Genomic DNA, 72,089 nt, shown 5'->3' with positions numbered 1-72,089 from the left:
ATTGGTCAAGGCAAACAGGATGGGGCGGACAAGTGGCTGGATACAGGAAACAGGCTGTGCAGGAGCAGGTGGTGTCATGAGGAAGCGAAGTTAAGAGTTAAAAAGGTCCAGAGATGGTTTCTTTCTTCTTTCCAGGTCCAAGCAGATTGGTTTTGCTGCAACACCTGGATATTTCCGGTATTGGCCTGGAGACCCAGTAATTCTTTTAGAATTCCAGAGTCTCTGGGCCAAATCCGAAGAGTTCTCAGGTATGGCAGGGAGGCCTGGTTGGCCCCGGAGGAACTCACGGCAGCTCAGGAGGGTCCCAGGAACACAGAGGGAGCATGGGCATGGAGGTGACTGCCTACTGCCGCCAAGGAGGTCGGGTTAGCTCCGGAGGCCCGGTGTCGGTGGTGAGTGAACCCAGCCGCGGGCCTACCATGGCTGGGGAGCGCAACTATTTGGGGTTGAATCTCTAAAGCTTAAAAGGAGAGAGAAAAGCAGAGAGAGAGAGAGAAAAAGAGCTCAGAAGAGAAAGAAAGCAGCCACATTTTTTGATTTTTAGGCCCTGGAATACCTTTTTGGGTCTTCATGAGGCATATGCAATCCACAGGTATTGCTTTGACTCAGAGGCCATTAAGGCCTTACATAAGAATTTAAAAGATGAACTCAATTTTGAGAAAAACAGGTCTCATGCCATACTTAGGCTTGTGAAGCTCCTGAACTCATTACATTTTCTTGCCTTTTGGTCTTTTCAAATCACTTTGGTTGCAGTAGGCTCAAAGGGGCAAAACTAATTCTCCAGGAGGCCAATATTCAGTTGGCCATTTAGTGGATAAATTATCCAACTAAAATTAGCCGGATAATCTATCCATATATTCAGTGGGATAAACATTCCATTGAATATACTAGCCTAAAGTTATTCGACTATATGTAGCAGGAAACTAAAAAATCCTAGCAGGATATATTTGAATATAGCTGAGTAAGTTTTTAAGTTATCCAGTCTTGTGTGGCCAGATAACGTGCTACTTAACTGGATATCTTTAAAAGATATCCCTCCTCCAAACTCTATGTCATTCCAATTCCCTTTTCCTTGTTAGATAAAATTACCTGCATTGTGGCCAACATTGATACTTTTATGCATGTTGAAGGGGAAGGTTAATTTTCAGCTGGTCTTTTGTCCTCCTTATATCATTATCATAGACCACAACCCCAATTTCATATTTTTTCTCCATTCCCTGGCCAAATTTTGTGAAAACAGGCAGTGCTGGAGGCGTTCTAGAAATGAGACTAAACTTTAGGAAGTGTGCTCTGAATCTCAGCTCTATCTGGCTAAAGTTATCCAAGTTAAGTCTGATTGAAAAAGTAGCTGTCATAAACAATCCCAGGTTATACATGCCCATCACATCAACCAGCATGTTTCTCACTGCATGGACTCCATCCTCCCATTCCTATTGAAGTTATTCAGTACTCAGCAAGGTCCAGTTGCCATCCAAGAAATAAAAAAAAGATCAAAATGTTTGTTTTTCACTTTTTCTTGAACAATGTTACATTTTTCTCCTACCTAAGATCAGTATATGTTGGACGGCACGCAGATCGCATAAGATGTTCTATGCAAAAACACATCAGCATGATTTGATTGAAATACTACAGGACTGGTAATACAAAATTCAAAAGGCCCTAAGTGGGCTTTTCACTCCTATGCACTTGATAGCTCTCCAAGAATCATCAACTCTGGGATTCCAATGATTAAAAAGCCCTAGCACCTTCTAGAGCTGTATATATAAGCTCGTAGCCCTCAGTGGCCCTATATGAGATCTCCCCAGAGTCTTCACAAACATTCCCTTTGGTGAGCTGGATCATTTTTGTCTATTGGTAAAAGTATCCCCCCATGTACTTTTTGCCACCTAGCGGCTTCGTAATTCTTGAAAAGACTATTTACCTGGGTAAACCGGCATTTTTCAAGATAAATGGCTTTTAAAAATGATCCCTAATATCATGTCAAGAAGTCAAATTTGAAGGCATAATATTCCAGGGGAAGGGTTTTGTCCTAGTGTAACGTTTCTTTCCATTTTTGTCTTGAAAGGCTGACAAAGCAGAGATTGGATATCTATGACTTTCTGAGTTCAACCCATAGCTTGCCTTCCATTCTTTCATATTTTATAGAACTGGCCTGGAGCTGTATGACTAAGGAACATAGGTCATCCTGTGAGAAAAAAAGGAGTGGGAAATCAAGCATAGGAGTTGTGATATGAAAAACATGCATATTTTGAAGTAACTTAGTAGCTCAATGACAGTTCTATTTACTGCCATGAGGAGAATCTGGGTTTAATTGCTGAGTAAAATCTTACTATTCCCAAATTGGTGAGGGATGCTGCATATCCAATGTTCACAGCACTGGAAGGAGGGGAAGGGAGAAAGTCTAAGATATTGCTTAGCAGTGACATCTGTTGTCTGGATTCACAGTGCATGCATACTGGGTTCTGCAGGAAGCTGAGGTCTATGGCCAGTTGCTAAGAACTGTCTTTGCAAAGGCAAGGCTAGGTGGGAGAGAGGGATGGTGGTAAAAAAATAGGTGAAAAACCCTTGGAAATTGCAAATGAAGCGGAAATGGCTTTTGAAAATTGCCCTCATTCTTAGTTTATAAAATGCAAACTGGTCATTTTTATTGTGCAAAGATTTTGATTAAATATAACTTTGAAGGGGCTGATTTACTATGGCTTTACTGCCATTTTGGGGACTATGTATAAATGGGTTTAACACCTACATTAATTAAATATGCGGTACTGTACATAAATGATCGGCATCAATGGCTTGACATTTGTGTAACCCAGACCATTTTTTGGGTTACTAATAGTTCTTGCAACAGTCTAGTACAGTTAGGGAAATAATTGGGGGCATATCCATCATGGACAGCCCTCCTACTGGCGAAGCTGTAATGGATATCCTTGGTCTTGAGGTTTTATAGCAGAGCTCTGCAATAGGTCTGGGGCAGTCTAAGTAGAGAGTAAGAGTGAGAAGTTGTATTTTCCTAAGTTGTATTTTAGGTCTATCTGGAGCTTCAGAAATCCTCCAAGACCCCTCCAGGATAGGTCAAAGGGGCTCCATTGCTGTATTCTCCACACAAGGTGCAGAGTGGCTGCTCTGGGACTAATTTTGAAACTTTGAACGATCATTTAGAGGAGCCCTGCTGAAGGCCAAGGAACAGGGAACCCTGGGCAGAAGACACTCAGTGTTTAGGGAAGATCTGCCCAACAAAAGTGGTGACCTGTTGCAGTAGATTCCTGTAGTTATTTAAATTGGGGAAGAAGATTTGTTTTCCAGCATCTGGGAGGAAATGATTTTCTGCCCCTCTTACCACCGATGAAGGGGACTGGCAAGAACTGCAGTCCGCAAGGATTCCTACCACCAGAGATACCCTCCAGAAGATTAATCTACAAACTGTTAGTTAAACATCTACATTCAAGGAAGGACACCCATCTGTATATATGTATAGCAGTGAATGATGACATAGACTTAATTGGCATCTCAAAGACATGGTGGAAGGAGCATAACCAATGGGACAATGCTATACCGGGGTACAAATTATATCACAATGACAGAGAGGAGTACCCGGGAGGCAGTGTAGAGCTTTATGTCCGGGATGGCATAGAGTCCATCAGGATAAACATCCTGCATGATCACAATCAAATCTTTATGGGTAGAAATCCCTTGTGTGTTGGGGAAGACTATAGTGATAGGAATATACTACCATCCACCTGGCCAAGATGGTGAGATGGACAGTGCGGTTATAATGGGAGATTTCAATTACCTTATGAACAATCACATTGTATCAACATATTTTTATAATTTTTAGTGAAAAAATTATATTAATCACTTGTGTATATATGTTGGATTTTCATATTTCCCACGGTTTGCAAGTATTTTGAACTTGTAATTTTTACCGCTTATGGGTCTTTATTTAATCATCGGTCTATAAACGTATGCAAACGTTTTTTTTTAAGTTTTTTGATTTTTAGTAAAAAACGGTACTTCCCTTAGATGAGCACTATTGCGCTTCAAAGTCCAAGGTCCGGAGTTTAGACTAAAAAGGTTTAGACTAAACTCCGGACCCCGGACTCTGAAGAGGATGTTGGGGAGATACCCATACCGGAGAAGGTTTTCATGAGTAATGATTCAGATGGACTGAACCAAATCACGGTGAACCTAGAAGATGTAGTAGGCCTGATTGATAAACTGAAGAGTAGTAAATCACCTGGACTGGATGGTGTATACCCCAGGGTTCTGAAGGAACTAAAAAATGAAATTTCAGAATTATTAGTAAAAATTTGTAACCTGTCATTAAAATCATCTGTTGTACCTGAAGACTGGAGGATGGCTAATGTAACCCCAATATTTAAAAAGGGCTCCAGGGGCGATCTGAGAAACTACTGACCAATTAGCCTGACTTTAGTGCCCGGAAAAATAGTGGAAAGTGTTCTAAATAACAAAATCAAAGAACATATAGAAAGACATGGTTTAATGGAACAAAGTCAGCATGGCTTTACCCAAGGCAAGTCTTGCCTCACAAATCTGCTTCATTTTTTTGGAGTTAATAAACATATAGATATCGGTGAACCAGTATATATAGTGTATTTTGATTTTCAGAAGGCGTTTGACAAAGTTCCTCATGAGAAGCTTCTAGGAAAAGTAAAAAGTCATGGGATAGGTGGTGATGTCTTTCGTGGATTACAAACTGGCTAAAAGATAGGAAACAGAGAATAGGATTGAATGGACAATTTTCTCAGTGGAGGGGAGTGCGCAGTGGAGTGCCTCAGGGATCTATATTGTGACACGTGCTTTTTAATATATTTATAAATGATCTGGAAAGGAATACGACAAGTGAAGTAATCAAATTTGCAGATGATACAAAATAATTCAGAGTAGTTAAATCACAAGCGAATTGTGATAAATTGCAGGAAGACCTTATGAGACTGGAAAATTGGGCATTCAAATGGCAGATGAAATTTAATGTGGATAAGTGCAAGGTGATGCATAAAGGGAAAAATAACCCATGCTATAGTTACACAATGTTAGGTTCCATATTAGGAGCTACCACCCAAAAAAGAGATCTAGGCATCATAGTGGATAACACATTGAAATTGTCGGTTCAGTGTGCTGTGGCAGTCAAAAAAGCAAACAGACTGTTGGGATTTATTAGAAAGGGAATGGTGAATAAAATGGAAAATGTCATAATGCCTCTGTATTGTTCCATGGTGAGACCGTACCTTGAATACTGTGTACAATTCTGGTCGCTGCATCTTGAAAAAGATACAGCTGTGATGGAGAAGGTACAGAGAAGGGCGACCAAAATGATAATGGGGATGGAATGGTTCCCCTATGAGGAAAGACTAAAGAGGTTAGGACTGTTCAGCTTGGAGAAGAGACAGCTGAGGGGGGATATGATAGAGGTGTTTAAAATCATGAGAGGTCTAGAATAGTTAAATGTTGAATCAGTTATTTACCCTTTCGGATAATAGAAGGATTAGGGGGCACTCCATGAAGTTAGCATGTGACACATTTAAAACTAATAGGAGAAAGTTCTTTTTCACTCAACACACAATTAAACTCTGGAATTTGTTGCCAGGGGATGTAGTTAGTGCAGTTAGTGTAGCTGTGTTTAAAATAGGATTGGATAAATTCTTGGAGGAGATGTCCATTACCTGCTATAATTAAGTTGACTTAGAAAATAGCCACTGCTAATACTAGCAACAGTAACATGGGATAGACTTAGTTTTTTGGAACTTGCCAGGTTCTTATGGCCTGAATTGGCCACTGTTGGAAACAGGATGATTGGCTTGATGGACCCTTGGTCTGACCCAGTATGGCATGTTCTTATGTTAATGACAAAAAAGAATGTTTTCAGATTGCTTTATTAGATATTAATGGGATATATTATCCAGCGTTAATTCCTATGATGGTTAACATGGCTCATATAATGTGGAAAAGTTAAATATATCTGGCCTAGGTGAACTCTGTTATCATGTGCCACTGGCCTGCCAAAATGCAAACTCAAGATTCTGGGACCTGGTAGCTTCATCTCTCTCGGACAGCAGCAAAAGCCTTTTAGGGCCTCATTTTCCATGCCGCTTGCACGCGATAAGGGACTTTTCGCATGCGAAAGGTCCCTTATCGCGTGCAATACCAGGATGGGGGCAGAGTCGGGGCGGAGTCGGCCCCAAAAGAGGAGGAGTCAGTGTCACCATGGCCGACTCTGCGCCAACGCCGTGGACAGCGAAAAGGTAAGTGCCTTTTCATGGCAGCTTTCGCTCCCAATAGCTACACCTCCTATGGTGGTGCTATTGGGTGCAAAACCAGCAGCGATCGCAGGCTAGCACAGGCCATCCCCCCATTTCAGCCCCCCGCCCCTCATGTTCTAAAGTATCGCAGGCCTGCGATACTTTAGAAAATGAGGCCCTTAGGGTCTCATTTTCCTAGCCGCTCGCACACGATAAGGGACCTTTCGCATGCGAAAAGTCCATTATCGCGTGTGATACCAGGATGGGGGCGGAGTCGGGGCGGAGTCGGCCCCAGAAGAGGAGGAGTCGGGGCGTCACCGGGGCTGACTCCGGGAGTAATAAAAAGAAAAATGCACATTAAATGAAACATAGAAACATAGAGATTTCGACAGAAAAGGATCGATGGACCATCCAGTCTGTCCAGCAAGCTTTCCATGGTAGTAACTGCCGTGTTGTGCAGGTTATCCCTATGAAAACAATATGGCAGATGAAATAAGACCCGCAGTAAATTCGGCACTAGCTGTCTGCATGCATTTTTTTAGCACATGATTGGCAAAAGAAGGTGCTTCATGGGATGTAAATGAGATGTGGGCAGAAAATCCATACAAAAGTAAAACACTCATGAAAACATGCGCAAATATGCATGGTCAAGGATCTGTGTAATAAACCATGCTGAAACTCGCATTAATGTCATGATCTGCGAGTGATTCTTGGGGCGAAAGCCTTTCCCTTTCATAAACAATGAGGAGATAGTGGTCCAGGACTGGGACCAAAGGTGGGTGGAGCAACATCTAACCCCTACATGTTCCATTTCTGATTGCATGGCAGCTCTACAGATGGATGCCAGTAAGTGCAGGAAATGCAACAGAGATTTCTTCAGCTGACTGGCAAAATGTATCATAGCATTCAGAAAAAGTTAAGGTAATCCATGATTACCCCAGAGCTGCATGGATACACAACCACACTAATACCAGCAATGGAGTAAACTGGCATCCAGACTCACGCTTTAACTTAACTCTTGCCCTGACCGAGCTGCTAAAAAACCCACATACATTTTTTTTTTATTATTTTTTATATACCTACATTCGATCTGAGATATCACATTGGTTTACATTCAGGTACTGTAGGTATTTCCCTATCCCCAGAGAGCTTACAATCTAAGTTTGTACCTGAGGCAATGGAGGGTAAAGTGACTTGCCCAAGGTCACAAGGAGTGACAATGGGACTTGATACGACGAGTGAGGTTATCAAATTTATGGATGATACAAAATTATTCAGAGTAGTTAAATCACAAGCGGATTGAGATACATTACAGGAGGACCTTGCAAGACTGGAAGATTGGGCATCCAAATGGCAGATGAAATTTAATGTGGGCAAGTGGAAGGTGTTGCATATAGGGAAAAATAACCCTTGCTGTAGTTACACAATGTTAAGTTCCATATTAGAAGCTACCACCCAGGAAAAAGATCTAGGCATCATAGTGGATAATACTTTAAAATTGTTGGCTCAGTGTGCTGCAGCAGTCAAAAAAGGAAAGAGGATATTAGGAATTATTAGGAAGGGAATGGTTAATAAAACGGAAAATGTCATAATGCCTCTATATCACTCCATGGTGAGACCACACCTTGAATACTGTGTACAATTCTGGTCGCTGCATCTCAAAAAAGATATAGTTGCGATGGAGAAGGTACAGAGAAGGGCAACCAAAAATGATAAAGGAGATGGAACAGCTCCCCTATGAGGAAAGGCTGAAGAGGTTAGGGCTGTTCAGCTTGGAGAAGAGACGGCTGAGGGGGGATATGATAGAGGTCTTTAAGATCATGAGATGTCTTGAACGAGTACTTGTGAATCGGTTATTTACACTTTCGAATAATAGAAGGACCAAAGGGCATTCCATGAAGTTAGCAAGTAGCACATTTAAGACTAATTGGAGAAAATTCTTTTTCACTCAATGCACAATTAAGCTCTGGAATTTGTTGCCAGAGGATGTGGTTAGTACAGTTAGTGTAGCTGGGTTCAAAAAGGGTTTGGATAAGTTCTTGGAGAAGTCCATTAACGGCTATTAATCAAGTTTACTTAGGGAATAGCCACTGCTATTAATTACATCAGTAGCATGGGATTTTCTTGGTGTTTGGGTAAATGCCAGGTTCTTGTGGCCTGGTTTGGCCTCTGTTGGAAATAGGATGCTGGGCTTGATGGATCCTTGGTTTGACCCAGCATGGCATGTTCTTATGTTCTTATGTATTGTATTTGTTTTGTTTACAATAGCCTCTGAAGCAGTTCACATTAGAGTGAAACTCAGCCTGAGTCGGGCTTTTTATGACGGTTTGTGCTAATAAAGAATCCTTGGTGTTTTACCGATCTTCTGCTTTTGGTTGTGTCTTGCAATATTGGATCGGTTTTTGGTTTGTTTCTTTGGACTCACTCCAACCCTAACCACTGTGGCTTGATGCTTGTAGCTGTGGCATACCATATTCCAACCATTAGCAGTGAAACGTGACATAGCTTCGGTATGCCATTTTCCAACTATTACCACTGAGGCCTGACACTTACTGCTATGGCATGCTATTTTCAAATCATAACCATTGTGGCCTGTTACAGCTATGGCATGCCATTTTCAAACCATAAACTCAGTGGCCTGACAATTGTAAGTGCAACATGCCGTATTCCAACAATTAACACTGAGGCCTGTCACTTATAGCTATGGCAGGCTTTTTTCAAACCATAACCACTGTGGTTATGTTTTGAGTGAATAATTGGGCCAACTCTGATGCTGTGAGAAGGCCAGGAAGAAGGATAAACTGAGTCTTCTTTGATTACCAGTTGACTACGACCCAATTAATTGTACAGCTGTTGGAGAGGGGAAGGTCCACACAAAATTGGTGGACTCATAGGTCCAGAGTTCCCTGGGGGCTGGCAACAGCTGTAACACACCACAGGGTCTTCCCACTAAGTGTTTCTGCTGTGCGCAGGTGGGACAGGATTCCACATAGGCCCTGCTATCTCTCTGTATTTGGCACCAGCAGTAGTATTGTTGGAGCAGCCCGAGAGTTCGAGTTCGTCCAGAGGGACCTATAACATGGGAATCATGAGACCACTTTAACACTTTCTCTCGGAGTTTGCCTGGAACGACCGCCTTCCCTAGTAGAATGGACATGGTGGAGGCCTGGAGCTGGATCAATAATGTACCTTGGATGATCTAAGGTATCTTCTGCCAGGAAGGACTGGGAGAAGGCATCTGCTTGGTCATTCTTAGTGACTGGCCGGTACCTCAGTTCAAAGTCAAAATGTGCGAAGAACAGCGACCACCAGGTTTGGCGAATGTTCAGTCGTTGAGCATGATGAAGATGTTCTAGGTTTTTATGATGGGTGTACATAGTAGTGCAGTGTTGAGCACCTTTCAGCTATTGGCCCTATTCCACAAGTGCAAGCTTGATGGCCAACAGATCTCTGTCCCCAATTTCATAAATGCATTCTGTAGGAGAGAATTTTCACAAGAAGAAGGAACAGGGGCTCCGTATCAGAGTGCTGACTTAGAACTGCTCCTATCCCCAATGAGAAGACATCAACTTCTAGAATAAAGGGGCGTGAAGGGTCAGGTCTGTGATTCCTCCTTGGTGGCCATCAGAAACATGTGCTATTGGTCTAGTTTTTCCTCTAGTAAAAGTCTCTTCTTTAATCTCTTCTTCTGGGGTCCATTTCTTCCCTCAGTACTGACAACCCGTCCCAGGCAACTGTTGTAGCAAAGAGCTAAAATCATAAAGAAAAGAAGACTGCACATATGCAGTTCTTCTTGTATATGCTGTGTTTGTCCAGTCATAATAAGGAAGTAAATGAAAGCAGAAAAAGAGCAATCATCCCATCCAAGTTCTCAGTTATACCTGCCACTCTGCAAGAATATAACCCTGCTACAGTCATAGGGTACTAATAAGATGCTCCACACCTGGGAACTCTCTACATTTGACCCAAATACTCCAGAATTCCAAAGGGCATGCAGTATCTCTGGGTCTACACTTCAAGTCTCCTTCAGCTGCTGCTCAAGTGCCATTCAGGTCCAGAACAGGAATTCATCGGGGCATGAATGAGCAGGAAGAAGGTGGAGTGTTGGGTGCATGACCTGAAGAAGGAGCAGGGGGAGCATCGGGAGCACAGAGCAGGAAGAAGCAACAGGATAGCAGTGGCCCATCCAGCAGGAAGAAAGAGGAGTCCTTTCGGCCTTGCAGGCATAAAGGAGGAGGTTGCTGCTGCTGCTGGTGGGTTTAGGTTGGGAGAAGAAGGAGCAAGAAGGAAAGGGAAGGAGAGGGAGAGGGAGAGAGAGAAAGATATAAGTATAAGGACGTGAGCAGGTATGTGTGAGTGAACATATTTGATTGAGTGAATGAGGGAATGTGTAAGGGAGTGCATATGTAGATTGGCATGTGTTTATGGGTGTGAGGGAGTGGGTTTGTGAGTGTGGGAGTGAGCATATGTGTGAGAGAGTGAACATAATTTTGCATGTATGTGTGGAAGAGAGATAAGTAAATGGGCATGTGTGTGTGTGGAAGAAAGATGTGAGAGTGGGCATGTGTGTATGAGTGAGCCTATGTGTAAGAGAGTATGTGTGCTTGAGCCTATGAGATTAAGCATGTATATGTGTGAGTATGAAAATGTGAGTGTATTTGTGTGTGTGTGTGTGTGTGTGTGTGTGTGTGTAAGAGAAGAGAAAGTTTTTATGCATTCCCCCAGTCTCTACCTCCACACCTTCAAATTCTCAACAATCTCAGGGTGACTGCAAATCAAAGGCTCCCAGGTATGATCCCCGCATGCAACGCGAGGAGACACCACTACCTCCTCCACTCCGGCCTGTTGGCCTTAGGTTCACGCACGTGCATCTCTCTGGGATTTAAAGGGGCCACGGCGGGAAAGCCTCCCGCAGCCCCAGGTGATGACGTCAACCAGCTCCACTATTTAAGGCAAACTCATTGGCTCAGAGTTTGCCTTGGCAACAGGTTTCCATGCTTCTCTGCTGTGCGCTTTGCTGCTCATCCAATTCCTGTTCCAGTTCCTGATCCAGTACCCATTCCAGCTCCAGTTCCTGCTCCAGCCCCTGTTCCTGTTCCTGCTTTACCTTCGGACGGACTCCCTTGGCTTGACCCAGACCGGAACCTGACCTCACCTTTAGTCACCTGCCTTTGACTTCTTGCTTGAACCTGACCTCGCCTTTAGCTGCCTTCCTTCGACTCTCTTGGACCTGATCTCACTTATACCCGCCTGCCTTCAACTACTCAGCTGAACCTGACCCTGTCTCCAGCTGCCTGCTTTGACCCTCTGTCTGGACTCAACCTCGGCTCTCGCCTCACCCTACTAGGATCCTCAGTCTCTGCTATCTACCGGCACTCTGCCTCTGGACACCTTCAGCGGGATCAGCCATGCTGAGGTCCACTTAAGTCCAGGCGGCCCCAGTATCCAAGGGCTCAACCTGCAGGGAACGAGGGCTAGTGCTGGCAAAGCTCCAGTCGGCCTCCACTTCCTGCTTGGCCTCGCCTCCCGATGGTGGGGACCTGTGGGGGGTTACCCCCACAGATGGCGCCAACATGACCTCGGGCCAGAGGTCCACATCCGCAACACAAATTGACTGGATTAATGTTGTTTATAATCATTTGAACATCTAATTTAGTCTATATAGAGACAATACTTGGAGACTTCTATGTATCTATACTATGTTTTATAAAACTTGAAACAATAATCTAAATTTCATTTGCCTATATGCTGCAATACAGAAGGAAAGTTTCATATTTTTTATCTGTGTGCATGCACTTTCATTTTGAAATGTGAAGAAGGTATAAAATCTCTGCAAACCTTTGCACCTGTTTTTAGTGCAGCTAGATTTTCCACATGTAGAATGCATGTACCCTTGAAAATACAGTCTCTTCCTGGAATTTTCCAGTCCTACCGAAATCACATCATCAGGAATGCCTTCCCTAAATGTGGCTATAAGGAATCAAACTGTGGAATGTGCACACTTTAGCCATATTGAGGAAGTACATTTATCAGACAGCCACATTACATGAATGAATCATTATGTACATGGGCACATGTCTTTGAAAAGTGTCATCATAAAATATAGGACTTAAATGCACTAAGCATTCCCCATAGACAAAGAACGGGAGAAACCTCCTGACACATCTGATTTATACAATGAAATTCCAGTCTAATCCCCGGGAAGAGCAGAATGTGGAAAGATAAATGATACCTGCTTGGACTATGGAGTTACAAAAGGCAAGAGTTAGAGCTTGCGTTACTTAGACATTGTATTAACTTCCAATAGCAAATAGACAACTTCTGTGCTGTTGTCCCAGGCAAACATGATGATTAATATTGACCCAATGAGGACCATATAACACTGCTTAGTGAAGTCAGGTAGCTAGCTACTTGATCGCCTTTTACCCAAATATTTACAGCCTTGCCATGTTTCAATTTCTGTAAACCTAAACATTTATCTTTCTATAACTTATTTTTAAAACTGTTTGAAAGGCAATAAAATTCCATTCCTACTCATCCAAACTTGCCAAGCTGAACTAGCAGCAGGCAATGGAGAAAAATGCTTGAGTGGATCATAACTCTTTGTTTATTTGCTAAAAGACCTTTGACCGCCAGTGCAGTTGCAACTTTTGCCAACACAGTTGTAATAATATTTATGGAGTGACACCACAAAAATACCAAGAGCTTGGTGGATGCTTTTGAATTCTGGAGGATGAACATAGGTAATGATTAAATTTAGAATGAACTGCCTGAGAGGCAGGTTTGTTTGAAGAGATGTACCATGTGAACATCATTAAAAAGCAATAATGGTAAGCCTGTCATTTTCTAAGAATGTGCAATCATTTTTAACGAAATGAAAAATGTGACAAAATATCTGTAGTTTTCTTTGTTTCATCTAAAATCAAAATGAAAATGTTTTTTTCTGAAATTATTTTTTCCCATTGACTTTCATTTTGGAAAGTAACCAAAACCCCCCCCAAAAAACGTTCAAGCTGCCAAAACAGGCAAATTAACCCTTCCAGGCCTTCACCATAAGCTTCCCCTCCCCAACCCCTTACAGGTTTGTAACCTCTTCCCTGGAGTCCATGAACTAGAAAGAGCAGGAGTGATCCCCAGTAGTCACTCCTGCCTTGACAGGTCCCAGTTCAAAAATGGCACCTGCTGGCCCTGACAATGATGTCATTATGTTGTGCCTACATCCATATGTACAGTCGTACAACAAAATGGCACAGGCATCTGGGCTGGCCAGTGCTAGGGTTGCCTGGTTTTACCCTTTTGCATGCTGGGATTTATTCTGATTTCCCTACCACATTCCCGAAGAAAACCAGGATTATAAGTACCTGCATGCAGGGGAGTAAAACCAGGACTGGACCAACCTGTCCTGAAAATTTGGAGCCAGTTGGCAATCCTAGCTAGTGCTGTTTTGAACTGGGACTTGGTGGGGCAGGAAGGCTGGGGATCACTCCTGCCCCTTTCTACTTTCAAACCCCAGGAAGGCAGTAAGAAACCTCTGGAGGGTGGGGCTTATGGTGAAGAGCCAGGGTGTCTTGAAGCTGGTAGGAAGAGGGTAGCAGGGTTGGGGGGGGGTTTTCATGCTCATTTTAAAAAAAAAAAATATGAGTTTATTTCATTTCAGTAAATGAATTGATCTGAAATAAAAATTAACTAAACCAAAAACTGAATTATCTCTGCACACACATGCATACAGCCCAGAAAACAAAAAAAATGAAATAGAAATAAAAACATTTTCCCAGCACAGCCCATCACTGGCAGAAAACATAGGCAATCTGCCGAAAATCTTCTCCCGTCAACATTTCAAGGGTGAATTTTCAAAACGTTATGCCTGTAAAACTTTGCACATACACACATAAGCAGCCTCGACTCACATATTCTGTATTTTATGAAAGTTAAAAATACATGCGTATTTTCAATTTCACGTGTACATTTATGTGTAAAAAAAGTGGTGGTCTTAGGGTGTTCTGAGGCAGGGCCAACACTGACACGCATAATTTGTTATTTTAAAAAACGTGCATAGATTTTTCAATTTACTCATGTATTTTTACACCTGCTAATTATCTGGCATAAGTGATATTAAAAGTGTTTATTGTGTAGTAGTACTGACCGGGTGGGAGGTCTGGGTGACCTGAGGGGAGTTCAGGCTGAAGAAAGAGGAAGGGTTGAATGAACTGGATAAAGCCTGGTTAAACTGGTGGACTCATTGGTATTTTCACTTATGTGCGTAGGTTTTAAAATTGGCTTTCATAAGTCCTACTTTAGTTTAGTTGTTTGTTAAATAATTACTCGCTATCTCTATAAATACATCCAAGTGAATTACAATTAAAACATTCAGAATATACAGTAATACCATGATTACAAGGATATAACAATAAAATACATAACTTTACTAATGTATGCAACGTATACATGCCTATATTTTTTAATAAATGTAGTTGTCAGGTAGTGAGAGAAAAGGTAATTAAATAAATAAGAAGCACTAAGGTTTATCATTCAATGCATGGAAAAGAACCAATTTAAGCTACAAGAATGCCAAACTCATTCCATTTTAGAGCTCAGATTTTATTTTTCCTGTAGTGGAGATTTGTTTATATTATGGTTTCACTGCAACTAGAAGGAAAAACACCCAACAAGCAAATTGTTCCACTAAGATGGAGCAATCCAAGAAAGTCTGCCAGTTTGTCTACAAAGGCATAAGGTCAAAATTATCAAATTATCTAACTGCTCCATTTCTCCCCCAGAGTCCTTCCTGTCTTGTCTGCTTGCTTCAGCTGTGAGCACAGGGCCTGAGGAAAAAAAAAGTTTTATCTTTTGGAATAAAATAAAACCACACACAGATGCGACCCATCCAAAGAAATCAGAGTAAACAATCTAACTCGTTAAAATGCAACAGTCTCATTAATACCAGAGGAGTTCATCACGATTAATGTTATTGTAGTGAATACCAGAAGAATTAATAACAGGCTATTATTAAATTGTGTTTATATATATAAGGTAGACTTTCAAATAAAATTTAAATATTGTTAACCTGTAAATCTGCTGCACTGTAGCTGTATAGCTGTGTCTTCCATGTTTCTATCAGAAATTCAGTGGATGCATCACAGGCAAGAGAAAAAAAATACTCCATCATTTAGATGCAGAGAATAAAAAGTACTGACAGAATGCAAGTTTTTGTGAGAACTCACAGTTAATATTTTAATGTTCACTGTTAGTACAAGATAATATACTTCTTAACAAACAGATTTCCCTGGGAGAGGGAGAATCAATATGAAGAAAGAATTGTGACTGCAGAGGAGTTTTAGAAGTAAGATGTCATTTTCCTACCTGCACTTTTCAATCCCTCTTTTCTCCTGCTTGTTCTACTTTTCTGATCACTTCTGCTTTGATTTTTGCTTTGAAGGGGAGACGGATGTTGTTAAAACTATGCTTGATCCTGTCGAATAACACACCCATTATATTCAGATTAATCATGATCCTGCCAGAGAGTACTTGCTGCATGTACATGTATTCCATCAACTAATCACCTATGTTTTTAGAAGCACGTTAAACCCAGTTTGGAAACTCTGAGTGACAACACATATCAAGGACCTTTGCAGCACAGTATTAAAGAAATTGCATTACAAGTTCTGCACAAGTTGAGTTATGTCTCTTAATCAATAATATCAATCCTATATACAATGCAGTATTTGAATTAAAAAGGCAAAACTGGTTTCATTTCTTAGGGGATCATTTATCAAAATGCGCTAAGGTGTTTTCGCATGTGTTAAGGGCTTATCGCATGTGAAAAACCCCGTTAATGCATGTGATAGCACCATATCATATGGTGTGATGCAAATCTGAAAAAGAGGGGGAGTTAGGGGTGGGCTTGCCAGTCCGCAAAGTGCTATTGCACAGACTTAATGCTGATTTTAACTACATCTTTTTCAGTAGCATTAAGCTGTGTGATAAGATGTTAGCACATTTTGTGATGTCTCCTGAAAGGCCTGTTTTAGTTGGTTTGAAGCTCCCAGAGCACCAGCTGAGAGAGAGAGAGAGAGAGAGAGAGATTTGATGACCTACAGAGAGAGGAAACTCACCCAAAGATGAGATTTGTTCAGTGTTCTCTCCACCTAGCTTGATGTTACCCAGGTAGAGAGTCCATCAAGCTAGGTGGAGAGAACCTTGCACAAATCTCATCTTAGAGTGAGTTTCCTCACTCCGAAGGTCATCAAATCTTCACAAGAGACCACTGTTCTGTTCGTACGTCTCACATTGAATGTCAAAGTGGCCCCTAACCCCCAACATTAATACCTAAACCTCACCTCGAATTACTAGGTGGGCCTCCCATAGGGATACAAATACCAATCTAGGGAGCAGGCATTATGGCTAGGTTCTCTCTCTCTCTCTCTCTCTTTCTCTCCCCCCCCCCCCCCCCAGGACCATTAGCAATGGTCCCCCAGTGGTTATACAACAGGTATGGCTCTCACATAGGTAGTTAGCAATAAACTGTATATTAGGATAAAATACACCCCTTTCATTATCACATTTTGATAAATCCAGGCCTTAGTTTGAAAGATCAAGTGCTCAGACTGTTCAAACAACATCTCATGTTAATCAAAATCTTCTGAGCAAACAATCAGCAGTACTGAGAATAACACAAAGGTGGGAGGAAGGCCTTAAAAAAATAAATAATTCCTTTTCCTTTGTGGTTCTCTTTCCACTCAAATCTGGTATAAAAATCATATAACTAAGATGTTCAACTTTTCACTGTTCAAGGAACAGAAGGTCATCCTTCTTTATTCTGTCTTAAATACTGAAACCAAACACTAAATTTAAATTGTTTTAGGATTTACCAACCAGAGTACACTAAATTACAATCTCTTTTAAAATCTTGGAAACTTTTCTTTTTGCATATCAAAAGTATGAATCCCACCCAGGTATTTCTGAAAACAAATTGGCTTCCACACACATTGCTCTCTGTCCCACCAAAGAAGAAGTGGTCTGGAAAGGATTCATCTTTTTAGTATACACAGAAGATCTGAGTCTTGGATCTATTAATGGAATCTTTAAATTCCATTGAAATTACTCTACAGCAATAAATACAACAGATACAAATAATGACATTGTAGACAAAACTTTTAAAATAGATACAGGCACAAAAAGAGATTGAATTAGTACAAGAATGCTACACCTGTCAACAGTAAAGCCAGTTGTCACAGCTTTAAGCATAGTTACTGTCAAATTGCTCATCTTTTATATACATTTATAATTGTTACGCCCATCGGTCACAGACGGCTGCAACCACTAGGGATGTGAATCGTTTTTCAACGATTAAAATTATCGTCCGATAATGTTTATATCGTCTTAAATCGTTATAGAACACGATACAATAGAAATTCTAACGATTTATCGTTAAAAATCGTTAAATCGTGTTAGTGCGCACTAACGGGAGTTAGTGCGCACTAACTCCCCGTTAGTGCGCACTAACTCGATTTAGTGCGCACTAACTGAAAATGATACAAATAAACACTTTCCAGGTCACTGAAGGTCAGTTAGGAATGAATATGTGTTCCTATTGGCTGCCTGCCCTCTTATCTATTGATGTTACCAAGGTTACCACTGAGGTGATGGTTGGGGGGATGGGAAATGGAACTGGAAACTAACGAACACCAACAGAAAATGAAACAAAGTGTTCACACTTCCCAGGTCAGTAAAGGTCACTTAGGAATGAATATGTATGTATGTATTCCTATTGGCTGGCTGTGCTCTTATCTATTGATGTTACCAATATGGTTGGGGGGATGTGAAATGGAAACAGTTGGAAGCTTGACAAAAAAAGTAATGTAATGATCAGCACTCACGTGACTAGAACTTGTTTGTTTATTATTTTTGTTAGCAGGCACCTGAAATGCTAGTGCATGTTGAATTTGCCAATCACTGTGCATTTTAGAAAGGTGGTCCTGGCTGGAACTGTACACAGTTCAAATATATGTAATTGATTGTTGGTAAGTGTATTTTTTAAGTAGCCACACTGGCACCAGTATGTTTACTTTTCCTCCTACTTAACTCACTAGCTCAGCTTTGTAAGAAGGGCTTCTCTGCTTGTGTGTTGTTTTTGTTTGGTGTGAGGAGAGCAGAAACATCATATCTTTATTCAATCTACTACAGTCATCTCTTACAGTGCCCTATCCCTATTAATACCAGGAGTGTTGTGATCTTCCTGCACACAGTGCCCTAACCCTGATACCAGTCTGAGACAGCTCCCTCCCTGCATTACTAGTGAGAGGCTGGCTTCACAGACAGGGGGGAGCTGCCTGACCCTCACTCCTGACTTCCCCCATGTCCCAGCTAGTGAATGGTGTGTGGGTGAGGGGGGGGGGGGGAGGATGGTGAAGTCTGAGACAGCTCCCTCCCTGCATTACTAGTGAGAGGCTGGCTTCACAGACAGGGGGGAGCTGCCTGACCCTCACTCCTGACTTCCCCCATGTCCCAGCTAGTGAATGGTGTGTGGGTGAGGGGGGGGGGAGGATGGTGAAGTCTGAGACAGCTCCCTCCCTGCATTACTAGTGAGAGGCTGGCTTCACAGACAGGGGGGAGCTGCCTGACCCTCACTCCTGACTTCCCCCATGTCCCAGCTAGTGAATGGTGTGTGGGTGAGGGGGGGGGGGGGATGGTGAAGTCTGAGACAGCTCCCTCCCTGCATTACTAGTGAGAGGCTGGCTTCACAGACAGGGGGGAGCTGCCTGACCCTCACTCCTGACTTCCCCCATGTCCCAGCTAGTGAATGGTGTGTGGGTGAGGGGGGGGGGGAGGATGGTGAAGTCTGAGACAGCTCCCTCCCTGCATTACTAGTGAGAGGCTGGCTTCACAGACAGGGGGGAGCTGCCTGACCCTCACTCCTGACTTCCCCCATGTCCCAGCTAGTGAATGGTGTGTGGGTGAGGGGGGGGGGGGAGGATGGTGAAGTCTGAGACAGCTCCCTCCCTGCATTACTAGTGAGAGGCTGGCTTCACAGACAGGGGGGAGCTGCCTGACCCTCACTCCTGACTTCCCCCATGTCCCAGCTAGTGAATGGTGTGTGGGTGAGGGGGGGGGGGGGGGGGATGGTGAAGTCTGAGACAGCTCCCTCCCTGCATTACTAGTGAGAGGCTGGCTTCACAGACAGGGGGGAGCTGCCTGACCCTCACTCCTGACTTCCCCCATGTCCCAGCTAGTGAATGGTGTGTGGGTGAGGGGGGGGGGGGGGAGGATGGTGAAGTCTGAGACAGCTCCCTCCCTGCATTACTAGTGAGAGGCTGGCTTCACAGACAGGGGGGAGCTGCCTGACCCTCACTCCTGACTTCCCCCATGTCCCAGCTAGTGAATGGTGTGTGGGTGAGGGGGGGGGGGGAGGATGGTGAAGTCTGAGACAGCTCCCTCCCTGCATTACTAGTGAGAGGCTGGCTTCACAGACAGGGGGGAGCTGCCTGACCCTCACTCCTGACTTCCCCCATGTCCCAGCTAGTGAATGGTGTGTGGGTGAGGGGGGGGGAGGATGGTGAAGTCTGAGACAGCTCCCTCCCTGCATTACTAGTGAGAGGCTGGCTTCACAGACAGGGGGGAGCTGCCTGACCCTCACTCCTGACTTCCCCCATGTCCCAGCTAGTGAATGGTGTGTGGGTGAGGGGGGGGGGAGGATGGTGAAGTCTGAGACAGCTCCCTCCCTGCATTACTAGTGAGAGGCTGGCTTCACAGACAGGGGGGAGCTGCCTGACCCTCACTCCTGACTTCCCCCATGTCCCAGCTAGTGAATGGTGTGTGGGTGAGGGGGGGGGTGGATGGTGAAGTCTGAGACAGCTCCCTCCCTGCATTACTAGTGAGAGGCTGGCTTCACAGACAGGGGGGAGCTGCCTGACCCTCACTCCTGACTTCCCCCATGTCCCAGCTAGTGAATGGTGTGTGGGTGAGGGGGGGGGGGAGGATGGTGAAGTCTGAGACAGCTCCCTCCCTGCATTACTAGTGAGAGGCTGGCTTCACAGACAGGGGGGAGCTGCCTGACCCTCACTCCTGACTTCCCCCATGTCCCAGCTAGTGAATGGTGTGTGGGTGAGGGGGGGGGGGGTGGATGGTGAAGTCTGAGACAGCTCCCTCCCTGCATTACTAGTGAGAGGCTGGCTTCACAGACAGGGGGGAGCTGCCTGACCCTCACTCCTGACTTCCCCCATGTCCCAGCTAGTGAATGGTGTGTGGGTGAGGGGGGGGGGGGAGGATGGTGAAGTCTGAGACAGCTCCCTCCCTGCATTACTAGTGAGAGGCTGGCTTCACAGACAGGGGGGAGCTGCCTGACCCTCACTCCTGACTTCCCCCATGTCCCAGCTAGTGAATGGTGTGTGGGTGAGGGGGGGGGGGGAGGATGGTGAAGTCTGAGACAGCTCCCTCCCTGCATTACTAGTGAGAGGCTGGCTTCACAGACAGGGGGGAGCTGCCTGACCCTCACTCCTGACTTCCCCCATGTCCCAGCTAGTGAATGGTGTGTGGGTGAGGGGGGGGGGAGGATGGTGAAGTCTGAGACAGCTCCCTCCCTGCATTACTAGTGAGAGGCTGGCTTCGCAGACAGGGGGGAGCTGCCTGACCCTCACTCCTGACTTCCCCCATGTCCCAGCTAGTGAATGGTGTGTGGGTGAGGGGGGGGGGGAGGATGGTGAAGTCTGAGACAGCTCCCTCCCTGCATTACTAGTGAGAGGCTGGCTTCACAGACAGGGGGGAGCTGCCTGACCCTCACTCCTCCGGGGTATTGTGATCTTCCTGCACACAGTGCCCTATCCCTGATACCAGGGGTGTTGTGATCTTCCTGCATGCAGTGCCCTATCCCTATTAATACCAGGAGTGTTGTGATCTTCCTGCATGCAGTGCCCTATCCCTATTAATACCAGGAGTGTTGTGATCTTCCTGCATGCAGTGCCCTATCCCTGATACCGGGATGTGTGCAAGAAGATCACAACACCCCCGGTATCAGGAATAGGGCACTGTGTGCAGGAAGATCACAACACCCCCAGTATCAGGAATAGGGCACTGTGTGCAGGAAGATCACAACACCCCTGGTATTAGGGATAGGGCACTGTGTGCAGGAAGATCACAACACTCCTGGTATTAATAGGGATAGGGCACTGTGTGCAGGAAGATCACAATACCCCTGGTATCAGGGTTAGGGCACAAGTTCTAGTCACATTGACTGATCACATTACTTGTTTTGTCAAGCTACCAACTGTTTCCATTTCCCATCCCCCATATACTGTCAGTAGGAAACTTGGTAACATGAATAAATAAGAGGGCAGCCAATAGGAATACATATTCATTCCTTAACTGACCTGAAAAGTGTCAAATTGTATCATTTTCAGTTAGTGCGCACTAACTCCCAGTTAGTGCGCACTAACTCCCGTTAGTGCGCACTAACTCGAGTTAGTGCGCACTAATCGGAAAAAACGATTTTTAACGATTTTTTAACTAAAAAATCGTGCCTAAGACGATTTTCTTGCCCTGCCACACGATTTCTATCGTTAAGACGATATGGAAAACGATTCACATCCCTAGCAACCACTAATGCTCACCTCTTTCTTTGCTGCATTGTCATCCTTAGGAAGAATGGCGGCCTCCACCAGCCATCGCTGACCAGCCTAGTGTTCCCGGGACAGCGTGGGTGCTGCCAACCGCCATCTTATTCCAGGAATTACGTAGGTGCGTGTGCGTGCGGCATGCATGGGCCACCTTTATACATATCATGGCGGGAACCTCGGGGGCATCCTCTCCGGATGATGACACTATCTCTTGTACTTAAGCTGGCTGACCCTTCACTTCTACGAGTTAGGAAGGAGTTCCCTCGTTGCTGAATTCCGCTCCATCTTTGGACTTCCGGTTTCAGATTCTACATTGGCGTGAGACATTCTGGGTACCTGCTCCTCGGGGGCCCTACTTCGTCTCTGGCTATCCATTCCTCGGAGGGCCTTTCCACCTTGGACTTCTATCGCTCCTGCTTCTTGTGACCTCTGCTAGAACTTATCAAAGGATTGGATAAGTTCTTGGAGGAGAAGTCCATTACCTGCTATTAAATTCACTTAGAGAATAGCCACTGGCCATTAGCAATGGTTACATGGAATAGACTTAGGTTTTGGGTACTTGCCAGGTTCTTATGGCCTGGATTGGCCACTGTTGGAAACAGGATGCTGGGCTTGATGGACCCTTGGTCTGACCCAGTATGGCATTTTCTTATGTTCTTATGTTCTTATACCTCCTGTGAGTACTAAATTCTACAGGATCTCTTCTATCAAGCCTCGTTGTGGGATCCTCTTCGGTATACCCTGTGCCTCGGGCCACTACTGCTTCATCCCAGAAGGAACCACTCCGGTATACCCTCCCTGCAGGTCATTACCGCATCACCTCTACAGGAACCTCATTGGGGTCCCTGCACCTCGGACTACCACCTCATGACCACCTCTCCAGCGTACCCCGCTCAGTAGGCCACTACCGGATCTATACATCTGAGGTATTTCTACACTTCTGCAAGAGTTCCTGGCGTATCCCTTTCCGCGGGCCACTACCGGATCTTCACATCTATCACTCTTTGCTCAGAACTTTTCTTTACTACATCTCCCACTCTACGGGTTGTTCCTTTCTCTTCTTTTAATAAAGACTCTATTCCACAGCTGTGTCTGGCATTGCTGAGACCACGCCTACCTATGGTGAGGCTCACAGGGTTCCTCCCTATGGGCGGAGACACCTCTCACCTCGGCCCAGGGGTTCACACTTTTACAAAACATAACAATAATTCAATATATTCATTAAAAAGGTACACACAACCTAATCTTAACAGGATTCCACACAATGGAGACAATACATGCAAATCTAGCACGTGCATATTCATTGTGGATATTTATTTATATTCTGCTTTTTGCACTTTTTTTTTTCAGCACTTCAAAGCAGATTACATTCAGGTACTAGAAGTATTTCCCTATCCCCAGAGATCTTATAATCTAAGGGGGTTATTTTCTAAGCTGGAGAGGAGTCTGCCGCACCACTGCTGCCGGCGATAATGTGAGGGACATTATCGCAGCGAATAGCACCACTTTTTACAGTGGCACTATTCATGCAAAAGGCTGCAGCTGGCACACTGCAGCCTTTTGCACAAATAGCTGCCAGCTACAGCCATTCCCAGGCCTGCTCCACCCCCTTCTTCTCAGGATTCATCCAGTCCTAAGTTTGTACCTGAGGCAATGGAGGGTAAAGTGACTTGCCCAAGGTCACAAGTAGCAACAGTGGGACTTGAACGCTGGTCTTCTGGTTCATAGCCCCGCTGCTCTAACCACTAGGCTACTCCTCCACTTTGATATCCTAAAAACCAGGGCTGTTTCTGGCTCTTGAGGACTGGCATTGGCCACCCTCCTGTTCTATGTCCTTTCTGTTACCTTATACATGACCATCAATAATGAATGACCCCCCCAGGAGGATGTCATCTTTGCTTCAGGCCTAATGGAGAAGAAGGAACCCAGAGCAAGAGCTGTCAAAGAAGCTGTATTATAGCAGCAGCAGCAGCAGCAGCAGCTGGGCAATAAACCCCATCCCTATAAAGGAGCAAGACTGAATTGCAATATAGCAGTGCAAAAATAGGGTGTGAGAAACAGCATGCTGCAGAGAGCAATATGAAAGAGGAGTTATGTTTGTATCATGTATAGATACAATGCCAGAGGCAGTAACAGAAGATAGGTGCTGGTGCTACAGGAGTAATTTTTTTTATATTACACTTTTTTTCACAGCTTCAAAGTGGATTACATTCAGGTACTGTAGGTATTTCCCTATCCCCAGAGAGCTTACAATTTAAGGCCTGGATTTATCAAAATGTAATAGCAAAAGGGGCATGTTTTATGCTAATATACAGTTTATTGCAATTTGTGCTAATTACCTATGTGAAGAGCTAAGTTAGCACAAATTGCAATAACATTTTCAGACTTTGCAATATGTACCATACCTGTTGTGTTTTAAGAGAGAGAGAGAACCTAGCCATAGTGCCTTCTCCCTAGATATGTATTTGTATCCTTATGGGAGGCCCACTAGTAACTCGAGGTGAGGTTTACGTATTAGTGTAGGGTGTTAGGGGCCACTTTGACATTCAACGTGACACGTACGAACAGAACAGTGGTCTCTTGTGAAGATTTGATGACCTTCGGAGTGAGGAAACTCACTCCAAGATGATATTTGTGCAAGGTTATCTCAACCTAGCTTGATGGACTCTCTACCTGGTAACATCAAGCTGGATGGAGAGAATTTGTCTAGAATTTGTACAACTGAGATCACTGCAACCCACTAAGGCTTTGGATTCTGTCATCCTGAACTTATTTGACAAGCAGGCCAGAAGGACTACTTCAACTTCACTTGCCAACATAGCATTCCAGCTACCTCAGTACAGCACCATTTCTTTTTGTTTTTTCTTTTCTTTTCCTTTTGTTTTTACTTTCCAGGGCTCCATTAGGCTTCCTTTGTCTGATGCTAACCCTTTCCAATCTCATTCCCCACTGAAAACCATTCTAAATATCAGGTCCACTGTCTCTTCTTTACATTCTCCACCTCCTCAGTCATTCTATTATGCTTGTCCACTGCTTACATGCTGCAATAGAGTCTTCCTTTCATTCAGCTATCACCATTCTCCCTGACAGTATCCCATCATTGTTAATTGATCTGTGGAAGTCCAAGTTGTGTTAAACAGGACTTAATTTATAAAAGAAGAAAGTCAATAAGGACCGTACCCTATGAAGAGCAATTTCTCTCCTTTAGACCTTTCTACTCCCCCTTCTTGTTTCAGCTAGATACTTGATGGCAACACTCCTCACTTCTTCAGTCGCAGAAGGGATCACGGCGTAGAGGGGGTCGATGCGCTCGTACTTCCCTGGCCCTCATCGGTTCTCCTGCACATGTTCCCTTCTTGGCCTCTGGTGGGCAAGGTGCTTCGCAGGATAGAGGTTCACCCAGAGAGTGTAATCCTAGTGGCTCCCGAGTGGCCCCGACACCCGTGGTTTGCGGATCTAATCAATCTGACAATGGACGGCCCTCTAAGACTCGGGCATCTTCCACATCTTCTTCATCAAGGTCCTATATTTTTCAACCAGGCAGATCACTTTTGTCTAGCGGCCTGGCTTTTGAAAGGAGGAGATTGAAGAAGAAGGGGTACTCTGAGGAGGTTATCACTACACTGTTACAAGCCAGGAAAATGTCTACCTATCTCTCATATATCTCTCATGTATATTTGGGACACCATATTTATATTGTACACCTGTATATAATTAACCTTCTCTATCTCTCTCTATTTCTTACAATCCCAGTTCATTAGCCCTTGTTAATTGTAACTGCCTCTCTTCATCACGTTATTTTTTGTTTTTGGTTGTATTATTCGCACCCCTGTTTTCTGTAAACCGACATGATGTGAACGAGTTCATGAATGCCAGTATAAAAAAACCTTAAATAAATAAATAAATAAATATCATTCATATCCCTGTTTCTTCAAGGCAACCCTCATCCCTTCTTTATATATCAACCTGTTACTTCTCCAACCTCATCCCTATTTCAACCCTTCCTTCCTCATTCTTCCATTTCTCATTTTCCTTAAAGAATGCTCACTCAATGCCCAAGTTTGCCTAAATCCATGACTTCTTTGTCTGTCAATTCTTCCATCTTTTCACTGAGTGAGATCTGGCTGCTGCTACAACTACTAAAAGTAAAGTTGAACCCTCAAATCAAAGATTGTATTGGGAGAACTCTATCTATACTCCATATATTATCAGGCATTTCCTAGGCCACCATGGATGTTGTTCTCAACTTTGGTGTAAGATTATATGCTCAATTGACAATGTATAATGTCATAGGCTTTTTTTCATAGGGTACAGTCCTTGCTGATGTTCTTCTTTTATAAACTGTCTTGTTTAAACAGCTTGTACTTCCACAGGTCAATTAACAATGCAGTATCCAAAGTCCAAAGAACGGCTACAACTTATAGTTCCTTCTTAGTATTAGTCAAACTAATACTAGTCAACAAAGTCTCTAAATATCAGGTTTCCTTACTGTTGCCAGAATAAATAAAGAAAATCTCTGTATCTCTGTTTTGGGGTAGCCTCCAACTACCAACAGGACCATAAAATAATTTATTGTTCTTGGGGCTAGATCTCACCTCACTAGCTCTCACACAAGTCTCTATCCCCAGAGCTGGAATCCTTTGTTAGTGGGGGAAGAATTCCTCCTTCAAGGCCCAGCGTGACAGGGGTGACAGTATAACTTTTCTCTAGGAAATGTTTAAATCTATTACTACCGTGAGTGCTATAAGGTGCCAATAATACACAGGAAGCTCTGAGTATCCAAAAAGTAATTTTACTGAGGGTGAATTAGATGAGTAAATGGTATAGACAAAACCGATTTCGCACCACAGATTATTTTTCACTGCTCACAATCTCTTCTCAATGTTACGTGAGCGGCCTCGAAAGGCCTTGCATTCTGTTAAGAAACAGCCTCGAAAGGCCTTGCATTCTGTTAAGAAGGGGGTGTTTAATGTGCCCTTGGGCCTCAGCCCGACCCCAGACTGATCCAGGGCCAAACCAAGGGTTGATGGCCCTGGATCCGTCTGGCTGACGATCTTACCCTCTGCCAGGCCTGCAAGCTCCCAAGGTCAACAACATGAAGATGTTGGAATGTGAATGGTGCTCCGACCATTCTGAGCCCTTTCAGACCTGCCGCTTAGATTGGCATGGAGCAGCAGGCCTGGCCTGAGGACGAGGGCAGATGGGCCTTGGCATGAAGACATAACACCAAGGTCGATGCATCGGCATCACAGACGAAGACATGACAACAAGGCATCAGAGACGAGGGCTGGAACAAGACATGACACCAAGGTAGTTGAGGATAGGGATGTGAATCGTTTTCCATATCGTCTTAACGATAGAAATCGTGTGGCAGGGCAAGAAAATCGTCTTAGGCACGATTTTTTAGTTAAAAAATCGTTAAAAATCGTTTTTTCCGATTAGTGCGCACTAACGGGAGTTAGTGCGCACTAACTGGGAGTTAGTGCGCACTAACTGAAAATGATACAATTTGACACTTTTCAGGTCAGTTAAGGTCAGTTTAGGAATGAATATGTATTCCTATTGGCTGCCCTCTTATTTATTCATGTTACCAAGTTTCCTACTGACAGTATATGGGGGATGGGAAATGGAAACAGTTGGTAGCTTGACAAAACAAGTAATGTGATCAGTCAATGTGACTAGAACTTGTGCCCTAACCCTGATACCAGGGGTATTGTGATCTTCCTGCACACAGTGCCCTATCCCTATTAATACCAGGAGTGTTGTGATCTTCCTGCACACAGTGCCCTATCCCTAATACCAGGGGTGTTGTGATCTTCCTGCACACAGTGCCCTATTCCTGATACTGGGGGTGTTGTGATCTTCCTGCACACAGTGCCCTATTCCTGATACCGGGGGTGTTGTGATCTTCTTGCACACATCCCGATATCAGGGATAGGGCACTGCATGCAGGAAGATCACAACACTCCTGGTATTAATAGGGATAGGGCACTGCATGCAGGAAGATCACAACACTCCTGGTATTAATAGGGATAGGGCACTGCATGCAGGAAGATCACAACACCCCTGGTATCAGGGATAGGGCACTGTGTGCAGGAAGATCACAATACCCCGGAGGAGTGAGGGTCAGGCAGCTCCCCCCTGTCTGTGAAGCCAGCCTCTCACTAGTAATGCAGGGAGGGAGCTGTCTCAGACTTCACCATCCTCCCCCCCCCCCCCCTTACCCACACACCATTCACTAGCTGGGACATGGGGGAAGTCAGGAGTGAGGGTCAGGCAGCTCCCCCCTGTCTGTGAAGCCAGCCTCTCACTAGTAATGCAGGGAGGGAGCTGTCTCAGACTTCACCATCCACCCCCCCCCCCCTCACCCACACACCATTCACTAGCTGGGACATGGGGGAAGTCAGGAGTGAGGGACAGGCAGCTCCCCCCTGTCTGTGAAGCCAGCCTCTCACTAGTAATGCAGGGAGGGAGCTGTCTCAGACTTCACCATCCTCCCCCCCCCTCACCCACACACCATTCACTAGCTGGGACATGGGGGAAGTCAGGAGTGAGGGTCAGGCAGCTCCCCCCTGTCTGTGAAGCCAGCCTCTCACTAGTAATGCAGGGAGGGAGCTGTCTCAGACTTCACCATCCTCCCCCCCCCCCCCCTCACCCACACACCATTCACTAGCTGGGACATGGGGGAAGTCAGGAGTGAGGGTCAGGCAGCTCCCCCCTGTCTGTGAAGCCAGCCTCTCACTAGTAATGCAGGGAGGGAGCTGTCTCAGACTTCACCATCCTCCCCCCCCCCTCACCCACACACCATTCACTAGCTGGGACATGGGGGAAGTCAGGAGTGAGGGTCAGGCAGCTCCCCCCTGTCTGTGAAGCCAGCCTCTCACTAGTAATGCAGGGAGGGAGCTGTCTCAGACTTCACCATCCTCCCCCCCCCCCCTCACCCACACACCATTCACTAGCTGGCACATGGGGGAAGTCAGGAGTGAGGGTCAGGCAGCTCCCCCCTGTCTGTGAAGCCAGCCTCTCACTAGTAATGCAGGGAGGGAGCTGTCTCAGACTTCACCATCCTCCCCCCCCCCCTCACCCACACACCATTCACTAGCTGGGACATGGGGGAAGTCAGGAGTGAGGGTCAGGCAGCTCCCCCCTGTCTGTGAAGCCAGCCTCTCACTAGTAATGCAGGGAGGGAGCTGTCTCAGACTGGTATCAGGGTTAGGGCACTGTGTGCAGGAAGATCACAACACTCCTGGTATTAATAGGGATAGGGCACTGTAAGAGATGACTGTAGTAGATTGAATAAAGATCTGATGTTTCTGCTCTCCTCACACTAAACAAAAACAACACACAAGCAGAGAAGCCCTTCTTACAAAGCTGAGCTAGTGAGTTAAGTAGGAGGAAAAGTAAACATACTGGTGCCAGTGTGGCTACTTAAAAAATACACTTACCAACAATCAATTACATATATTTGAACTGTGTACAGTTCCAGCCAGGACCACCTTTCTAAAATGCACAGTGATTGGCAAATTCAACATGCACTAGCATTTCAGGTGCCTGCTAACAAAAATAATAAACAAACAAGTTCTAGTCACGTGAGTGCTGATCATTACATTACTTTTTTTGTCAAGCTTCCAACTGTTTCCATTTCACATCCCCCCAACCATATTGGTAACATCAATAGATAAGAGCACAGCCAGCCAATAGGAATACATACATACATATTCATTCCTAAGTGACCTTTACTGACCTGGGAAGTGTGAACACTTTTTTCATTTTCTGTTGGTGTTCGTTAGTTTCCAGTTCCATTTCCCATCCCCCCAACCATCACCTCAGTGGTAACCTTGGTAATATCAATAGATAAGAGGGCAGCCAGCCAATAGGAACACATATTCATTCCTAACTGACCTTCAGTGACCTGGAAAGTGTTTAACGATTTAACGATTTAACGATTTTTAACGATAAATCGTTAGAATTTCTATTGTATCGTGTTCTATAACGATTTAAGACGATATAAACATTATCGGACGATAATTTTAATCGTTGAAAAACGATTCACATCCCTAGTTGAGGACATGACACCAAGACTGATGCGAAGACATCACAGACCAATGGTCGATGCGACGGCATCCCGGACCAGGGTCGATGTAACGACATCAGGAACAAGATGTTGAAGCAAAGACATGACACCAAGACTGATGCAACGCCATCCAGGACTAGATGAGGAACTTGATGAAGTCCAGATGAGATGAGAGATTGGGCGGAAGGACATTGGCACAGTCTCTCAGGGCACCCTACACATCCCACCTTCACGGGCGGACCCAATGGGCTAGTCACGGACCACCCTGTCCCACTGCGTGCCCTACACAGCCCGAGGAGGTTGGTCACGGACCACGCTGAGAATGGGATGAGCACAGGGAAGAATCCAGTCGAGGTGGGACTCCGACGACGGAGCCAGATGTCATCCGGAGCTCCACAAAGGCTGGCAGGACATGAAGCTCAGGAGCACAGGGACCGAAGTCCACTGCCAGCATCTCCCAAGACGAAGAAGCGTCACATGGAGATCCACAGTCGGCAGAACAGAAGGCTCAAGAGCATTGAAGCGAACACCAAGAAGGGCAGGACACCAGTAGGTGAAACACCAGGACACCTGGACGAGGACCTCAGGCACGAAGTCTTGACTTGACGTGACAAGAAGAAACGAAATGAAGAGGAGCTCCACAAAGAAGACCTGACGGAGCTCTGGCAGGCAGGAGCTTCTAGAGTGAAGAAACTCCAATGCAAGGCGAAGACGTAATGCGAAGACAGCCCTTTTATTTATTTATTTTTTTATATACTGACATTCGATCTCAATTGAGATATCACACCGGTTTACATTCAGGTACTGTAGGTATTTTCTATCCCCAGAGGGCTTATAATCTAAGTTTGTACCTGAGGCAATGGAGGGTAAAGTGACTTGCCCAAGGTCACAAGGAGTAACAGCAGGACTCGAACCCTGGTCTCCTGGTTCATAGTCCACTGCTCTAACCACTAGGCTATTAAATGAGCTGAGACAGCCCTTTTTAGGGCTGGGCAGGAAATCCAATCAAAGGTGGGGCCAGCACACTTCCTGTGTCTGGCCCTTTAAATCCCAGAGGGAGGCACGGCCGCGCACCTAGGAAGAAGCAGGAACTTGTGCAGGACCGCGGACAGTGGCCTGCACAGACCAGAGGCAGCAGGGCTGGGCCTGAACGCAGGCCCCGATGACAGCAGTGGCTCCAGATGCTGCAGGAAGCCCCGGGGGTGGCTCCAGCTGCCAATCCAGGCCGGGGCTTGCGGCCTTCGTGCCGCGAAGATGTAGCAGACATTAGGGCCGGCTCCAGCTGTGAAGATGGAAGGCAGAAGTCCGCGGCTCTGGCCGCGGTGAAGACCATGGCTAGATGGATGGCCTCCAGACCGCGAAGATAACTGAGGCCGCGGCTCCAGCCACGCAGGAGGGCCCAACTTCGGTGGTGTCCGTGCCGTGTCGGGTGAGGCAGCAAAGAGGTGAGCAGTGCCTGCTGACGGGGGAACCCGCGGGCAGGGTCCATGACACTCAATCTATGCAAGTGTCTCTTACTACAAGGAAAAAGGAAAGCACTCACCTTCTTGTGTGGGAAGGAAAAACCCTCCAAAGCTGGCAAAAATTGATAAAATAGTCTAAGTACAGAGAGTCCCAATTTCCACTCTCCCAGGGGTGAAGACTCCAAGTGGGTGTCTGCAGGATTAATTCAAATTTGTTCTTACTCACACTTCTCTCAATACCTTTCTCTCGCTCTCTCTTGAATCCTTTGATGGTAAAGATCCACACAAGAACATATAGCTCTCAATGTTCTATCAGGATAGAGAGGGGGGCATCAAAAATCTTCCTCCCAGTTATTCTAACCAAAAGGTTTTTCCCAAAAATGGATTCCAAATACCAGAAGCGTCTTGCATCAGGTTACGACCATACCTCTGTCCTTCAGGAGGTTGCGGAGGGGAAGGTCTTCCTTATCCTGGGCCACCAGGGAAAGGTTTCCCCATGACCTCTCTCCACTCAACACACCAACTCTCACAAGGCTCCTTACCAAGAAAAATTCTCAAAGCCCAAAAACAACCCTGGAAACAAATCCAACCAGCACATCAGTGGACTGGAAGTGCAGATTCCTGACTTTCCTCAGTGACATCAGGCAGAGTTCGGCCTGAATTCTAAAGTAGACCCAAAAATCCACCCAGTAGAAAACCTCCTGCACTTCCTCCTAACTCCACAACTCAAAAGCACTGCCCTCTAGAGCTCTTAGAAGACAGCCATGCCAGGGAGACAGCCATCCCAGCTCCCTCAAAGGAAAGGGCTTTACTGATTAGTGTTTCCCACAATCTCTACCTCTCTCTGTCCCTAACGAAAGGTGTTAAACAAAGGGCTCTACTGGTAATGAACCCCAGTGGGTCATTACACCCCCTTTCGTACAGAATGGCAACACAGTCCAATCTTCTTCTCGCACAGCAAAAGCCATAAAAATGCCCGTGCTACATTTGAAACTCTTTATCCATCCAAAAGAAAAGTATCTCAAGCAATTCTGTTAGGATTTGTGGGTTCGTGGGCCCTGGGCTGAGGTGAGCGATGGTACCACCCAAGGGGAGGAGCCCCGTGAGTCTCACCGTTGGGAAGTGAGGTCTGAGCTGCTAGGTGTGCAGGACAGCAGGTACTGGAGAGAGAGTAGAGAGAGAGGCACTGCCCGTGGAGCGGGGAGTGGAGCAAGAAAGTCACACAGACACGGAGGTGCCACAGGGTCTGTGGAGTGGGGTATACCCAGGAGAAAGGATTCCTCTGTAGAGGAGATACAGTAATGATCCGCAGAGTGAGGTACACCGGTGAAGGTTCCTTAGTAGAGATGATATGGTAGTGGTCCGCAGATCGGGGTACACCGATAAGGGTTCCTCTGTAGAGATGATACGGTAGTGGTCCACAGGGCGGGGTACACCGATGAGGGATCCTCAGCAGAGATGATAAGGTAGTGGTCCGCAGAACGGGGTCCACTGATGAGGGTTCCTCAGTAGAGAGAATACGATAATGGTCCGCAAGCGAAGTACTCACAGTGGAAGTAGTGATGGTTCCAGAAGGAGACCCGGGGAACGGGGTATGCAGCAGACCCAGGCGAAAGGCCCTCCGAGGAGCGGATAGCCAGAAATGAGGAAAGGGCCCCTGAGGAGCGGGTACCCAGGACATCTCACTCCGAGGAAGCAGGAGCTGTAACGGAAGGTCCGTAGTGAGCGAAGCAGAGTCAGCAATGAGGGAACTCGTTGGCAAGTCATAGGCAGGCAGGGTCATCCGGTTTAAGAGTCCATGGAGAATGACATCATCCGAGGGGGACGCCCCTGAGATTCCCGCCATGACGTGCATAACACTGACGCGGAAGAGCATGCGCACGCCTAAGGAGCTCCGAGGGTAAGATGTCGGTCGGCAGCATCCATGCCATCCAGGGAGGCCGGGAACAGGGGCGGGCAGGCCAGCGATAGCTGGCGGAGGCCGCCAGTCTTCCTAGTGGAGTCAGTGCAGTAAAACAAGAGGTAAGCAACAATGGTCGCAACCATCTGCGACTGACGGGTGTAACAGTACCCCCCTTCTTAGGACCCCTCCCCAGGGGTCCTAAGAAGGGATGGGTTTTCTTGGGTGAGAGGCATGGAACTGCTTGATCAGTTCTTTGTCAAGGATATTGCCCAGCCGGCAAAGTACAGCAAAAGGCCCTATGTATCTGGGAGCGAAGAGGGCTGAAGGCAGTTTTAAGCGAAGAAAGCAAGTGCTGAGCCACACTTTATCTCCAGTATTAAACTGCGGAGCTGTCCAATGATGGGCATCGTAGAACTTTTTAGACTGCTGTAGAAGTTGTTTGGTGTGCTCCCAAAGTTGATGTAACTTTAGTGCAGAAACCTGTGCCGCTGCAGAAGACAGAGGTAATGGACAGAGGAGGCAGAGGCTAACGTCCATATACTATTTGAAAAGGTGATGTCCCGATGGATGCAGACTGGTGAGAGTTTAAGGCGAACTCGGCCCAGGGTAGTAAGTTGGACCAGTCATTCTACCGAGAATTCACGTATGCCCAAAGAAATTGTTTCAGGGTTCAGTTCGTCCTCTCTGTCTAATCATTGGCCTGTGGATGATAGGCTGATGTAAGGTCTAAGGCGATATCAAACATTTTACATAGTGACCTCCAAAATCTGGCCGTGAATTGAACACCTCGATCCGAGAGTATGTATCTCGGGAGTCCATGGAGGTGAAAGATGTGGCAGATGAATAGTTTGGCCAATTCTGGGGCTGAAGGAAGACCTGGTAATGCCACAAAGTGAGCCATCTTTGAAAATCGGTCCACGGTGACCCAAATGGTGTTGTTTCCAGTGGAAGGAGGTAGGTCCACTATGAAATCTGTGGCTATGTGTGTCCACGGCTCACTGGGTGCAGGAAGAAGTTATAAGAGACCACCAAGGACAGCCAGTCGGCGGCTTCTGATGAGCATAAGTGGGAAATGATTCCACGTATGCTTGACCATCCTTCTTCATGGTGGGCCACCAATAGAATCTCTGGAGAGTGGAAAGAGTTCTAGCTTATCCGGAGTGACCTGCCAGCAAAGGAATCATGGGCCCAGCAAAGGATTTTCCTTCACAGTGGTCGGGGAACCACCATCTTCCCAGATGACACTGTGAGTGTAGTGGAGAGGAGAACTTTAGTGGGATCAATGATGTGCCGTGGAATATCTGGAATATCTTCTGTGGTGAAGGAACGAGAGAGTGCGTCGGATCGAGCATTCTTATTACCAGGTCGGTATCATAGTAGGAAATTGAACCGAGTATAAAAGAGAGACCAGCGGGCCTGTCTGTGATTCAGGTGATGAGCATGGTGCAGGTACTCGAGATTCTTGTGGTCAGTATATACTGTGATCTGGTGCTGCGCTCCCTCAAGCTAGGGATACCACTCCTCAAAGGCCAGTTTAATTGCCAGTCATTCCTTGTCCCCGATTCCATAATTACGCTCAGCTGGGAAAAATCAGCCGAAAAAAAAGAGCATGGGTGCAAGGTGTGATTGGATGAATGCTGGCTGAGTACTGCTCCAACACCGATGTCCGAAATGTCCACTTTGACGATGAAGGGTTGTCGGGGGTTGGGGTGACGCAAGCATGGTTCACGTAGGAATGCCTCCTTGAGCTCCTGGAAGGCGGTCATGGCCTCGGGTGCCCACTGCAAGGGATTGGCTCCCTTATGAGTCATGGCTGTGAGTGGCGCGGTCAGTGTTGAATAATGATGAATGAATGATCTATAGTAGTTTGTAAACCCAAGGAATCTTCAGAGCGCCTTAAAGCCCGTTGGTTGAGGCCAATCACGGATTATCTTGGTCTTCTGTGCATCCATCTGGAAACCCTGGCTCGAGATCACATAGCCGAGAAAAGGGACTGTCTCGTGGTCAAAAGAACATTTCTCCAACTTGGCGTACAACTGATTGTCCCTTAGGCACTGCAGGACGTTGGTGACGTCCTGGTGGTGGCTCTGGAGGTCTTGCGTCGAGGTAGACATGACGCAACTGTAGAGCATGTCTCTGAAGATCTCGTTCATTATATTCTGAAATACCGCTGGCACGTTGCAGAGGACAAACGGCATTACCCTGTACTCAAAATGGCCATCGTGGGTGTTAAATGCGGTTTTCCATTCGTTGCCCTGGTGTATCCTAATCAAATTGTAAGCTCCCCTGAGGTCCAATTTGGTAAATATCTTGGCCCCCTGGAGTCTGTCAAAAAGTTCAGAGATTAATGGCAAAGGGTAACGGTCTTTCTGGGTAATCTCATTTAAGCCACAGTAATCTATATACGGCCAGAGGGAGCTATCCTTTTTCCCCACAAAAAAGAATCCTGCTCCAGCGGGAGATTTGGAAGGCCGAATGAAGCCTTTTGCCAAATTTTCTTGTATATATTCAGACATGGCTTTTGTCTCTGCTAGTGAAAATGGGTAGACCATTCCTCAGGGAAGCTCGGTGTTAGGCAATAAGTTTATAGCACAATCAAAAGAGCGGTGAGGAGGTAGGCGAATAGGGGAGTGCATTCATTTTCGACATATTGGCAATCCGCAATGTATATATCCCTATTCGTATCATGACTCCCCATGAATATAACGTATCATCTGTTTCATCCATTGCACGGTGCACGGCACGCACTTTTCTTCGCCGCCATTTGCAATCGGAGGACGCCATTTGGGGTATCCAGAGCCAAAAACCAGCCCTTTCCTGTGAGTCATCAGTGACCTCACAGCCCTGTCAGAGTGGGTCGGACAGGTTGGCATAGATACCGGAATGCAGCGTATCAGCAATAACATTTTGCAAAATGCACTGAATGCAGCCAATCCTGCTGTCATTCAGTGCTTGGTGACGATTTTCCTGATGACCCAGCACTATATATACTTAAAAGATTCTACTTGTTTTATGTTCAAATATATATATTCTTACTTTTGTTAAATGTATAATGCTTATTTAATCCTGTTAAATGTATAACGCTCCGGCGTAAGTTCCTGTTCATTGTACACCGACGTGATATCTTTGATGAGCGGCGGTATATAAAAAACTATAAATAAATAAATGCTGCGTGCCACGCACTTTCTTTGCAGGGGTGGTGTGGGGAGGTGGTCTCTGTGGAAGGAGGCTGCACTCAGAGCTAGTCTGAGTTCAGAAATCTGTATTGAAATGCTAGCTAGGCTAGTTAGTAGAGAAAAAATATATTTATTCTTTATTTGGTTGCAGTGCCTGTGCCAGCTAGCCCTGTTTGTTTATTAAACAGTTTATTTAGGTGATCTGAGATGGTCTCTCTGTGCCAGGGAGAGAAGCTGCTATCAGTGCCATTTTGTTTAATTCACCCTCTGGGCTAGGCTGCAAGCAAGCACCATTTGGGTGTTGTGGCTGGGAGAGATATATTCAATTTTTAGCTAGTTTGCTAGAATTTCCATTGGAAAATATATTTCATCGATTTTCCTGCTGTGCCAACAATTCCAGCTTTTAAAAACTGAGTTTGTTTAAGTCAACTCACTCAGTCTCTCTGTAGACTGACCTTCAGTGGGCTTGCACTTTAGCAGACTGAACTTTATTATTGGGACAGTCTGTGCAGTGAAATCCCCAGTCTGCCTCTTTTGTGCTTACATGCAAGCTATGTGTGTGTGCACACCACACACGTTATATTAGTGCATAGCAAGGCACTGTGACAGTGGGCAGCCAGTAGGCACTAGGCAGTGACATTAATCCATAATGTCAGGGAAAGCTAGATGTGGTCGAGTGATTGGGACTGGTAGAGGAGGCACTTCAAAAGGCACTAGTGCCAGTCCCCCATTAAAGTTAAAAAGGGACCTTTTGCAATCTAAACTCTTTGGAGGGGCAAGCAGTTCCATCCAGAAAAAAATGAAATCTGGCCATGATGCATCGCCATCACCACCACCTGTTTCTGACCCTGTAGTTTTGGAGGTGAGGGAAGGAGAGGCTGAGTCATGCCAGACAAAATGTTGACACCCAAAAGCAGCAGGGGGACAGAAGTCTCGACTAAGACTTAGCATTGACAATGTAGCACAGTCACTGTTTGCTTCTGATTCAGATGAATAATCATCTTATGTGGAATTCTCATTAGAAGCGGAAGAAATAGCTGACGAAGCTTTAGGAGGATCAGTTAGTCCTGTCTTAGCCTCCACTTCAGTGCAGCAGGGGAGAGATGAAACTGATGAGGAGGAGGAAGAGCAGTCAGCAAAGGCACAGAGGGTGACTGAGGCCCCTGGCATTGCTTCTCAGGGTGCACCCACTACTTCAGTTTCAGTGCCAGCATCCATCCCCAAGGCTTTAGAGAAGGGAGGATCACGAAAGACATCTGCGATCTGGAGCCACTTTAAAGTGACGGATGACCCGCGTTTTGCTCAGTGTAATTACTGTGGCAGGGCTATTAGCAGAGGCAAGCAAATGGGACATCTAACTAATTTTGGCATGACACATCATATGAAGAGGCAACACCCAACAACAGTACTGCCATCTGGGGATGGTGGCAGTACCAGTCAGGGGACCCCTTCCAAGCAGCGTAAAATGGTTCAAAAGCAAAAGAGTCAGCCCATGCCCTCATCACCTTCTAGCAGTCAGGTGGCAGGCCAGCAACCTCCTGACATGTGGCAGAAGCAACAACCCACCATGGAGGAAATGGGGTGGAGTGCGGTAACGCTATCCCGGGGTAGGAGGCAGGCAGCCTCAAAAGTTGTAACCAGAAGCAGTGGGGAAATGATTTCCCTTGATGACCAGCCCTTGCAGTTAGTGGAGAATGTGGATTTCAAGCGTTTTCTGAAGGTCGTAGTTCCAAATTACAAAGTCCCCTCCAGAACCACATAGGGATGTGAATCGTTTTTTAACGATTTAAATTATCGTCCGATAATTTTAAAATTGTCATTAATCGGTAAGGGACTCGATACAATAGGAATTCCCTCGATTTATCGTGAAAAATCATTAAATCGAGTACGGGAATTATTTGGGGGGAGGGAGGGAAAACCGGCACACCAAATCAACCCCTAAACCCACCCCGACCCTTTAAAACCAATCCTTTACCCTCCCCCACCCTCCCGAACCCCCCCAAAATGTTAAATTACCTGATGGTCCAGTGGGGGGGTGGGGGGGTCCCGGCGCGATGTCCCGCTCTCGGGCCATCAGCGCCATTTTGGCTACCACTGATAAAAATGGCGCCGGTGGCCCGATAAAAAAAAACCCACCCCGACCCTTTACAAATTACCCCTTTGCTTCTCCCACCCTCCCGACCCCCCCAAAAACCTTTTACATGTACCTGGTGGTCTAGCGGGGGGTCCGGGAGGCATCCCTTCAATCATACCCTCAGTGCTGGACTGGTTTCAAAATGGCGCCAATCGCCTTTGCCCTCACTTTGTCACAGGGAGCGACCGTCGCTCCCTGTGACAAAGTGAGGGCAAAGGCGATCGACTACCAGTATGGCGCTGATCGCCTTTGACCTCACTTTGTCACAGGGAGCGATCGTCGCTCCCTGAGACAAAGTGAGGGCAAAGGCGATCGGAGCCATTTTGAAACCAGTCCAGCACCGAGGGTATGATTGAAGGGATGGCTCCCGGACCCCCCGCTAGACCACCAGGTACATGTAAAAGGTTTTTGGGGGGGTCGGGAGGGTGGGAGAAGCAAAGGGGTAATTTGTAAAGGGTCAGGGTGGGGTTTTTTTTATCAGGCCATCGGCGCCATTTTTATCAGTGGTAGCCAAAATGGCGCCGGGACACCCCCCCACACACACACACACTGGACCACCAGGTAATTTAACATTTGGGGGGGGGGGGTTCGGGAAGGTGGGAGAGCAAAGGGGTCATTTGTAAAGGGTCGGGGTGGGTTTTTTTTATCTGCTCAGGCCTCACTAAAAAATGAACGATGTGAATTGGAATCGGAACTGATTTCAATTCACATCTCTAACGATCCGATTTTTTTCTCCCTCCATCCGAACCTGATCATTAAAACGATCAGGCACACAATTCACATCTCTACTTAGCAGAAAGGTCATCCCCAGCCTGTACAAGCAGTATCGCAGTCTCATGCAAGTGCTGCTAGCTAAGGCAGAGGGGAGAGTGCATTTCACCTGCGATATCTGGACCGCCATGAATGCTGCACACTCTTACCTCTTCCTGACAGCACACTGGTGGGACCTGGCTGAGGCAGGGGCAGGCAGCAGCTCTATTACTGAACAAGTAGCAGGGTGGAGATGGGCTTTACTGCACACCTACCTGATGGATCAGGCCCACACCACAGCCAATATTCTAGCATGCATCAGACAGATGCTGGAGGGCTGCCAACTATACCAGCGAGACAGGAATCCTCAGGCAAGGTTCTTTGTCACAGACAATGGTGCAAACATGGTTAAGGTAATAAACGATGGGCACTTTAAGAACATCCGATGTTTTGCACACACTCTGCACCTGGTAGTGAAGTCAGCTCTGGGGTTGGATTCCAATGACAAAGAGAATGAATACCTGCATAGGTTAATACAGAAGTGCAGGAACATAGCAGTGCCCTTCCACAGAAGTGTGAAGGTGGAGCAGGTTCTCTGACAAAAGCAGACTGATTTGGGGATGCCTCACAAGCGACTCATTCAAGACATTGCCACCCAGTGGAATTCCACCTTTATGATGCTCGAAAGGTTAGTGGAGCTGCAGACACCCCTTCATAAACTTTCTGGTACAATGGGCATAGGTGTGCAGAATCCCCTAGGGCATCATGATTGGTTAATAATGAGTCAGCTGCTAAAAATCCTGCAGCCCTTCAAGGATGTCAAGGAGGAGCTGAGTTCCAGAAGTGCCACCTTGGCTGACATCATCCCTATAGTTAATGTCCTGGATGAACATTTGGAGGCCTTTAAACAGGAAGAGGGAATGACAGTTGAGGTGCTGCATTGTCTGGACATTTTGCAGCAGCAGGTGGAAGAGAGATTAAGGTCTTTAACAGAACAGAACACATACATGCTCGCCACAGTCTGTGATCCCCGTGTAAAAGGGAAACTCACCCTACAGTACGATTGCCTCTTATTGATGAAGGATCTGCTGTTAGCAAAAGTCCGTGAACAGGAGCGCCATAGGCAGAGATAGATTAGGCGTGAAGCAGAGGTGGCACTCTCTGAGTGCCTTCAGAAAGTTGTGCTGCTAGCCCAAGAAGGAGCAGCACTCTATCAGCGACAGATAGTACCTCCTCCTCCTCCTCCACTTCAGAACGCCAAAGGCATGTTGCCCATAAAGATTCATCAGTTATGCGACGGGCGAGAGCGAAAGCACCTGGCATGAGTGACTTTCAGCCCACCCAAGCAAAGGAGACACCAGCACAGCTATCAGTGACACGGTATCTCTCAAAGCCGACAGAGAACATGCAGGCAGATCCGCTGGCATACTGGGCACACAGGTCCACTGTCTGGCCACACCTAGCCAAAGTGGCTCAGTGATATCTGTCATGTCCACCAACCAGTGTGCCCAGTGAACGTGTCATGAGCCCTCACTGCTCAAGGCTGGCACCAGAGTTGATGGAAATGCTAGTGTTTCTGAAAGTAAACCTGCCTTTGCTTGGGTTTCCAAATTTTCCCTGTGAATGGCAAGATTAATAAAACCAACTGAAAGCCCTGCAGCAGCTCCAACTGCCTCCTATGCTCCAGAAAATATAAGCACTGCAGCACATGTACCTGACCTGAAATGCTGTGCCTGTCCGTCCACTGTCCAGGCCATATGTCCCTACAAGGGCCTGACCTCAAACGCTGTGCCTGACTGTCCACTGTCCAGGCCATACGTCCCTACAAAGGCCTGATCTCTAACACTGTGCCTGTCCTTCCACATTTGGAATGTAAGAACATAAAAAGCTGACTTAAAATGTTTGGACCTTGCATATTTCATATGCTCAGTATTTTTCATGACCTTGCCAACAGTAATGTTTCAAGTACTATTGAAAACTGGTGGTAGTTGCACTCTAGTTCATCCTCTGTGTTCCCATTGTTTACAGAGGCACTGTGTAAACAACAAAGTCAACATAGGTTGATATTGTAGATTTTGACTTGAGTAGCAGTTTTCTTATTTCTGAGAGCTCTTCATGTTCTTTTGTCATCAGCTGAAGTGCATAAGTAAAGTTATTAGCTTCTGGGTATTCAAAAATAATCTCCAGCTCAGTTCTTGCTTCACAAATGGCAGTCTCTATGTTGCGACCTTCACTGCTCGACGTCCTCACTCTGCCCTCTTCTTGGATTATCGGACACTCTTTTGTACATTGGGCAGACAGGAGAGCACATGATCACCCCTAAGGACTGTACTTGGGATGGGCACCTCATGGGTGGGTTGAGACATGCATGAGTAAGCCAGGGATGCTATGGGACCATTTCTTGCCTCTTTCTCCAGTGCTTGAGGGATTTGATGGCAGCTTCAGATGCCATCATAATGTATTTGGGGGGCAACAACCCGGGCGAATCATCATGAGGATTAAGAATGACTTAACTGAGTTACATGCATGGCTCCTGCATTCAAGATGGTGGAGAAGGGGACACAAGAAGGTCGACTGTCAGATCGGTTTGAACCACAAGCTGGGTTTTCTAACTATGCTCCATGTTTGATGTGGTCTTGGTGAACCGCATTTCCTTGCCGTAGCGCTTTTCACATTAGCACGCGAGGATTTTTTGTTTAATAAGTACAAAAAGTACACACAAATTAAAAAATGTTTTTTTGAAATAAATAATAAAAGGACTATTGGGTGGATGGTGGTGCTTATGATTAAACAGAGAGCAAGTATGGTACACCGGGATGATGCCTTGAAAATTTATGAAGCATCACTTTACACTCATTAAATATTTTTTTCCTTAAATATTTTTTTCACAAACATTTTTTAAGTCTCAGGGAGACTAATAAGTGAGTGTGATGAGCGCGATTAAAGAAAAGCTTTTTAAATTAGTCAATTGAGTGTTGCAAAAGTAATTTAAAAATATATTAAAAAGTAGTAAAAATTGATTAAGTGTTAGGTAATCAATTTTGTTTGCAGTGTGGGTTCTGTTGAAGCAGGTTCATTGAAATTGCCCCCACTTTTTGTGGATTGGAAGTGTTTTGGTGGCTAAGGCAGGCAGCTGAGATGGTGGTGTAGCCTGGTTTCTGGCAACTGACATACCGGCTCGGGTACCATTTTGTCTGGGGTATAAATATTTGTGGTTAATAAAACTGCAGCCTTTTTTATCCAACATCTGTATTTATTCTTATTGCTTGTTGAAAGAATGTATCTATGCATGGCTATTGGGTCACTCAGAGGTAGTGGGGTGGTGGGAGTTTGGGGAATGGGAGGGCGAAGATGTGACGCCAGTACAGTTGCGGCTGCTAGAGTTAAATACGGTTAGGAAAAATACCACAACTTAGCTGCCCCTGCAAACTTCATGTAATGACACCCCCTTTAAGGCCACCATGCCTTAAAGGGGATGATCAGCCCCAAATAACACCCACAATAAAAGGTGAATTTTAAAAGTCCTATGTGCACCAAAACTGGGACATATGTGCACAAGTCAGGCCGGCACATAATGAGTGGACTTTAAAAGCCATCCTTCTACATGCGTATTTCCCACTATGCACACAAATCAAAAGTTTTGAAAAAGGGTAGGGGTGTAATCTGAGCAGGGCATGGGCATGTTGGGGGAGAGCCAAGAGATATACTTGTAAATACATGCACACTTCCCTGGTGGTCTAGTGGGAGCCCAGAATATTCTGGACCTGGCACTGGCCATTTTTTAAACTGGTGCCAGTTGCCACTATCACATGAGAGGGGCAAAGGCAAGCTATCAACCAGCTGGTGCATTTTGAAAAAAGGCCATCAATGAGTCCTGATCCTAAGAGATGCTCTGTGTTCCCACTAGATCACAGTTTGGTAAATCTAAGGGGGGGGGGGGGGGGGGGGTCAGGAGAGTGGGTAGTTCAGCCTCTGGGTTGCGAGTGATTGTTTGACAAAGGGCAGAGATGGAGGAGTTGGTGTGGAGCCTATGCCCAGAGTTTCTAAATTTGAAAACTTTATTCCACCCAGAGTACTGCTGCAAAATTCTATCTATTATGGGGTGGATTTTAAGAGCCCTGCTCGCCTAAATCCGCCCAAATCCGGGTGGATTTAGGCGAGCAGGGCCCTGCGCGCCGGTGAGCCTATTTTACATAGGCTCACCGGTGCGCGCAGACCCCGGGACTCGCGTAAGTCCCGGGGTTCTCCGAGGGGGGCGTGTCGGGGGGCGGGCCCGAACTGCGTGGCGTTTAGGGGGCATGCCGGGAGCGTTTTGGGGGCGGACCCGGAGGCGTGGTTACGGCCCGGGGCGGCCCGGGGGCGTGGCCGCGCCCTCCGGACCCGCCCCAGGTCGCGTTCCAGTGCGCAGGAGGCCCGCTGACGCGCGGGGATTTACGCCTCCCTCTGGGAGGCGTAAATCCCCCGACAAAGGTAAGGGGGGGGCTTAGACAGGGCCGGGTGGGTGGGTTAGGTAGGGGAAGGGAGGGGAAGGTGAGGGGAGGGCAAAAGGAAGTTCCCTCCAAGGCCGCTCCGATTTTGGAGCGGCCTTGGAGGGAATGGGGGTAGGCTGCGCGGCTCGGCGCCCGCCGGCTATACAGAATTGATAGCCTTGCGCGCGCCGATCCAGGATTTTAGTGGATACGCGCGGCTCCGCACGTATCTACTAAAATCCAGCGTACTTTTGCTTGCACCTGATGCGCCAGCAAAAGTAGGCCTATTCGCATAGGGGCGGATTTTAAGAGCCCTGCTCGCCGGTGAGCCTATTTTACATAGGCTCACCGGCGCGCGCAGACCCCGGGACTCGCGTAAATCCCGGGGTTCTCCGAGGGGGGCGTGTCGGGGGCGGGCCCGAACCGCGCGGCGTTTAGGGGGCGTGCCGGGAGCGTTTCGGGGGCGGACCTGGAGGCGTGGTTACGGCCCGGGGCGGCCCGAGGGCGTGGCTGCGCCCTCCGGACCCGCCCCCAGGTCGCATCCCGGCGTGCAGGAGGCCCGCTGACGCGCGGGGATTTACGCCTCCCTCTGGGAGGCGTAAATCCCCCGACAAAGGTAAGGGGGGGGCTTAGACAGGGCCGGGTGGGTGGGTTAGGTAGGGGAAGGGAGGGGAAGGTGAGGGGAGGGCAAAAGGAAGTTCCCTCCGAGGCCGCTCCGATTTCGGAGCGGCCTCGGAGGGAACGGGGGTAGGCTGCGCGGCTCGGCGCGTGCCGGCTATACAGAATTGATAGCCTTGCGCGCGCCGATCCAGGATTTTAGTGGATATGCGCGGCTCCGCGCGTATCTACTAAAATCCAGCGTACTTTTGCTTGCGCCTGATGCGCCAGCAAAAGTAGGCCTATTCGCATAGTTTGAAAATCTACCCCATAGTTTGAAAATCTACCCCTATGTGCATAGAAATTTTTCAAGAATTTTTGCTTACTTACTTTTGAAAATGCAAAAGTATGCACATTAGTACAAATCCATCTCCAACCCCATCCTTATTTATTTATTTTATTTATTTATACACTTTTTATATGCCGGTATTCGTAAAAGCTTCATATCGGTTGACATCATAAGATATTAGAACTAAAGTATAAAAATAAAAAAAGAACATAATAGAAGGGTAAAAGAACTCTAAAATACATTTTAAGATACCTTGAATTATTACAATCCGTAAAATGTAACCAAACTCTAACTGCCCTTAAAACTAGTATTTAAAAAATAAGAGATTACCATAAACTAAAATTAAAATTAGGAGACCAAATTCAATGTGAAAATGCCTGTTCAAAAAGTCATGTCTTGAGGATTTTTTTTTAAGTATATGGATGGGATTCGAGCCTTAAGTCAACTGGTAGTGACTTCCACCCTTGGTAATATCTCCTCTCAATCCAGGTAAATTTACGCACATACTGGTCACACTCGTGAAAGTTTACCCACATATTGGGTGAGTAATTTTATAACAGGCAAGGTCTGCAGGTAAAGCACTATTTTACCCATGGAAATATATTCCTTACCCACAATCAAGCACACAATAGCATCTCATTTAATTATAGATATGTTGATGGGGGATTTTTTTGTTGTAGTTGTATGTGCGGACTGAATTCTGATTGAATCAGTAGTACTGTAGCTTTAGTAGAATGTTTTGAAACTGCTTGTGCCTCACATTTCAGTGATTCTGCTATTGGTTCAGTCTTTTGTAAGCTGGTTGTTTTCCGTGAGTCCTTATCTAATATTTATCTTCAGTGCGTACAGCTCCTGCCAGCAATGCAGAATGCGCCAAAGGAAAATATAAGTTCCGCGGCATCCGCAATGGAGATTATTAGAAACCTAATGATCCTGCCTGCTGTTCTATGCAAAATAATATAGAACATTATGTAATAACAAAAATGAAGATTACAACTAGGTTTAAAATGAAACAAAATAACTTTATAGCAAAACATTTTCTGTTGAACATGCTTTCTGATCTGTCTGTTGTATAATAGGGAGAGTTGTTATTGTAATACAAACCCCAAGAAAGAATGCAGGAATATCTAATGTGAACTAGAGAGTATATTATGATAACAATCATGAAGCAAAGATGGTGCTAAATCTAAGCAGATGCATGTCCTCCAGCATCCAGGTAAAAAAATATATTTTTAATGAAAATGTTGCAATCATACTTTTCTCCAATTAAACAATAGGAAGATGGAAATTATTTTAAAAAATTGCTTGCTGAAAGAGTTAATATGATTAAAGTTAAGGTTCTATTTCTTAAAATGAGATAGGATGTCCCAAGCATAGGTGTATGGGCACCATGATCTCTCTTGCTGCATCCAAAACATGTATTGTCCATTTCAAATTTACATTTGTTTAACTTTTTTGACCCTCCACCTTGGAAATGTTTCAAATGCTAATGCAGCATGTGCTGATTTACTACTACTATTTTTTTTTTAATTTATAACATTTTACCTTACAGTTCCAGCAATAACATCTTGAATTTCTCACAGGTAAACAATAATCATAAATATTTTTTACATAATCCTGCATTTTTAAAGAAATTTCTACCATCAATTAATCAATAAAAAATACAAAGTACAACATAACCTGTGTTTAGCCCACTAATGGTTCCAAGGTACTCAATTCCAAAACATTTTTTTAACATTTCTAAACATACACTAGTTCTCAGCTAACCTAGGGATGTATGGTATTTATATAGTTTATTGAGAGATCACTTCTCATCTTTAGGCTGAATTTATGTGGGTTTCGGTGTAGAGCTAATAGTAGGGATGTGAATTGGGCTTCGGACGATTGAAAATATCGTCGATATTTTCAAATCGTCAGAAATCGGGGGCTCCCCCAAAACGATAGGAAAACCCCACGATATTGATCGTGGGGGTTCCCTTATCGTTTTGGGGGAGGGTGGGAAAAACGGCACACAAAAATAACCCCAAACCCACCCTGACCCTTTAAAGCTAACCTCTTAGCTTCCCCCACCCTCCCGACGCCCCCAAAAACTTTTTACAGGTACCTGGTGGTCCAGTGGGGGTCCCGGGAGCGATCTCCCACTCCGGGCCATCCTCCTGCTCCCAGGCCATCGGCTGCCACTAATCAAAATGGCGCCGATGGCCCTTTGCCCTTACCATGTGACAGGGTATCCATGCCATTGGCTGGACCCTGTCACATGGTAGGAGCACTGGATGGCCGGTGCCATCTTGTGCTCCTACCATGTGACAGGGGCTGACCAATGGCACCGGTAGCCCCTGTGACATAGTAAGGGCAAAGGCTATCGGCGCCATTTTGATTACTGGCAGCTGATGGCCCAAGTGCAGGATATCGCTCCTGGACCCCCGCTGGACCACCAGGCGCTTTTGGCAAGTCTTGGGGGACCCTCCTGACCCCACAAGACTTGCCAAAATTCCAGCGGGGGTCCAGGAGCGACCTCCTGCACTCGGACCGTCGGCTGCCAGTATTCAAAATGGCGCCGATAGCCTTTGCCCTTACTATATCACAGGGGCGCCATTTTGATTAGTGGCAGCCGACGGCCCGGGAGCGGGAGGACCGCCCGGAGCGGGAGATTGCTCCTGGGACCCCCACTGGACCACCAATCTGGGCGTGATAGAGTGATAGAGTGACAGCAAAAGCCAGAAAGATGCTTGGCTGCATAGGGAATGGAATGGTCAACAAAAAAAGAAGGTCATTTTGCCCCTGTATAGGTCCCTGATGAGACCTCACTTGGAATACTGTGTACAGTTCTGGAGACTGCACCTTCAAATGGATAAAAACAGAATGGAGTCAGTCCAGAGGGCAGCTACTATTATGGTCAGTGGTCTTTATTCTAAAGCAAATGGGAATAGAATTAAATATCTAAACATGTACAGCCTAGAGGAAAGGTGAGATAGGGAAGATATGATAGAGAACATTCAAATATCTCAAAGGTTTCTATGCAGAGGAGGCTTGCCTCATGCAATGGAAAAGAGGCTCTAGAACAAAAGATCATGGGATTTATTTATTTATTTTATTTATTTAAATTTCTTATATACCGGCATTCGCGATGAGAGTCGCATCATGCCGGTTTACAAATAACAAGGTGTGACAACAGAATAAATACTTAATAACTTAAAAACATTAACATGTGATAGAAGAATAAGGTAGCAGTTACAATAAAACAGGGATAAAATGCAACTTGGAATGAAGAGAAGGCAAAAGAGAGATTAACACTGAGATAACAAAAGAATGACCAAGGTAAATAAAACCAAGGTAAATAAAACCTGCCTCATTAAAAAAAAGAGAGAACATTATTGAGTTGTCAAAGGTTGTTGGTTATTATTGTTGTTGTCAAAGGTTGTTGGGATGAAGGTGTTGTCGGGATGTTGTTGGGTGTTGTTGGGATGAAGGTGTTGGGATGAAGGTGTTGGGATGAAGGTGTTGTTGGGATGAAGGTGTTGGGATGAAGGTGTTGGGATGAAGGTGTTGTTGGGATGAAGGTGTTGTTGTCAAAGGTTGTTGGGATGAAGGTGAAAGGGGATACTCAGGAATAATCATAGGAAATTTAGTTTACAGAGAGGATGGTAGCTGCATGGAACAGCCTCCCAATGGAGTTGGTGGAGACAAAAACAGTATCTGAATTCAGGAATGCATGGAATAACTATAGGGGATCTCTAAGGGACTGATGGGAATTATAAAGCTAAATTAATTGGGCAGATGAGCAGACTAAATATCATGCTGGGGGTGGTGAGCTCTTGTGCCACTGTTAAGTTTACACTGCCTATCTTATGTGGGCACTAGATAGGCCTTAACAGGCAGCAGCTGATGCAAAATGGGCATAGGTCTTCTGCTTAGCCAACCACTTTCCCCTTGGGTTGAGTTTTCAGGTTCTGGCAGATGAAAGCTCTAAGCAGAGACAGGGCCTTGCAGAGTGGCAGAGAAATACTTGGGGCTCTGATGGAAGCAGGAAATAGACCTTGTTAGCATCTCCCTGATGAGCATTACATGACCTTACCTTTGGCTTTCTCCTGCCAGGTGCGCAGCTGGTCCAACCACTCCCTTTTCTTCCAGCACAGCTCCTGGGCCGTCTTCTTGAGGTCCCCAATAGTATTGAGAAATAGGAATACAAAGTTCTTAGCTCAATGTGGCTGGTTCTGTGACCTCCAGAATGGTATATTTCCAATATTTCAACTGAAGCCTTGAGTCTGTTTCATGGCTTTTTGTTCTCCTTTGTACAGCTATATGTGGTGTCCTTCCATCTAGCCAGAAATTAGACCAGAGTAGGAACAATCCCAAATCACCTAAGGTACCCAGGTACAGGAGGGAGATAGCAGACCAGTCCAGGCTTTCAGACAACCTCATTTGGATGCATTATGATTTCAATTGGAAGGATCAGGGACTACAAAGGCTACACAGTTTGGGGGCATAAGTTTGTAAGCAAGACTGGCCTAATTTTCTCCTTTCTGGAACAAGAACTGTAAAGGAATGTACAAGAGAAACCCCCAGAGCACCTTAAGGGATTGGCTCCAGGTATCTTGCCCTGGTATGTATTAAGAAAAGGAAATCTTGGTTACAGGGTGTTTCCCTAAGCTTAGGCCCAGGAAGGAACAGAGAAGCTGTGGGGACAAGGAGAAGGCAGCTCCTACCTAAATGTCTGACCTATTGCTATGCTTTTGTTTCAAGCACTGCTGAGGTAAGCAGGTTCTTTTTGTTCATTTTGCCTGAAAATTATTTATGCAAGGATAGCTGGAGTCCAGACTGTTCTGTTCTCTGGTAAGCCAAAGACTGCTTCTATGGTTGTATAGGGACACTGGTCAGCTCTGTAGTAGGGGCCAGCAACAAAGTCAGACACTTGTCCCTGAGGATGTTTTTTTCCTTACTTGTACCTTTGTCTAAAGTAGGCCTTTTTTCCCCACCCTTTTAACTCTTTCAGTATAATACAGGGGCAGTGGAATACCTTTTTAGTTGGGGGAGCCAAATAAACCAACTGGTTGCTCATGCCATGTGGGGCAAAAAGTTGGTAAGTCCATGGTCTTGGTGGTCCATCCCATTCCACTGACTATGTAATACTTGGTCATACCATGAATGTAATATAAACCAGTTTCAGCATCAATATATGCCTGTTGCCTCTTGCCTTACCACAAGCCCACAATGGTTTCCTTGCCACCTACCCACACAACCCTCCCCGTCCCCAAATTTCCCCCACATGCCCTCCAAACCCATTCTTTACACCACCTACTCCCACCCAAACCCAAATGCTCCCTCAAACCCACCCCTCACTCCCTGCCCCCGCCTTTACCCTTCAAATGCCCTCACATGTCCCCAAAACACACCTTTAACACCCCCTACCTCCACCCCCAAACCCACCCCTAACACCCCTTGCCCTACACCTGATCCCACCCACCTTCTTCATTCCCACAATGTACTTACCCCACAGGGGGTAGGAAGCTCTTCAATTGAATTTGTCCTTCATGCTCCTGAAGAATCAGTGGTTTGGGAAAGGGTGTGGTAGAAGATGCACTGAAGTTTAAAGTTTCAGGTAGAGAGGAAACAGTGTGTGTGGGCCTGGTTGCAGTGACAATGAGGTAGTTTTATGGATGAATTAGCTAAAGGCAGAAGCCCTGCTGGGAGATAGACAGACAGGGATTTAACAGTGAGCAAGTTATCGCTGGTCAAGCAAGCTTTTTTTTACTTTTTTGCCTTGAAAAGAAAAGTGAAAGAAACAGCGGTATAGCAAGACTGTGCTGAGCAGGATGTGGCCCTGGGAAGCTGCCAGAATTGGCTGAGAGAACTGTGTGTGAGGGCAGGGTGTGTCCCTGTAGAAGGAAGCAAGCTACTCCGCAGAGCTAGGTGTGCAGCCAGAAAGAAAACCTGGAATGGAGTAACTAGGGTATGGCAGCACCAGAATACAGCAGTCAGAGAACACGAGCGAAGCTTTAATACAGACTCTTCAGGAGGGAGATAAATGTTCACAAGAAAGCCTGAAGTAGGCTGTCATCAACTTCTATGTGGAATGGGGCCTTGCAGCTTTGTCCGGAAGTGGCAACACAATGGGCCCAGGTGGGTCCACTACAGAATGGCTGCAGCTGGTTGCTCAACTACAAGAAATTTCAGCAGAAATGACCCCATAGAAAGAGGACTGGAAGCAAGTTGCCTGAGAGAATATTAGGCTGAATTAGTTGGGAAAAATTACTAGCCTGCTGGAAGCAAGGCTGGAGATTGGCACTACAGGAAGTCCTGGTGAAGACCCTGTAGGCTGCTCAAACATTACTGGGAGTCCACGAATAACTCCTGTTAGAAGCTCAGAGAAGGGGGCTGTGGATAACCCTGAGAAAGTGGTCACAGAGAGCCCCAAGGAGAGCAACACAGACTGCCCAGGGTGGGGCAGTAGTGAAAGGTTGGGAAGTCGGTGCTACAGGCAATCCAGATGAAGACCCTGTAGGGTGCCCAAACACTGCCGGGAGTCCAGAGACAACTCCTGTGAGAAGCCCAGAGAGGGCAGGCAAGCGAGAGATGCCATGGTGAGCCCAGAGGGTGGCACTGTACAGATCCCAGTGAGTGAGGCTGTGGAGGAGCCAGCTACCGGTGTGGGGAAGTGGCCAGAGTGTACAGAAGTGAAAACTGTGGAAATCCCAGAGGGAGGTGCTGCGGGGACCCTGGAGGAAGAATCCACAGAGAGCTCAAAGGATGGTGCGGTGGAGACTCCAGCTACTGAGGATCAGGGAGCCAGCACTGGTGGTTCCCCAGTCAGTCCATAGATCTCCATAGGGGTGGAATTTGAATCCGGAGCCAGAAAAGGACTTAATTAAAGGACTGGGGATGTTCACTGTGCAAACAGCCCACAGGATCCTGTGGGCAGGTGGGGCTCAAAAAGCATAACCAGAGACTAAGGAATAGGAGCTGGGATCCAGGTGAGGATAACCAGACCAGGCCCAAGGTCTCTGGGCAGATTAACACTGAGCTGAGATGAAGCAACACACTGTAAGTAAAGAGAGTACACTGTCTGAGGAGAAGATAGTGTATCATTGTGCATGTGTGAAATTATAATAAAGAGTTAGTGTTTTAAGAAGGGCGGAGTCAGTCTAGTTTGTCTCCAGGCCTGTGGGAATCACTGCTCGTTCCCACAGTTGGATAATCTCTGGGGGAGGTTGGGGGGGGGAGGCAGGTTTGGCAGAGTTCTGAGGAGGCTGTTTGGGGGCTTGGGCTTCCAGGGAGCAGGGGAGTTGAGGGTTTTAAGGTTGAGGGGGGGTGGGTGAAAAAAGACATACTAAGATTCGGTACAGCACTTACATGTAATGCTAACTGCACTATTACTATACTCTATTAACGTAGTAATGTTGTGTGGTATTAGACTTGCTAATTGTTATTTTAGGATTCTTGACTATATCAAAACTCATCCTGTAATGAGTGATGTTATTTTTCTTATTGTGATATGACGGGCATTACTTGTCTTTCCTTAAATGTCTCATCCCCTATAAAAAGGAAACGTATCCTACAACTTGCCCGACAGTATAAGGCAGAAAAATTGATGCTCCAGGAGACGTATGTGACAAATACAGAGCATGAAAAGCTGAAAATGGGTTCGCTGGGCTTAGTTTATTATCGCTTTTTTAATTCAAAGAGTAGAGGAGTGTGAGTACTGATTGATACGTATCTTCCCCTGGTGGTGAATTGTTCTGTCCAGGACCCCTGAAGGAAAGTGTATTGTTCTTTACTACTCCTTTCAAAATGCTAATTTATTCTGGTAAATGTGTATGGGCTAAATTTGGACCAAGTCTCTTTTTATCATGTGCTTACTGACAGGCTGGTCACTTTTAGAGCTACCACTCAATGTATTGGAGGTGACTGGAATTTTTGCCCTGACCCGCTAGTGGATAAGACTTCTGCTCCTGTAGTTGGGTCCTCAACCATTCACAGTGCTAAAGATATAATTAATACCTTTCAACTTATTGATATTTGGTGTTATCAACATGCTACGGAAAAGGACTATACTACTTACTATTTTCCCAGGTACACCATGTACTAAAGAGTTGATTATTTTTTATGTCCATCTAATTTATTGGCTCAAGTGAATGCCTCTGAAATCCTGAATAGTACTTTTTTCTGATCATCTCACTCAGGTCTGTCTTTCATTAAGGAGTCCTAGGCATTCAGCTTTTAACTGGTGCCTGAATGCTTTTCGGGGATAAGCATTTTCCTACATTAATAAAATCTGCAGTTTCAGATTTTAATACTTGTAATCCTGTGGATGACTACACACACACACTACGCTGGGAAGCCTTTAAAGCTTTTTTGAGGGGCAAGATTATTAGTTATGCTAGCTACTTGCAAAAGGAAAAGAGAAAATGCACTGATGGGCTTGCAGCCCGTATCAAGGTTCTGGAAGCCCAGCATAAAAGAGACTGTTCCAATAGCACAAGGTGGCTCTTGGAGTTGTTGAGAAGGAAGCCAACATCCTTAGAGATAGGCACGGTTGGGAGAGCTCTAAAGTATACCAGGCTCAAATTCTATGAATCAGTTGATAAATCTGGGGAGTTTCTAGCAAGGGCTGTGAGGCGAAAAAGTTAATTGTGCTTATATGTATAAAATCAGATAAGCAAATGGAAGAGCTCCATTAGACCCTGGGAAGGTAGAAAAGGCTTTCATTCTTTTTTTTAATGGAGCTCTATAAGGATGCTGCTGGGTCTAGTCAAGAAAGTATAAAATATTTTCTTCATAATTTAAATCTGCCATGGCTGGTTAAGGCTCTGAGGGAATCATTTTCGGCTCCTTTAACTATTTTGGAGATACAATCTGCAATTAAAGCCCTCCCTGGGGATAAATGTCCAGTCTGGATGGCTATGTTATTGATCTTTTTAAGAAATATACTTCATACCTTGTTCCGTTCCTTTTCCCACTTTTTAACTCCACTGGTTTAGCGAGCGATTCATTGGGAGACTTGATTGACACTACTATCACTTTGATTCATAAACAGGGTAAGGATGTGGCAAACTCTGGGGCCTATAGGCCTATATCTCTCCTTAATTTGGACATCAAAATATTGGCTAAAGTATTGCAGATGAGATTAGAGCAGATCCTCCCTAAATTGGTGCATAAAGATCAAAGGTAGGGTGCCTACATCAAATACCAGGCATTTGCTTAATATCATTTCCATGGCTTAATTGTCTCCCTGGATACAGAGAAGACCTTTGATAGGTTATCATGGGTCTTCTACTTTAGGTCATGTCTCATCTAGGTCTTCCACAGAGATTTTTTCCTGGGTGTCAGCTATGTATGAAAGGCCTTGGGCCAGACTTTTAATACATTGAGTATTGTCTTCTTTTATTCCTATAAAGCGAGGAACCCCCACAGGTGTGCCTTCTTTCACCCTTGCTTTTCTATTTGGCCATAGAACCTCTCATGGTGGTGGTGAGACAACATCTGGGTATTAATGGCTTAAAGTTGGGTAGACAGGTGCATAAAATATCACTATATGTGGACGATGTTCTGCTAAATGTGATGGTACCACTGGAGTCGGGTTCAGCTTTGCTTGAGCTCCTGACATCTTATGGCTCCCTTCCTGCCTATAAAATAAATTTAGAAAAGTCTGACCTCATTTCCATAGGCTCTAGAATGACTGTGCCAAACTGGTTTTCAATTTTTAGGTGAGTACGAGAAGAGTTTAAATATTTAATTTACATCCCTAGTTCGTTTAAGGCTGTATGTATATGCAACAAATTTTGCTGGGCTGGTTGGGAAAATTAAGTAGGATATGGTTGACTGGGAGCATTTAAAAGTCTCATGGGCTGGACTTGTTAGTCTTTTAAAGATGAACATATTGCTGAAGCTATTGTATAGATTTCAGCATGTTCCATGTTCTATTCTGGCACATATTTTCAATGATTTATGGAGTTCTATGATTAAATTCATCTGGAAAAGACAGCCAGCCAGGATTAAAATGGACCATTTGTGGTTGCCTAAGGGTCAAGGAGGAATGGCTTTGCCCTATCTTCACATTTACTATTGGGCAGCTCATCTGGTCTGTTTAAAAGCCTGTTTGGTAATCATGCCAATTCATGCATGGCCTTGGAGCAAAATCAGGCTGATATGGCTAACTTGGCTACTTTATTATTTTTTACTTCTGAATCACCACATAGACATAGTCTGCAGAAATAGTCCCATGCTTGCCCACACACTGCAGATTTGGAGGCAGGCTAATAAATTTCTGGGTAAAGAATAAGGGAGCTTGTTTCTTTTTATGCCAGGAATGCATGATTGGTGTGATAAGGCTTGTTATCTGTAGTGCAGTTGTGGGATGAGGATGGTTTTCTGGAATTTAATGAGCTTCAGGAGGATCATGAACTAGAGCAGGGTTCCCATGCTCTACTCTCAATTGCAAAGGGCCTTAGAGGGTCACATGGATTTTGCATAGCCTTTTCATTCCCTAAATGGTATGGAAAGTTTTATTACGTGTACGGGAACATTTAAGAAATGTATAGCAGTGCTATATCAGGGTATCTTGACAAATAAATTTGGTAAGATTACATCCCAGAAATTGATCAATAGCTGGAATATGGACATGGGCCTAAATCTTGATCCTAGTGCTTGGAAGATTATATGGAATAATGCCCATCATATTACCATCTGTGCAAGACGTTCGGAGCTCATAGTCTGACTGCTCCATAGGATTTATCATACTCAAGTGTTTTACATAATTTATTTATTTATTATTTATGTATTATTTATGTATTATTATTTTTTATATACCGACATTCGATCTGAGATATCACATTGGTTTACATTCAGGTACTGTAGGCATAAGGTTTTCTGCCATGTGATTATGGACTGCTAGAGGGAATGTGGTCAAAGAGACTTTTTAATTCACATGTGGTGTTTTGTCCCATAGTTCGCACATTTTGGCTCCAAATTGCACAGAAATATGCTGATATCATTGAAACTGCTATACATGTTCACCCTTTGCTTGCTCTCCTTGGGTTATAGATACACATATTTTATAACCTATCCAAATGCATATGTACAGATTATAAAATAAAATGGTAAATCTGCACAGGCCCAGATGTGCACATATATGGGGCTGCGTGGAATTAAAAAAAAAGTTATCCTCCCTAAGCATTGATTTTACACCGGGTCCACATTAAATTTTGCCTGCTATTTAGATACATGGTTTCCTAAGCTTGCAAGGTCTTTTTGCAATTCCTCACAGACTGTTCGTGTTTTAAATACTTTGAATAATTTTGTGACATCTGAAAATTTGATCACCTGACTCATTGCTCCTTTTCCCAGATCATTCATATATGGTAAACATTAGTCCCAGGAGATCCCTGGAGCATTCCAACATCTTTACATTGGAAAAACTGACCCTTTAGCCCTGTTGTTTGTTTCTCATCCTTTAATCAGCTACCAATCCACAATAGGGCATCGCCTCCTATCCCATGAATTTTTCATTTCCTAAAGAGTATCTCATGAGAAACTTTATCAAATGTCTTATGAAAATCTAAAATTGTTTTAAGTATCTTATTGCGTTTTTAACTGCCAATTTTTGTTTTCTTTGCTAGTATTAATACTTTTAATGGCACCTAAGGGGAAAAAAATGAATTTCCCAAAAGGGGAAGAACAATTTTTAGATTACAAGGAATTCAATTCAGGGACTGTGTCTCAATCCACTTGTTTAGCAATGGATTTAAGAATAAGCAATTTGGAATACAAAACATAATAATGTGCATGGCATTACTCATAGCTTGGCCAAAAGCATACTAACTAATACGTTAGCTAATTTTATAATTGCAGGTGACACACCATTCTTACATAACTTGGAAACTTTAATACACTGACTGTTTTTCTAAATGCTTATAACTGGCCTCCTTGATAGTTCTTCAGGTATCATGGCAGAGAGATGGTTAATGTACCATAAGATGGTCACAAGTGTTCCAAAGAATACACAAATACACCCTACCACCTCTCTTCCCAGAATCAGGTTATATCAGCCACACTTAGATAATATGCATATCCAATACATAAATATTTTGTTTTCTGTTACATAACTGAAACCACAAACATTGGGAAAGCAAAGAAAATCCCAGTCAAAGAAACAATAACTAAACTGTACAGAATATAGGACATAAACAAAATGAGGGAACTTGGTTCTAATTCAAGATGTTTCATTGAAGGATCATTTCAGATTTGCTAACTAAACATTAACAATGTATGCTTTGAAAACTCAGATGTGAATATACTTTAATTAAAATTTTAGTTTTACATTTCCAAACACAGCAATTCAAGAAATACCTGAACTAAAACCAAACTAAAACATTACAGAAAAATTTTAACAAAAATAAACAACCTAGGAAATAAAGCTATGTGATCTGTATATAGCAGGAAAACATAAAAACAAGTGTGTAACTATATCACTGAGCTTACCCATCAATTGCAAATTGATGCTGAAATAAAGGCATTAAATGTGGAACTTCAGCATAAATTTCCACAGTAACAACCTCCACCCCTTGCCATCATAAAAGTTCTAAAGTCCTTTTAATTTGAAAACAAAAAAAATGAGGAATGTTTGTATGTGATGCCAAATATGTCAGTTATATATGAATAGCAACTGCACCCATTCTACGCCCGGGCGGCGATCCTTTTTATTGGCACATATGCTCTTGCATGGAAGCGTTAGCTGAAAAGGAAAAACTAAATTGTTTTCACCCAGGGCAAGGGACGTGGAGGCACATTTGCTAAAGCCAGGACTGGCAAAGTTTATTTACCAAGCTGTCTCTCGCACTCCCCCCCAAACCCCCTCTCCTCTCTCACACACACATTCTCTCTCACCGGCATCCCCCTCCCCTTATATAGGCTCCTTCTCTCTGAAACCCACACTCAAGCATCCCCCCACCCACTCTCTCTTACCTCCCATGCTCTCTCTCACACCCTCCCCACCCCCTCTTACCAACCATAGAGCATGGAGTGGGGAGGGGTTACTAGTTGACCCTCCTACAGTGATATAAATAGTTGACTTATATGCCAGCCTTATAAAGAGTTTCTCTCTCTCTCTCTCTCAGCATTTTGCTATGCTGTTCCCATACTTTGGAATGTCATGTCAGTTGGATTACGGGATAAGAGGGACATAAAGAATTTTAGGAAGAAGCTAAAGCTACAAGCTTTTCAGTTTGTAAAGGCTCACATTTAATTTTATAATAATATTGATGGTTTGTACTATCATATCTTAGGTATTTGATACGTAGGTTTTCAATATTTTGGTATTTTAAGTTTTATGAATGTTTTATTATAGAAAGTAGTGCTGTCCAATGTAACAATGTATTGAATGAAATGGAATATAAAAGCTTTTAAATAAATAAATAGCCTTCAAAAGCATAATATACAGTCAAATGCAAACAGAACAAAAGACTAGACAGGCCTCAACAGCAATAAGGAAACCAGAAAAGAGGTAATTTTTTTTCCAAATTATTTTTCTGGGACCAAAACATCCCAATATAATCAACAAAGAAGGAGGATGGGAGAACAAGATTAGGATTGGAGAGGGATAGAAAAAAAATGAAGAACCAGAAACAAAGCAGGGAAGGAGAAGAAACTTTCATTTTCCTGCAGACAACACACCCCAGTATAACCAACAAAGAAGAAAGGTGGAAGAACTAGGCTAAAATCCATACAACAAACAACAAAGAGGCACCAGATCTCCCATGTTGATATATCAGGGGCATGGCAGGTAGAGAGAGTAGCAATAAGATCCAAAAGGTAGTATATCTTGGGAAAGACAGATAGGCATAGTGGTCGCAATATTCCAAAGGTGGTATATCAGGGGCATAGCAATTATGTAGCGCAGTAGCAAGATCCATAAAGTGGTACATCTGAGAAATGGTAGATAGGCAGAATAGCAGTAAGAACCCTATGGTCATATGTTAGAGGCATGGCAGATAGGGAGCATGGTAGCAAGAACCCTAAAGTGGTATATTAGGGGCATGGCTGGTAGGCATCTGGTAGCAAGCCTCCTAAGGTCATATATCATGGGCATGGTAGGTGGGCATGTGGCAGCAAGACCCTTAAGGCAGTATATCAGGGGCATGGCTTGAAGGCAAAGTAGCAATAAGACCCCCAAAGATGGACTATCAGGGGTATGGAAGGTAGACAGAGCAATAGCAACATCCATAATGTGGTACATCTGGGGCATGGCAGGTAGGAAGAGTGGCAATAAGACTCCCATGATAGAATATCAGGGACATAGCAGATAGGCAGAGTGGTAGTAAGGTCCCCAAGGTTGGACATCTGGGGTATGGCAAGTAAACAGAATAGCAGTAAGCCCTCTAAGGTTGAATATTATTTATTATTTATTTAAAGGCTTTTATATACCGACTTTCTTGATACAAATCAAATCAACTCGGTTTACATCGAACAAGTAGAAACTATAACCAACCAAAAAAATAGAGACAGTTTGAAGGAGTATAAAGTTACATTATAACAAGGATGTGTTAACTTGGAGTAGGAAATAAGAAGGGGTACGAAGAAAGAGTATAATATACATTGGAGTATATGAGGGAGGCAAGGGGCAGTCCTCATGGTAATTTGTAAATATCTGGTGCATGGAAGGTAGGCAGAATGGCAGGATGACCTTCAAGGTGCTTTTAGTCATCTTGCCACTCACATGGACATTTTGGAAAGCCCAGCAAAGGCAGATTGCTTTTCAAGAAGACCAGCTTTTCCATCAACTCTGCAAGAGCCTTGAGTGATGAGAGCTAACGATGTCTCCTGCCATTGATAAGATACATTCACTGGGCAAGCAAATTGATGGGCACAAAGGAGGGTGCTGAGTCACCTTGGCTAGATCTGACCAGAATGCCAACTTGTGTGCCCAAAATGCCAGCACATCTAAAATGTCATAATGCCTCTATATCGCTTCATGGTGAGACCACACCTTGAATACTGTGTACATTTCTGGTCACCGCAACTCAAAAAAGATATAGTTGCAATGGAGAAGGTACAGAGAAGGGCAACCAAAATGATAAAGGGGATGGAACAGCTTCCCTATGAGGAAAGGCTGAAGAGGTTAGGGCTGTTCAGCTTGGAGAAGAGACGGCAGAGGGGGGATATGATAGAGATCTTTAAGATCATGAGAGGTCTTGAATGAGTAGATGTGACTCGGTTATTTACACTTTCGAATAACAGAAGAACTAGGGGGCATTCCATGAAGTTAGCAAGTAGCACATTTAAGACTAATCGGAGAAAATTCTTTTTCACTCAACGCACAATAAAGCTCTGGAATTTGTTGCCAGAGGATGTGGTTAGTGCAGTTAGTGTAGCTGGGTTCAAAAAAGGTTTGGATAAGTTCTTGGAGGAGAAGTCCATTAACAGCTATTAGTCAAGTTTACTTAGGGAATAGCTACTACTATTAATTGCATCAGTAGCCTGGGATATTCTTAGTGTTTGGATAATTGCCAGGTTCTTGTGTCCTGGTTTGGCCTCTGTTGGAGACAGGATGCTGGGCTTGATGGACCCTTGGTCTGACCCAGTATGGCAATTTCTTATGTTCTTATGATGGACTCCGCAAGATATCATGTCTTGGAAATTTCTCTTGATCTCCTTTGCTGGGGCAGGCCGAGAGTCTTACTTGCAAACTGCAGTAGTTATGGCCTGAGTCAAGAGAAATGTTTCTTTTCGAGCAAGGGGACTTTAGCATATTGAGGTGGAGAAAGAATTGCTAGCTGACAAGTTACTGATATGCTTGCACTAGTCTTTGAGGTGGCTGCTCTTTCCTGCGCAACATCCCCAGTGTTCCTAAGCTTCTGGCATTCCTGTTCAGATACCCTAGCTACCAACGTTTCCTTCATGAATGTGAGACACTGGGAATGAAGGATGAGATTCCCTTTCACTCATGGATCAGAAAGTGTGGCAAGCGGGTTTGAGTCTTACTTGCATCTGCTGCTGCAAGGATTCCACAAACTGCAACAACTCTGTTCCCATTTTCTCTTGCTTACAAAACCCTCTATTTTTTTCCATAATATTTACTGTAGCAGGGTTGGCCAACTCCGGTCCTGGAGAACCACAAACTGTTGCGCTTCCTGGCCATGTATGCTCCGCAGCCAGGCCTGCTCACTTGTCCCAACCGTCCACGAGCTCAGGTCTTACTTCCTCTGCCGGTGCCGGCCGTCCTCGTCACTCTCCTCGGCCCGCTCCAACTCCAGCGACATCGCAGGCCTCACAGCGGAGCTCCCGCCGGGGCTCCATGTTCAGCGTCTCCTCGGTCCCATCCCTAGGCACGCGCACGGCCGACCTCCTTCAATTTAAAGGGCCAAGCGCGGGAAACCCAGCCGGGTCACTCAGTGATGACATCATCCCTACCTAGTATATAAGTGAGGCCCTGTCTCACAGAACCTCGCCTTGGCAATCGGGTCGATCACGTTGTGATAGCAAGTTTGCTTTCCTGCATTCCAGTGTCTTGTTCCAGTCTTCTGTTCCAGTGTCTTGTTCCAGCCTCCTGTTCCAGTGTCCTCCTGTTCCAGCGTCCTCCTGTTCCTTCATCTCCCCAGGTAGTACCATTTGAACTGTCTTCTCGGTACTGACCTCTGCCTGTTACTTGACCACGTTTTAACCGCTGCCTGGATTTGACCTTTGCCTGATTGACTGTCCACGGACTGACCACTGGTATTGACCCCTGCTTTGGCTGACTATGCTATCCTTGACTCTGGCCTTGATCCTCGCTCGCATAATATGATCAAATTTGATTTAATGACTGGAAAAGGAACAGTGTGCAAATCCAAGGCTCTCGTGCTAAACTTTCAAAAGGGAAACTTTGATAAAATGAGAAAAATTGTTAGAAAAAAAATGAAAGGAGCAGCTACAAAAGTAAAAAATGTCCAAGAGGCGTGGTCATTGTTAAAAAATACCATTCTAGAAGCACAGTCCAGATGTATTCCACACATTAAGAAAGGTGGAAAGAAGGCAAAACGATTATCGGCATGGTTAAAAGGGGAGGTGAAAGAAGCTATTTTAGCCAAAAGATCTTCATTCAAAAATTGGAAGAAGGATCCAACAGAAGAAAATAGGATAAAGCATAAACATTGGCAAGTTAAATGTAAGACATTGATAAGACAAGCTAAGAGAGAATTTGAAAAGAAGTTGGCTGTAGAGGCAAAAACTTTTTTAAATATATCCGAAGCAGAAAGCCTGTGAGGGAGTCAGTTGGACCGTTAGATGATCGAGGGGTTAAAGGGGCACTTAGAGAAGATAAGGCCATCGCGGAAAGATTAAATGATTTCTTTGCTTCGGTGTTTACTGAAGAGGATGTTGGGGAGGTACCCGTAATGGAGAAGGTTTTCATGGGTAATGATTCAGATGGACTGAATCAAATCACGGTGAACCTAGAAGATGTGGTAGGCCTGATTGACAAACTGAAGAGTAGTAAATCACCTGGACTGGATGGTATACACCCCAGAGTTCTGAAGGAACTAAAAAATGAAATTTCAGACCTATTAGTAAAAATTTGTAACTTATCATTAAAATCATCCATTGTACCTGAAGACTGAAGGATAGCAAATGTAACCCCAATATTTAAAAAGGGCTCCAGGGGCGATCCGGGAAACTACAGACCGGTTAGCCTGACTTCAGTGCCAGGAAAAATAGTGGAAAGTGTTCTAAACATCAAAATCACAGAACATATAGAAAGACATGGTTTAATGGAACAAAGTCAGCATGGTTTTACCCAGGGCAAGTCTTGCCTCACAAATCTGCTTCACTTTTTTGAAGGAGTTAATAAACATGTGGATAAAGGTGAACCGGTAGATATAGTATACTTGGATTTTCAGAAGGCGTTTGACAAAGTTCCTCATGAGAGGCTTCTAGGAAAAGTAAAAAGTCATGGGATAGGTGGTGATGTCCTTTCGTGGATTGCAAACTGGCTAAAAGACAGGAAACAGATAGTAGGATTAAATGGGCAATTTTCTCAGTGGAAGGGAGTGGACAGTGGAGTGCCTCAGGGATCTGTATTGTAGAGATGTGAATCGTGTCCTCGATCGTCTTAACGATCGATTTTGGCTGGGAGGGGGAGGGAATCGTATTGTTGCCGTTTGGGGGGGTAAAATATCGTGATATATCGTTAAAATCGTTAAAACCCGCTAAAACCCACCCCGACCCTTTAAATTAAATCCCCCACCCTCCCGAACCCCCCCCAAATGACTTAAATTACCTGGTGGTCCAGCGGCGGTCCGGAACGGCAGCGGTCCGGAATGGGCTCCTGCTACTGAATCTTGTTGTCTTCGGCCGGCGCCATTTTCCAAAATGGCGCCGAAAAATGGCGGCGGCCATAGACCAACAGGATTCGACGGCAGGAGGTCCTTCCGGACCCCCGCTGGACTTTTGGCAAGTCTTGTGGGGGTCAGGAGGCCCCCCCCAAGCTGGCCAAAAGTTCCTGGAGGTCCAGCGGGGGTCAGGGAGCAATTTCCCGCCGCGAATCGTTTTCCGTACGGAAAATGGCGCCAGCAGGAGATCGACTGCAGGAGGTCGTTTAGCGAGGGTTCCGGCGCCTTGCTGAACGACCTCCTGCAGTCGATCTCCTGCCGGCGCCATTTTCCGTACGGAAAACGATTCGCGGCGGGAAATCGCTCCCTGACCCCCGCTGGACCTCCAGGAACTTTTGGCCAGCTTGGGAGGGCCTCCTGACCCCCACAAGACTTGCCAAAAGTCCAGCGGGGGTCCGGAAGGACCTCCTGCCGTCGAATCCTGTTGGTCTATGGCCGCCGCCATTTTTCGGCGCCATTTTGGAAAATGGCGCCGGCCGAAGACAACAAGATTCAGTAGCAGGAGCCCGTTCCGGACCGCTGCCGTTCCGGACCCCCAGGTAATTTAAGTCATTTGGGGTGGGGGTTCGGGAGGGTGGGGGATTTAATTTAAAGGGTCGGGGATGGGTTTTAGCGGGTTTTAGTGTGCCGGCTCACGATTCTAATGATTTATAACGATAAATCGTTAGAATCTCTATTGTATTGTGTTCCATAACGGTTTAAGACGATATTAAAATTATCGGACGATAATTTTAATCGTCCTAAAACGATTCACATCCCTACTGTATTGGGACCCTTACTGTTCAATATATTTATAAATGATCTGGAAAGAAATACGACGAGTGAGATAATCAAATTTGCAGATGACACAAAATTGTTCAGAGTAGTTAAATCACAAGCAGATTGTGATAAATTGCAGGAAGACCTTGTGAGACTGGAAAATTGGGCATCCAAATGGCAGATAAAATTTAATGTGGATAAGTGCAAGGTGATGCATATAGGGAAAAATAACCCATGCTATAATTACACAATGTTGGGTTCCATCTTAGGTGCTACAACCCAAGAAAGAGATCTAGGTGTCATTGTGGACAACACATTGAAATTGTCGGTGCAGTGTGCTGCGGCAGTCAAAAAAGCAAACAGAATGTTGGGAATTATTAGAAAAGGAATGATGAATAAAACGGAAAATGTCATAATGCCTCTGTATCGCTCCATGGTGAGACAGCACCTTGAATACTGTGTACAATTCTGGTCGCCGCATCTCAAAAAAGATATAATTGCGATGGAGAAGGTACAGAGAAGGGCTACCAAAATGATAAAGGGAATGGAACAACTCCCCTATGAGGAAAGATTAAAGAGGTTAGGACTTTTCAGCTTGGAGAAGAGACGACTGAGGGGGGATATGATAGAGGTGTTTAAAATCATGAGAGGTCTAGAACGGGTAGATGTGAATCGGTTATTTACTCTTTCGGATAGTAGAAAGACTAGGGGGCACTCCATGAAGTTAGCATGGGGCTCATTTAAAACTAATTGGAGAAAGTTCTTTTTTACTCAACGCACAATTAAACTCTGGAATTTGTTGCCAGAGAATGTGGTTCGTGCAGTTAGTATAGCTGTGTTTAAAAAAGGATTGGATAAGTTCTTGGAGGAGAAGTCCATTACCTGCTATTAAGTTCACTTAGAGAATAGCCACTGCCATTAGCAATGGTTACATGGAATAGACTTAGTTTTTGGGTACTTGCCAGGTTCTTGTGGCCTGGATTGGCCACTGTTGGAAACAGGATGCTGGGCTTGATGGACCCTTGGTCTGACCCAGTATGGCATTTTCTTATGTTCTTATGTTCTACTTTCAGAGACTCTGTTCTGGCCTTCTCTGGCTCCCAGACTTCCTATCCTGAACATCGACCGTGCACCCTTGTTCATGGTGGGAACACCCCTGAACTTCATCTCTTGGAGATCCTGTGAGGCCCACCTAAGACCAGGCAGCCCTGGTAACCAAGGGCTCAACCTGAGGGAACCCCGGGTTGCTATTGGTGAAGCTCCAGTTAGCCTCTATTTCCTCCTGTGCTCTGTCTCCTGGTGGCAGGCGCTCTCTGGGTCCGACCAGAGAGCCTACCAATCCTGCACCAGGCCAAGGGTCCATCTCCCAGCGCAACAGGTTGCCAAGGCCATGGACTAGGTGGAGTCTCCCGCCATACGAACTATCCCGGGTCTGGCCACAACTATCTAAGAGCAACGACGAGCTCTAGAGACTCTAGCATCTTCAGTAGAAGAGCTCCACTCTCAATTGCAGGATGCAGTAATGGCTAATCCCGTGGGCCTATCTTCTACAAACAGACCAGGCTTTCAGGATATCTACAATGAATATGCATGAGAGAGAGTTGATACATTGGCAGAAGGGATCCCCAAGCTTGACTGCCATCTTCCACTGATGCCAATGCTAGTGGGTGCTGCTTTTGCAGGTAATGCCACATACTAGCATTGGTCAGATGCCACACTGCTTCCCTGGGCTAATATCATAACTGATGTTTTAAACCCCCCTACAAAGGGGAGCCCCTTCTGCTGTAGTGTTACAGTATCCATCCTCTAGTGACATCTCTGAGAGACTATTACTGGGACCTCTCCTACTTAAATATGTCAGCTTCAGAGATGTCATTCCCCTGCCACATGTGAGGACAGCACAAAACTATTTTTAATTCCTTTTATTCCTCTAAAGGTTGTTTTGGGGGTCAGAGGATTTGGTCAAATCACCACCTCTCAAAGTGTCCTTCCCTGTACTAATCACTCACTGTTTCCTCCTAGCTATCTAGGTTTCCATAGTAACAGCTTTTTAATCATCTGGGCTAGGCTTGGGAAAATATGGCCTGGAATAATTTTTTTCTTGACCTGGAGTTTTTAAATTAAAACATATTTCCTTTAATATTTTCCTGCCCCCAAGGATGTTCTTTGGGTAGTTTGAAAATAATGCATACTAGTATAGGGCATCCTGCTATTTATTTTGCTCTAATTAGTATTTTGGGGGATTAAAAATACAATTGTTTTCCTCAGGTGCAAACTTGTCCTCCTCTTACAGCTTTAATATTATGAGCGCCTTTTTAGGGGTTTCCAACCACTCCACACATTTCCCCTTGTCTTGTTTTATTTTATTTGTGTTGAACACAATCAATGTAATTATTTAATTATTTGTAACAAAATGAAAAATATCTGATAAAACCCATCAAACACAATATATCAAAAACAGAAAAAAGACGCCTCTAGAGAATCACCCTAATATTCACTAAAATGTTATCACTGTGTATGCACTCTTCATGTAGCAATCCTTCTTGACAGGGTTCATGACAACCATCTCATTGAATAATTATCAAAATATGGAATAGAAAAAAAAAAAGGAAATACATAAACAAAAATAGTCCAAATTGTAAGCCTTATTACAACAGTTTATAAAAAAAAATAAATCTTTCTATGTTGCCTGTTTATTGTTCTGTGTGTGTGTGTGTGGGTGCACCTATTAGACAAAAATCCAACCCCAAATATAGGCAGTGCTACCAGCATTGCCTATAATATAATAATATATAGCTTTTTATCCATCTTTTGCCAAACTGTTACCAACATTTTTTCTGGTTTAACTTCTTATGTTCTTTCTTTTTAGATTCTTATTATCATCAGCCTTTTCAATAGCTAATCTGCTGCATATTATGTAATGGCCCAGCTCTACAGCAACACAACAATTAGAGTAGTAACTTTCCTTATTTAATGTAATGCCCCAAAACTCCACCTTTTCTTCTTCTTTCCACCTAGAAGTGATTAAATTCCTGTGTCATTATTATTTTTGGTCAAGTTATTTCCTCTCATTCCTTGGGCCTCTACCTCAATCTATGCAAGCTTCTGCTGGACCTGTGGCACTATACATCTTCATTTACAATTATCCAGGGATTTCCCTCCATCTCCAGAGAATAAATGCTAGGCTTGATGTCAGATGTTTATGCTGCCTTGGCTTTAATTCCTCACTCCCTGCCCCTCAGCTACTCACCTCAGAATCTGCCTTTCTTAAATAGTCTTCCTGAAACATAGGTCAAATATTACCCAAATTAAATTAAGTAGTACTCTAAGGTATTCTTGGTCCTTAAAAAATAATACAAGTGTCTCACACAGAAGCTAATAGACACAATGACTATTATTCAGTGTAATAACTGTGGTGCTGTAGTCCTAAGGCAGACTATATGGAGGTTTAGGGCTTGCCCCATCTATTTCCAACTTTCAGAAATGAAAAAAGGACTTGACTCAACTAAAAAAGGAAGTGACCAAAATTAAAAATATCCCCTCAACTATACAGTGTCTAAAAATTCTGCCCCCAGTCCCACAAAGGATTTAAAAAAATCAGTAATAGATGAGTCTCTGTTGGATCTGGTAGGACAATATCTGTGACACAGAGATATTCCTCCCAAACAATACCCATACAAAATACCTTCAAAGCCTTGAAAACAGATGATACTCCAGAAATGACATCTTATTTGGAAATAGATTTAAAGAGAAATAAAAAAAAAAACCCTAAAAAGAACCGTCAGAATTTCATAAAACAGAAAGCTCCTTCTGCTATGGGATTTTATTATCAAAAGTATTAATTTGGGGGCACAGCTGGAAGGAAACAAAAGCTTAAGTGCTTAGCAGGATCTTCAGATAGCAAGAATACAAAACTGCATCCGTGCTTACCAGTGATCATCAAATGGTGTGGTTTGATATAATGGCCAAGGTAGAGAAGAAAGACAGGAACTGAGAAGAACGACAGGAAAATGACCTTGAAGTTATAATGCACTTGGGAACCAATGACCTGGTTTTAAATAATGTCAGAGTCGTACAGAGAGCGTTCCAGAATGTAGGGGAGGATCTTAGACATCTGACAAGGACTATAGTTTTTGCAATGGCATTGCCTATTCTGTGAATATGAAACAGAAATTTTTTTTTTAACATTTCTGTTTGTCCTTACCTCTCTCCACATATTGGGGTAGATTTTAAAAGGTGCGCGCAGGAGTAGATTTGTTCACGCAATCCAGCGCGAACAAATCTACTCCCGATTTTATAACATTCGCGTGCATGTTATAAAATACAGGGTCGGCGCGCGCAAGGCTGCGCAAAACCGGCAGCTTGCGCGCGCCAAGCCACGCAGCCATCCTCCGTTCCCTCCGAGGCCTCTCCGATTTCGGAGCGGCCTCAGAGGGATCTTTCCTTCCGGCCCCCCCACCTTCCCCTCTCTTCCCCTATCTAACCCACCCCCCAGCCCTAACTAATTCCCCCACTACCTTTATTTTACAAGTTACACCTGCCCGATGCAGACGTAACTCGCACGCGCCGGCCAGCTGCTGGTGTGCCATGTTCAGATCCAGGGGCTGGTCCGGAGGCCGCGGCCAAACCCCTGGGCTGGAACCATACCGCGGCCCCATCTCCAGAGCACCCCTGATGACGCGCTGGCTGCGACACCCCCGACACGCCCCCCCCCGGAAAGCCCCAGGATTTACGCTCGTCCCGGGGCTTGCGCGCACCGCCAAGCCTTTGCAAGATAGGCTCGGCACACGCAGGGGGTGGAAGGAGCAGCTTTTTGGGGGTTACGCGCATAACCCTTTGAAAATCTGCCCCATTGTTCCTTGTCACCTTTCAGTTTTACTATTCCACCTGTGATGTTCTTCCTGTCCCCAACATACCTGAAAAATGTTTTATGGCTAGTGAAAATATTTCCCATTTGAAATCTCCCACTTGAGAGTTTTCAAATTATGGTTTGTATACTACAGTAAATATATTGGGGTAGATTTTAAAAGGAGCGTGCGTGTCCATGTGTGCGCAGTTCCTGGCACGCACACATAGCTGCACTGGTTTTATAACAAGCACGTGCTGGTGCACGAATGTTATAAAATTGGATGTGTGCACGCACATACATGCCGGATTTTAAAGTCCATGCACGAATGTGCGGGCGCGCACACAGTGGGACACAAATTTTTGCTAACTACGAGCAGCGATGCAATCGAGCCTCCCCCAGTTCTCTCCCAGTCCGATCCAATTAAGGAGCAGACTGGAAGGGAACTTCTCTACCTAAACTCCCTCCCTCTTCCCCTCTCCTCCCCACCACCTAAACCCTTCCTATCAACTTAAGTTTTTTTTGTTTTACTACTTACCGCTTCCCTGGACAGCAGCTAATGGCTGCTGTCCTGGCTGGCATCCAACCCGTCCCCGCCCATCCCTGCCCTCCCAGCTGGCCCCTTTTTAGGACTGGCACTTGTGCACGTATTGGGACTTATGCGCATGGTCGGGCCCTTTTAAAAATGTGCACAGTGACTGGCCACGCACGTAAGTCCCAATTTTTATGCGCATGGCTATTTGAAAATTCGGCCCATTATGTTTCTCTAGAGTCTGTTTATAATATACTAGTGGAGACTTGCTCCATTAGTTTAGAAGCATAGCTAGTCAGAATTATTGTCAAAATATTTCCATATAAGAATAAAACAATAGCCCTATATTTTGGATGGGAATGCCATATTATTTAAATAAATGTTCATGAATGTGGTACATACAGTATATGGTACTAGGGAGGATTAACATCTGATTTTGCTTTATCCAATCTTCTGTTTCCAGATCTAAAGCAATGCACTAAAAGTTTATGGAAACAACACCCAAGTTTTTACAACAGCAAAGTTTACATGTTATAATGCTAGTGATCATTCTCTGGTTCCTACAGTAACTATTTCCTTTGTGACTTCACAAAACAAATTGGAAAAAAAATTGTTTTCAGTCAAAACCAGTCCTTTTCAAATAATGTAGTAATTGAAAGAGAACATATACTTTGGGAAGACACAATCTGGAGGAATAAGGATTTTGCAGTACTAGTAAATCTTTGGTGAATCCATGCACTGACGATATTCATGGTTTTTATTAGCGTGAAATTCAATTTCAGATTCTTTTAATCAAATATATTTTTGTTTGAGAAATATTACCATTTAATTAAGGCCACATTTGTGCCCCTGTAACTCTTGTGTTTGTTAGCAGGATTTGTTATGCTTATGATTAAAAGCCAAGAAATGGGTGTTTAAATACAAAATATTTTATATTCAGATCTCCTAAAATATCATGTGAGAAGCTTTTATTAAGCAAGATTAAAATTGTTCACTGTACCAAAATAACTTCAGTGCATGTGATGTTAAAAAAATATCATATTGTAATCATTTTTACATTTTTGGAATTTCAAAATGTAATTAGTTTCCTGCTCTTGCCAAAATAGTTCTACCATTGTATACATTACCAAAGGCTTTGTAGGGTTTTTCTTTTCTCTTTTTTTTAAGGCTAGGAGCTTTTCACAGAGTACAGAAGACAATTTTATCAGAATATTTTAACTCTAAGAAATAAATTTATCTTTCAATTTTTAGATTTTTAGAAAATAGTTATAATTTCATATTATACATATAAAGGTGAATTTTAAAAGAAATGTGTATGCACAAAATAGCACATGAACTGCAGGTTTCAAACAGGCATGCAGGCACACATTGAGGCATGGTGTTGGTGCACGTCCAGAGATGCGACTATTTTACAACATAGTCGCACATATGCGTGTATGTTATAAAATAGCCTGGACATGCTTATATGCATCCTATTTTGTAACTGGGTGCACACAACTGCGTACAGCCTGGTATGAGCCACACAACTGGGGAAATTAAATATCGGGCGTGCATCCATGCCATGACCAATTACACCAGTTCATCCATCAGTTCACCCATAGAGCTAGGTCTTTCAAACTTACCTGGTTTAATAGCCTGCACTCCCCCCCAGTTACCCTAGGCCCTTTAAAACCTCCAGGGATTTATTTATTTTATTTATTTAACAGGTTTTATAGACCGTCATTTAGTTAAAACCTTCACAACAGTTTACACATTTTAAGAAAATAAATACATCATTTTGGATAATAACATAAACAAAATTAAAATACATAAAATACAGATCAAATCTTAAAACAGGTTATTAACAATAAAAGATGAAAGATAAAAGTATTAATCGCAGGCAGCAAGTAAAATGAAAGATAAAAGCACTGAGAAAACTGTATTCAAGAACTTTCCTTTATCTAAACTGTATGCTCTTTTAAATAACCATGTTTTCAGGTTCTGCTTAAAAATCTTAAAATCTGTCTGAAGCCTTAGCTCAGGTGGCATTTCATTCCAGTGTTTGGGGCCCGCTAATGATATAGCTCTCTCACAAACTGACGTTAGCTTAGCCGTGTTAAATGAGGTGTATGGTCAGTATTATAATCCCTTGTTTGCCGACCTCAAATTTCTCTGTGGCGTATGAAGCCGTATTGCCGCTTTCAGCCAATCGTTCTTTACTCCAAAGATCACTTTATGTAGAGCACATAAAGTCTTAAACAATATACGTGACTCTTTTGGAAGCCAATGTAATGCTATTGATACCGGTGTTATGTGTTCATCTCTTTTTTTTCTCATTAAGACTCTTGCTGCTGAGTTCTGCAGTAGTTGTAATGGCCTAAGTGTCGATGCCGGAAGCCCTAAAAGCAGCGTATTGCAGTCATCGGTACTAGCGAAGATTAAAGATTGTAAAATTGTTCTAAAATTGTTTTGTTTTAAAAATGGTTTTAGTCTCCTCAATGTCATTAATTTAAAATATCCATCTTTTACTTTCTTCGATATGTGGTTTTTAAAACTTAAATCTGATTCCAGAATAACACCTAAAGCATGTACATTGCTCTTAGGTGTAATTTTGTCATTCTCATTTATAGCCAATGGGGACAATGTATCATTTGATTGTCTTCTTTCCAAGAGTATTATTTCTGTCTTCTTTAAGTTTAGTACTAGACTCATCTGTTTTAAAAGTTGACTGATAATAGTTAAATACATAGGGGCCGATTTTAAAAGTTACGTGCGCGAGGTGGAGCGCACAAATGTACACCCAATTTTATAACATGCGCACGCTGCCGCGCACA

At 44.6% G+C, this 72,089-nt stretch overlaps 1 long non-coding RNA gene across 2 annotated transcripts; it reads right to left on the bottom strand.

The window, feature by feature from the left end:
* Positions 1-14,799: 14,799 nt before the first annotated feature.
* On the bottom strand, positions 14,800-51,222 carry LOC115086105. Of its 2 annotated transcripts, none has more exons than XR_003855079.1 (5): positions 50,271-51,222; positions 48,856-49,099; positions 15,618-15,726; positions 15,322-15,368; positions 14,800-15,079 (listed from the first exon to the last, which is right to left on the bottom strand). It is a non-coding gene; the product is annotated as an uncharacterized LOC115086105 (long non-coding RNA). The 2 variants fall into 2 exon arrangements; XR_003855078.1 differs by having other exon boundaries at positions 14,807-15,079; positions 48,856-48,931; positions 50,271-51,206.
* Between the last annotated feature and the right edge of the window lie 20,867 nt (positions 51,223-72,089).

This window comes from Rhinatrema bivittatum, chromosome 2, assembly GCF_901001135.1.
Source record: "Rhinatrema bivittatum chromosome 2, aRhiBiv1.1, whole genome shotgun sequence".
NCBI lineage: Eukaryota > Metazoa > Chordata > Amphibia > Gymnophiona > Rhinatrematidae > Rhinatrema > Rhinatrema bivittatum.
This window is presented reverse-complemented; position numbering and strand designations above follow the sequence as displayed.